Source organism: Lichenostomus cassidix, chromosome 1Ab (genome assembly GCF_008360975.1).
Source record: "Lichenostomus cassidix isolate B80296 chromosome 1Ab, HeHo_3.0, whole genome shotgun sequence".
Classification (NCBI taxonomy): domain Eukaryota; kingdom Metazoa; phylum Chordata; class Aves; order Passeriformes; family Meliphagidae; genus Lichenostomus; species Lichenostomus cassidix.
The window spans coordinates 3,915,652-3,987,740 of record NC_139481.1 but is presented as its reverse complement, the minus strand read 5'-3'; the positions used below and the strand labels follow the sequence as shown (position 1 = coordinate 3,987,740).

At 39.8% G+C, this 72,089-nt stretch overlaps 1 protein-coding gene across 1 annotated transcript; it reads left to right on the top strand.

Annotated features, from left to right (window-relative positions):
* Positions 1–16,034: 16,034 nt before the first annotated feature.
* MTPN (myotrophin) lies at positions 16,035–43,628 on the top strand. Its single transcript, XM_085049501.1, has 4 exons — positions 16,035–16,229; positions 34,705–34,818; positions 35,861–35,944; positions 40,358–43,628. Exons 1-4 carry the CDS (start codon positions 16,158–16,160, stop codon positions 40,442–40,444), a joined length of 357 nt encoding a protein of 118 aa, XP_084905627.1. The 5' UTR covers positions 16,035–16,157; the 3' UTR covers positions 40,445–43,628.
* Positions 43,629–72,089: the final 28,461 nt, after the last annotated feature.

The following is a 72,089-nucleotide window of genomic DNA, read 5'->3' as shown; positions in this document are numbered from 1 at the left end:
TACAGCAGGGGTGATTTAGGCTAACCATTGCAAAGCCATCTGTGAGGGTTGGAATTTTACATCCACACGGGTTCTCTCTGCATCATCTGATGGGTTTTGCTAGAATTACAGGACAGCAGGAGGAATTTTACCCACCTGTTGTAAGAACTGGAATATTTGAATATTTGTGGTCATGGAAAGCTTGATGGAAGCTAAAATAGCAGCTGGGATAGTGTTGATCTCAACACTTACAAACATGTAGTTTGCTGGCTTTAAAAATCAAAGCTGCTGTAGAAGTTGGGATTTTATACAGAGTAATGAAGGCAAAAATTAAAAAAAAAATTCTCGGCTCCAGAAAATAACTGAGCCATGAGTAAAGTCTGGACCATGATCAAACTAAAAGGTGTTGTGCTTAGTTTTCAGGATATTATATGTTGGAAGAATTGGTGTGACATTACAGAGAGGTGACTTGATTTTCTTAGGCTCCATGGAAAGAAGGGGGGATAAGTGCAGTTGCTCTTGTGCTGAATTTTCCAGCAGTTGTGTTAAATCAAACTGCTTTAAGCAGTTTTAAGCCCTGAAAAAAAGCATGGTCCTGAAAAGGTATGGCATGTGTGCTTTTCTTGCATTTCTGCAGGCTGAAAGAAAATGCAGTTTTTGTACACAACCTGAGGATATGATTCTCCTTATTTGAGAGATTTGCAAGTGATCAGATGGCCAACAGTGCAGAACTATTCTAGTTCTCATCAAGAGCTTCACAAATTAGAGTGACAGAAAAAATGTTTTGGTTTGTTTTTTTTGTTTGTTTGGTATTTTTGGTTTTGTGGTTTTTGGGGTTTTTTTTGGTAGGAATACAGATATGTTTTGCCACAAATGCAAGGCAGTGAATCGAGGGAAAGCATGACCTGAACCATGGTTGCAAGACACCAAAACCAGAACTGACAAAACTCATTGAAAAGATCCCAGAAACAGCTGAGCCCATTGATTCACTGTGGAACAGCTGTCAGCAAATCAATAAAAAGAAAAGTTTGGTATCATTTGGGAAAGCGCTGAGAACGAGAGAAAGGACATCATTCTGTTACTTAGATTTTCGTTACTTATCTTGAGCTCTGTGGTAAGTTCTGATCCCTGCAGCTCAAAAAGGATGCACCAGAGTTAGAAAATGTCCAGAGGAGGGAAGCTAAGATGATCATGGTGCTGGAGAAGCTGCTTTATGAGAAGATGCTAAAAAGGATGGAAATCAACTCAGAGAACAGGATGATGGAAGGTGAGAGAAAGATTTATAAAATAATTAAAGCAGTGGATAAAGTGAATAAGGAACTGTTATTCATCACACCACAATACAGGAACTAGAGGCTACCCATCAGAGCTATTCAGAAATCAATTTAAAAGAGCTCCAAGGCTGGTGACTCAAACACTTCCCCGCACAGCCAGTTCCAGTGCTTGATAACCTACAGGCAAAGAACTGAAAAGGACTTTTTCTGTGCAGACATAGCAGCAATATTGCAGGTTACCATGGGAATATTGTCCACATGCTTAGTTACTGCAGATCAGAGTGAAGGATCACTGTGCCTTACAGGATCTTGCTGATTAAAAACTGATTTGGGGGTTTTGGAATGCAGGAAAGCTACACAACATCTCAGGAGGAGACAGAGACACACAGCGAGGTCTCCTCTGAGAATGTGGCAGAAGAGCTTTGAGCATCCCAGCTGCAGCAGATAGCCATCAGCTCCTGACTCAATCAGCAGGCTGGGGATCAAAACAACTGTGATGTGGTTTAAAGCACTCCAGGAGAAGGAGTGGAAGGTCAATTACCAGAATTGATGCCAAGCTGACAGGCAGAGGCTGTTGAGGGAGACTAAGGATAATTAGCCTTCTTGGATCCAGGAAATATTAAGACTTGGGAAGAAGAGCATACACATTTTGGGTTTTCTGATGTTGTGATGTACTTTTCTTGAAAGCATTTTATTCTATGAAAATATGATCTGGTTTTTAGGAAAGAATTCCTCAGTAAGGAAAGGTCCTGGAACTTATTGTCCATGTGGGGCAACAGCTGATATATCCACTGATATATCCACTGATATATCCACTGATATATCCACTGATATATCCACTAATGCTCAATGATAGCTTTAAGGAAATCATCACCTTAACATTAATATTTAGTCAATTAAATGTAAAAGGGCAGGTGATGGAGGAGAATTTTGGGGGAAAATCCCGAAGTTCTGGGCCCACTAAGTGTCCCCATCACATTTAGAATGAGACAATGGAGGCAAAAGAAGAGTCAGGAAACACAAATTGCCAACTTTAAATTACCAATCACCACACGGTCTGTATTGAAAGCACTTCTGTTAATCACAGGCTTGAAAGATAAAATTTAAAAAATGCACTCAATGAAAAATGAATAGTAGGAAGTACAATTTGCTCACAGATATTTCATGATCTAAGAAAAACTCATCAGACAAATTGTTTGCTGTGAATTATTCATTTGGGTCAAAATTGCTACTTTTTCATGGAAATGCAATGAAAACCTGTGACTCCTTGTCATGGGATTTGCTATTTGGGAGCTGCACCACACCATCCTTAGAAAACAGGCTTTGTGTGACAGCAACATAGTAAAAAAAAGGATTTTTTTGCCTTTTCCTCCAGATTTTAAATTAGCTTCCTCCATATTCATAGTATAACTCTACCTTTCACACACAGACCCTGATTGAGCAGAAGATCTCAACTTCCTTGCTGGGAAGGCTGCAGAAAGATCTCAAATAGCAGCAGGAAGGATGTATGCTGAAGGGCACACTTCTCCTCCCCGCTGAATTGGCACATTACCATGTTTTCTAGCTGCTCTGAACTTTACATTCCCAAGGCAAATATTTTTGTCCCTTAAGCTAAGCCCAGCTGAGGTCTGACAAAAGCCCTTTTCTTGCTGCCCTTGAAGCTGCAGCAGCTTCAGAGCCCACTAGAGTGCAGTCCTTTCTCCTCACAGAAAAACGTTGGGAATTGCATAAAGAAAGGGTTGAGTAAAGGAGCTTTCAAAAAAAAAAAAAAAATCACAGGCAAGCAAAACAAGACTACGGAAAATAACCTTGCTACTGCAAAGTAATTGCAGAGAATCAGTTACCAAAAAAAAATAAAAGGAAATGACTTCAGTAGATTCACTCAAAAAACTTTGGTCTACAATTTGAATCTTCTTTTCTGCTTGAGCCATCCAGAAACAAATAGCTTATTGTTTGCAGTTTAAGCAGCCTGGCTTCCCCTCCTGGATTCTAGATGAATACACCCACACCAGGCAGTATTTTTCCCCTCCCAGCTCTCTCTATTATGATCAATAATGAACTTATATTTCATCGCCACATCCTTGCCAATCTCCTTCAGCATTTCTGAAAAGGGATTATTTCAGTAGCAGGGTGCTTAGAATAGCACTCAGGTTTTTGTTTTGTCCTGCTTCAGTCAGTTGGCTCGAGATGGATGACTCAACCATGAAGCAGCTACCATAAAAGCACAGCTGATGCTCCATAAATCTGCACACCTAACTGTGATTAATAGAGATATAGGTGTTTTAGCCAGTGATTGTATGGGGGATGTGGGTGAGGAGGAAGAAAAAGAGATCCAAGAAACCACAGGGAAAAATAAATTGTCCTGACAAAAGTGGCAATATATATATATAAAAATGTGAACTATCTGCATAAGATGAATGGTGGGTCAACAGCAGAGAATGCCACAGTGAAAAACAGTCCTTCCTACCAGGGAGCAAGACAAGAGCACCTTTGGCTGAAACAAAAGTACAGAAAGTACCTGGAAACATTACTTTTCTGGACTGTTTCCCCAGATAAGCACCTTATTTACTTTTCCCAGCCCTCTGTGTCCTGACAGGGAGGCTGAAGGAGTAACAGAGCTTGGGGAGTGTTCTCTTAAAAATAAACTGTCAGGTGCAGTTCTGGGTGCACCATAAAGGATGAAGGGTCACATCCTGAGTATGGAATCTTCTCAGGCTCTTTCATCCCAACCTGAAGGAAAGGTTCCCATTGGCAGATAATCCTTTGGTTTGGGTCAGCAGTCATCTTCAGGATATCCCCTGAAGTACATAATTTAATAAGCAAAGCAGCAAGCATGTAATTTATCTTCTGATTGAGAAATTCAGCCCAAGGTAAAGCTAAGTGTCATGGATCACTTCAAGTTTAAGAAAAAAAAAGTGACTGAGGGTGGTTTCTAAAGGTCTGCAGAAGAGGTTTGAATGAGTGACCTCCACATGGCAATGAAAAGAGTGCTGGAGTGTTTGAATGATTGTCTGCACAGAGGAAATGGAACAGTTCCTTTCACATGTCCTCTCGTTTATATATTATCAAATGAAAAAGAGAAAGATTTTACTACCCCAGAGCACCCAGAGATCCCTTCAGAAAGTTGCCAAGTAGCAATTCAGCAAAGCATGGAATGGTAACTTAGAGAAGCTACCATGAAACTGGATAACCTTCCAAATCCATTTATCAAAGGAGTTATATTTCTCATTTCAAGGCAAGGGACAGATAATAAATATAGATCAAAGGAAGCCTGTCAGTATATAAAAAGTTTTATTAAATGAAAAATTGATTCACAAAATAGCATTATATATTTTATAGCCTCTTCAAAGCTCCTATTTAAAAACTGAGCTTTGTTTTCTCCATTGAACTTTAACAGCTATCATATCACATAGCTATAAAACCCTTGGGGAAAAAAATCTTCACAGATTAAACATCTATAGTGACTAGAAATGGTTCCAACCACAGTCCAGAAGCATGATGTGAATCCTTTCAGATTCCAAGGACATGTGAAATGAGATTTCAGTTTTGAGTAACAAACAAAAAGTGACGAAAAGTGACGAAAAGTGACAAACACTTCAGTAAGGAAAATCATGCTGGAAACCAGATTTGTTAAGTGCATTCAGCCATTCTCCTGAGCACCCACAGCCATTTTAGATTCCTTTTTCTGAGGTGCAACTGCACCTTCCCATCACACAAGAGGCATTCCTGGTGCTTCAGATCACCATTCAGATCTCCATCTGTGGCTGGGAAAAGCCACAGCGCTGAGCTTTGGCCACAGGCTGTGCCACTGGGCAGGACAAGGTGACACAGCAGCTCTGACTGGCAGCAACACAGAGTCTCTGTTTCCTCCCCATTTAATTTCTCAGCCCAGGACAGGTGAGCTGCTGGTGAGCTTCTTCAGAGCAGCCCTTGGTGGGATTAGCAGGAGAAAATGTCCCAGACAAGCCTGTCAGATTGGAGACAAAAGCATGCTGTGGGGAGAGTGAAGGAGAAGTCAGATGGACACAGCTCAGGCTGAGTGGCCCAGATGTGACAGATGTGTGGATGGAGTCACCACTGCTGCTCTGGGGACAAACTAACCAATAAAGTGGGACAAAATAAAGGACTTTCCCAGCAGCCTGCTCATCAGTGCTCTGTCATCCACCAGAAGTGACAGTGACAACACACAAGTTATTGTCACCTTCCCCAGCTGGCTCTAGCCAGCCTGGCTCCTTCAGGAACAACAGTTTTCAAACCTGACAGAAAATATGGATTTTCTAGAGAGCTGAAGTCTAAAATCTGACCATCATTGAAGATTTTATAATGTACCTTGTCATTTCTGGCTATTTGATCTTTGTCATTCCTACAGTACAAATTGAAATGTCACCTTGAAATTGTAGAAACTGAAGGAGGGATCTTGCATCCCCTAATATCTTGGGGTTGTTTGGCTGTCGAATTTGTACTCATTTTATTTGATAACCTAACATTATTTTAATAGAATTTTTTAATGGCAAATGTCACTTTTTCACATATTTTTTCAGGATAATTCTCTCCTTGAGCATATTACAGAGAAAATTTTACATGTTCCATCCATTCCAAAGCTTATGCTTGAAGTTTCGTTAGAGTTTGTTTGTAATGCATGAAATCCTAGCTTCTGATCTGGAAACAACAAATACTAAAACTCTATAAAAAAACTGCACAAAAATTCTATCAGGTCTATTCCTTTAGGTTTAAAGTGCTTTATACAAATGCATCATTCCTACAGATTCTCCTGCTGTTGAAAGGTGTAGGCAGGAAAACACGTTTTAGACATAGAAAATTTCAAATAAAGCAGACAGGAAACAGGAGAAAATGTGCAAGAAAAGGTAAATCAAATTTTTTTTCCTGGGATGCCATAAGAAAAACAGTGAAATAAATGACAATCCTTTGTGGTTAGCTACTCAGTCCTTGTGCCAGCAAAGCACTGCATAAAGCAGAGTTAATTTGCCTGTGGTCTGTGCTGAGGTTTGCAGCTTAGAAGATTTGAATGACCAACAGGGGGAAATTCTCTCTCTTCTATTCTGCTCTGTGGGAAAATCCATCCAGGCTCCATCAGATGCAGTGTGTCCAGAATCTGAAGGGACATAAGATTTACTGGTTATCTAGATTCTTATTCTTCTGTCTTATTAAAGCAGTTCTCCTCTAAAGCCGTTTGTTTTTCCCGTTGAGGCTCAGACAGGATCCTGCACCATCCCTCCCTTTCACACCTCTCCACCCCCGTGCAGAACAACTTCCAGATGAACTCAGTCTGACACCATCCCATTTAGAAGGGCACAAAATCACTGTGCCACCCCCCAAAAATATCTCCCAGCTGCCATGACTCCCCCAAAATTAACACTCTGGCATTAAGGATGGGAGTTTGGGCTGATTGCCTCCTCCATCCCCTCTGCCAGGAAGGCAAAGCTGGATTTGTCTGCTTGAAAAAGGCAGTTTACTGACAGGAAAACTGACTGTTCATTATCCCAATCCTTCTTAATTTTGCTAAATTTCAGGCACTGGTTAATAATTGTAAAGGGGACAATAATAAGTCTGGTGCACCCTAATTTAGAAGTGCTTGACCTTGCATTTTTAATCTACTTCCATTAATAATGATCTTGAGCAGGTAAAGCCAACTTATGATGATCAAAACTCTGCACAGCTACTTCAATTACACAATTGCCTGATTCAGACAGTCTTGACAGAATAAGTTTAATGTTTTATTTATATTTTTATATATGTTTAATATTTTATTTATATTTTATAGCCCAAGGTTATAAAAATACCTAATATCAGAATTGCCAATGGATTACAGAATTTTTTCGCCTCCGGTCTCATGATTCATCCACTAACATTTTTGATTAAATTGAGTTTTAATTCAGATTCCATTCTGATATTCTATAATACTGACTCGAAGCATTCGTCACTATTTTGATGTCAGATGATTATGGAGTAAAATTCCCCTAACTGTAAAAAAAAAAAATAGCACAGTTACTCACTGATGGTAGTGTGGAATATTACAGAGAACATTCTGTTCAGCTCCAAACCTGCAGCTTACTAAGGTAATTCTTTAAATACTGTGGCTGGTTCAATAACAGCAAATTTAATTTAAAATTTGATATATTAAAGCACTGGTTAGGTACAACAAGGACAGGCTCCAGAGAAAAGGAAAAAAAAATCTGTTTACTGTTACTCAGCATACATTCCCACACTTTCTCCTATTTTCTCTCCCTGCTTGCATAGGCAACTTTATTTCCCTCTGAGATGTTCAGACTATGATGCATTGGGATTTTAGATCATTACCCAGTCTGGTGGATCTATCAACCAGAAATCCCTTCCAAATGCAGGAAGGCTTCTGCTACCCACTTCAGTATCTGCAATACAGACAGGAAACATTAATATCAGCCTGAAAGAAATCAGTAATGTCAACATTCCTAAGCTGCACTGCTTACGTTAAAATCATTACCAAGAGAAATTGGTGTAGGCAATGACATTAACCATTCCAAAGCCACATTCATTTTTTCTGGCAGGAAAAGCTAAATATAGTGATCATTTTTTAGAACTAGGTACGCACTTAACAGCAAGACTTTTTTTATTAGCATAGCTAATGTAGCCAGGAAGATTCTGCATGGAAAAAAGCTGCATTCCCAGCAGCATCTGGGAATTTGTGGAGCTGATGTGCTGAGACACAAGTGACTGGAAGAGCAGTGTGAGTAAATGAAGAAATGGCCGTTCCTTTCTCAGGTAACTCGGTTATGAACATGTCTGTTCTGGTGGATATGAATTATTTATGCTTCATCCGTGGTTTGTCACAGTCAGTGTTAAGTAAGCAGACAGTTATGAAAGGTTTGAATTCACAGAATAGGAACATGACTAATCCTCAGAGGAAAACCAGGTTTGAGGACGTCAGACTGCTTGTGCACCCACTGCAATGGGATTCAAGCAAGCAGAAATCTGCAGGCAGATTCACCCTGCAGAAACAGGATAAAACACTATCTGCATAATCTACATGTGACTGCATGCAAACAGACATGCTGACCTGCAAAGAGATGAGACACAGACTATCATGGCTTCATTTGATTTTACAAGCAAGAGAGATAACCTCTGAGCATCCAGGCTCTGGTGTGTGATAAATATGTTCATGACAATGCAATGAGAACACACAAACAGCTCCACAAGGTCATTCCTGCTTTATAGCATGAGGTCAGGATTGCTTCTGTTTTGTGTCCAACTTCCTGATGACTGCTAGATCAAGTTGACCTGAACTCATGAAAAACTCATCCATGGATCTTAAAGTACTTTATAAAGATGTATAGGTATTATTTCAGCTCACAGATGTGTAGAAGATAGGTCTAAACTCATGCAGGGAGCTTCAAGTTTTACCCACATGCAACTAATCATGCAATCCTTCATTAAACAATCCTAATTGAGAAAGAACCACAGAATTATAAAATCATTTTGGTTGGAAAACACCTCTAAGATCATGTAGCCCAACCATTAGCCTTATGCTGTGAATCCTTAAGTTCTTAAGTGCCACATTTACATCTCTTTTCCATACCTGCAGGGATGATGATTCCACCACTTCCCTGGGCAGCCTGTTCCAGGCTGTCAACCCTTTCAGTCAGGAAAATTCTCCTAATATCCACTCTGAATCCTCTTGGCACAACTTGAGCCCATTTCCTCTTCTCCTATTGCTTGTCCTGCTCCTCACAGCACTCTTATTGAGTTCTCATGAACTCCAGACTCTTCCCCAGCTCCACTCTCTCCTCTGGAATTGCTCAGCACCTCAGTGTATTTCTGGTGGTGAAGGACCCAAAACTGGACACAGCACTCGAGGGGTGACCTCACCAGTGGCCAGCAAAGGGGACAAGCAGTGCCCTGGTCCTGCTGGCCACACTATTGCTGAGCCAAGCCAAGATGCTCCCGAAATCCCATTTAGTAGCTCTCTGCACACAGGAGATTCACTTCGGGAAGAAACCACTAGAGGTCAGGCAGGATAAATTCATGGCCTCAAAGAGAAGGGAGATTTGTTCTGAGTGCCATTAGCAAGGGAAATGAGGGACCAGAGTGACACTTAAATAAAAAAAATTAAATATTGGCTATTTTTCAAGTCAGGAAGCAAAACTGTGCCGATACATTCAAGACAGATCACATGAACTCGTATGAAGGTATCAGAGAGGAGATAGTTTTATTAGACAGAAAACAGGGCTGTAGGTGAATATGGGCGTTTTATATAAATAGAAGTTGGTCACAGTAAACACAGTTGCTGAATGAACACTTGGAAAGTGGTCAAATCTACTCAAAGTTTACTTGTTTATTGGATCTTCAGTTGCCACCTGAAAGAGGTTTTCCATGTTGCTTTCACTATACAAAGGTGTGCCTGGGGCAGGTTTTATTCAGTGTTTTTTTCAATATGTAGAAAACCACTATAATACTCTTTTTTTCCTCTTTTAGCCTGACAGGATTTCCTGGCCAAGGACAAGTGCTACTTCTGAAGGAACTACCTCTCCCCTCTCAGCTGCTCCTATTCCCCTGCATCCTACAGAGGGCTGGAAGCTCAAAAGCTGGGTGCCATTTTGAACTTCAAGCATGTTTCACAGAATTTCCTCAAACAATGGTTTCTTTTTCCCCTGTGCCACTTCTCTACCTGATGCACTCATCATCTGCCTGATTTGCAGCTGAGTGCTCTAACAGCACTTCTGGATTTCCTGGAAGCTTATTTCCTAGGAAGCATTTAAAATGATTCCACCAACACTGACATTAAGGTAGGCTCAGTTATCCAAAAGAACGCTTTGGTTTGTTTACTCACTTGAAAATAGCTGTATTTATTTTATCAGCTACCATGCCCCAAGTGAATAGAAGAAATGATTGAAAACTCGGTAACATTTGCTAAGCTTCACATCTAACTGTATCTCCTACATTCCTAATTCTGTGTAGATCTGAAAATCTATATTTAGTGATACCTGCCTCTGATAGCTCTGTCAGGAACAACACATCCTGCAGAAATACCACTTTATTCAAATTAGCCAAAATCTAAGACTTACCATTTACTGGACTGTGAAATAACTGTCTGAAGTGTGTAACTCCTTAATGGTGCTAATAAAATAAAAGAATTTAACAAAAAAAATTACATCTACAATATGGTGGGAAATAAAGGGAAAATGTGCAAAAAATGTTACTCATTAAAAGAGAACCTGCTAATCTTTTAATACTAATTGATTTCCAATAAACCTTTTCCTCCTACAACAGCCCACATCATCTTTAACAGATATTAAATGATAAACAGACATTAAAAAGTCCTGCATCTTCTGTTTAGCTGCTTCAATGTCCAAACTGACATCACACCAAGCGGGAAAAGCCATTTCAATTGAGGATGGCATTTAGTCCTCCCACAGCCTGCTAGGAGGATGAGCACAAACATTCCCTGGGAGGATAGAAGGGGCAGCACTGCAACACAGCATTGCTCCAGACTGTGCTATACTGGAGATCTGCTCCAACCAGAGAGCAAAATGTTTCATAATCCATGCAATCAAGGCAGCGAGATGAAATATCCACCCACTCCAGGAAGCTAGTCCCTTTTGCAAAAGAAGGCAGCAACTCTTACATAAATAGATTATGGTAAGAGCATTAGCACAGTTCTGCTAATATAAAGGGATAGTCCATGTGGTAAAGAGGAAATGGACAGGGGGAAGAGAAAATATGGAGAAAGGGAGGGAGGGAGGGAGGGAGGGAGGGAGGAAGGAAGGAAGGAAGGAAGGAAGGAAGGAAGGAAGGAAGGAAGGGAGGAAGGAAGGAAGGAAGGAAGGAAGGAAGGAAGGAAGGAAGGAAGGAAGGAAGGAAGGAAGGAAGGAAGGAAGGAAGGAAGGAAGGAAGAAAGAAAGAAAGAAAGAAAGAAAGAAAGAAAGAAAGAAAGAAAGAAAGAAAGAAAGAAAGAGTTTGTTAAGCATCCCTAGTGAAAAAGGCAAAAACCAAGAAAATAAGGAAGTTATTTATATATATATATCTCCTTATATTTATTTGGTTTAGCCTTATATTTGGCTTAGCAAACACTTTAGCATATTCAAAATATTCCTCAAACTATTAGACCATATAAATTAGCACACACATGCATAAGTGAATGAGGGAGGTTTTGTGTTGTTGGGGTTTTTTGTGGTCTTGTTTTGGGTGAGTTTTTTTGTTTGGTTGGTTTTGTTTGGTTTTTTTTTACATTTTTGGTTGGTTGGGGGGTTTGGGGGTTTTGGTTTGGCTTATTTTATTTTTTTTTAATCCTCAGATACTCACAGGACAACCAGTACACCTGTGACCAACCTCCACAAAGCCAGGATCATGTTGCTCTGAAATTGTCCATCTCAGGGTGGAAGCAGTAGTCCCGATTTTATTATACTGAGTGGGCTGTGAATATAAATTTTTCCTCAGAGTTTTCAAATGCTCAAATATTAAATCCCCTATGTATAATCTGTACGATTAATTTGGACATTCTGAACTTGAAAATCGTTGTTTTGATTAAATCAGATTTATTCCATAGCTGGCAATCAAAACCTCATTATTTTCCAGAACAATGACAGCTTACAGTAAACATGCAGACTACACACACTGTAAAATCTGTGTCCAATACTCAGGCTGCTGCTTTTGCTCCTACTGCTTACAGCTAGACACATAAATACTGATCCATAAAACACTCAAAGAGTAGAAATACAGCATATTTCCACTTTTTACGCGGGTAATAGAAGTGCTTGTCTCTCATTTTGTAGCTTAGGATGCTGAACTATGGTTGTTCATCTTGTGATTTGGGTTGAAAGTTTTGAGTCTCAGACAGTGCTAAAAACTGTTAAAATATGAGAGTGTTTCAAAAATAACAAGGTTTGGAAGCCAGCAGTTGATGTTTTCCCTGCTTGCCAATCTTGCCACCATGAAAAAGAGAGTCTGAGGAAATTCTCAGTAAGGGTAAGGAAACTCTAACACACGATGAAGTGCATAGTACATGAGTGGGAAATTGCAGATCTAGCAAGCAAGAGATCCTCAGGAAGCTTCCTTGGAACTTTTAGACATTTCCTTGTTTGTTTGTTCTATTTCTGGTATTACCCAACCTCTGCAGTCCTGCTTTCACCCAACATATAAATCACACAAATTTATGCACACTTTCCAAATGCAATTTTCACACAGACACCTTTTCTGAATTAGGCTAAAAATACCTGCATAGGTGTAATTTTTTTTTTTCTCAATGTCCATAATTTCTAAAAAAGGCAGAATTTTGCTATCCAGTTCTTCCATAGAGAGCTGGGCATTTTCAGGTTTCTGAGTGCTTGTAAAATTCCAGAAATTCACCTGTGGTATCATCTCTAGGCAGCCAAGAAAATGCAGTACTAATAATAATTTATTTTCCCTTAGCTAAAAAAATCACATTGGTGTCGCTTTTAGTAGTTGTTTATTGCTCTCACAGTGAGCACTGGGAGGGAAATGATGTTGCTCACATTTCCTCTTTGTTACTATCACTCCCTAACACATCCAACTCCCATTTGCTTACTAGCAGAAGATTTCACCTTTGTCAGCACTGCAAAGCCTGGGCTGTTGTGGAAAATAAAAAAAACCCCAAACTGCAACCTATTCAGCCTCTGGCCCCATCAGCAAAGCTTTGGGCTAAGTTGTCCTGATTGTGATGCTCAGCTATCCTGAACAGCCCCTTGCTTTGGGACAGAGATGTGTTGACCCTCACTGCCAGTCAAAAATCCTAATTATTAAATCTTCACTGGAAAATTTGCTTGAAGGCAATTCCAGCCTCTAAAGGAAAATCATTTTTATTCATCCCTTGGGAGCTGCAGATGGAGTAGTGCTTCCAGGTTTGTATTTCCCAGGGTAAAAAAGACATGGATATGTTGGATTGAGTCCTTGGAAGATGAGCAAGATGATAAGGTGACTTAAAAGATTGACAGGTGACAAAAAGATCAGAGAGATTGGCTTGCTCAGCCCTGAGATGCCGAGGTTAAGGTAGGGGGAGCTCACTGCTATCTTCACCTACCTCAGGAGAATGCAGAGAGATGATAGAGCCAAACACTCTTAAAAGTTAGGTATGGGATAAGAGAGAACAAAAACTTGCAGCAGTGACATTTTGATTATAAAGAAGGCCGGTTTGTTTGTTTGCTGGTTTTGTGGAAGCAGCCAAACCTCAGAATAAACTGCCAGAAAAAGTTGTGGTTTCATCACACCTTGAGATATTCAGAACTTGACTGGTTGCCCTGAGCAACCTCATCTGAATTAGCCCTGCTTTGAGCAGGGATCAGAGCAGGTGACCTCCAGAGGTTCCTTCCAACCTCAATTATTCTGTGTTAACAGAATTTTATGACTTTGATTTAGAGAAATAACAGAGATTATCAAAAGATAATTCCTTGAACTTCCATTTCCTATGAACTCCTCCTGAAAAGAGAGAGAAGGTTATAGAAATAAAAGGTAACTTCTCTTGTGTGAAGGCACAATGATTTTAATTCGCTTTAGTCATGGAGAATAAAATAATGTAATAGTGACTTATATGGGTAATCTTGTCAATAAAAGAAGGTGCAGAAATAAACAAGGAAAAATACAATAATGAAAGAAAGGAAACCTACAGCCAAAAGGAGATTTGCACTCTGTGTTAATAAATAAGCCCAGCCTGGTTATTTATTATGGGTCAAACTTCCAAACCATTATTCACCTTCACATTTGGCTGAGAGCATTTGTCAGCACTGAATCACCCCTGGGTTCAGTTTGCAGAGCCAGCCCCTCGTTTAGCAATTGCTAATTGTGGTTAGTACTGAACAGTGTTCAAGGAAAAGGCATTTCCATTCCGTGGGAAGATGGATTTGCACAGAATTACACCTTTCCACCTCCAAAGGCTGCTCCAAGTGACATTCCAAGGTTCAGCCTCATTGGGATTCATGAACAAGCACCAAAGAACTGGAGCTGTTTGTCTGACTTGGTCTGCTTTCCCTCCTATTTCACGTCTGACAACAAATATAGTCAATAATTGTTGGGTTTCCCTGTCTGGAAGACTTGCTTGACCTTGGGAAAGAAAAAATAACTCTTATTTCCTTTTCCTTTCCACTCCCTCTTCCTTCAGTATAAATACAATAAACTAAGAAAGAAAATCAACTGTCCAATTTTCACCAGTCATTCCTAGATCTCCTGTGTCAGTTCCATAACTTTATCTAAGCTTCTATCTGCCACCTTTATTATTTTCTCCTCAATAGACTAAGTTCTTGATGATGTTTTTTTATATTATTGCTTGGCTGCTGTTGCTGAACTAACAGCTGTGGTGTATGAATTGTTCAGCATTACACAAAGGGAATATAGTGAGATCAAACTTGTGTTTTTAAATAAAACCTGCAAAGGTACCAATATGTATTTATGTTGTGTTTGTTCCTTGGTATTTGTAAGTTTAGATGTTTTTTTATTTGGATTGCTGAATTAATTAATTATTTTTTATTGCATACTGTATTTATGATTTATACAAGCAGATACATTACAGAACACTAACAGTGTGCAACTGACTGCAACAATGAATTCAAATGTATTTATTGAAACAGACTGGGACACTTCAGCAGTAAGGCAGGACTTTAAAACAGAGCTGAACCAGTAAGAAGAAAGCTGAATTTTATCTCAAAGGGAATAAGTGGGCTAGAAAAGGCATAGTTCATTGATCCAGCAGTCTTTAACTCATTATCACAGAATCACAGATCCACAGAATCATGAGATGGTTTGGGTTGAAGGACCTTAAAGATCACATTGCTCCAAGCCCATCCACCTTGGCCTTGACTCTTCCAGGGATGGATCTGGTGACTCCTTTGGCCAACCTGTCCTAGTCCCTCACGACCCACACAGGAAGGAAATTGTTCCTAATTGTTCCTAATTGTTCCCAATCTGTGCACACTCTCTCCAGTCCCCTGGAGGCTGAAGGAAAGGCTGGCTGTGGCTCTCGGTGCCATGACATGGTGCTGTTGGCTCACAGCTCGGATTTGATGATCTCAGAGGTTTTTTCCAACCACACTGATCCTGTCATTCAGTCCCCGCAGAGCTGCTCCAGCTGCAAGGCTGGTTGGGATGCTGTTTGCCGGGGGGATGAGGAAGAGAGGCTGCCTCTTGGCAGACAAGCCTGAGTCACACACCAGGCTGCATGCTCCGCATGCAAAACACGCGGCTTCGCCAAACAGATGCAACCGCTGAGCGCCAACACGTTCATTAACCACCACATCCTTCCTTTCATGTCTCCCCGCTGACGCTCGGGAAGCACTACGATAATGATCCGCAGCTCAGCGCCTCGGGGTTCGCAGAACAGCTATTCGGACAGGCGGTTCGCTCAGCGGGAACAAACTCTAAGGTCAGATCCCGCGGCCCGGCTGAGCTCCGCAGGCCTCGCTTGCGGCGGGCCCGCTGCAGGCCGCGTCTCCATGGCAACCGCGGGCGGCAGCGCGCATGCGCGGCTCGCCCTCCCCTCGCCCCGCCGTAGCTGGGGGAACGCGGGGACGCCGCCGGCCCGCGCATGCGCAACGCGCCCCGTGTGCCTCCGTCCCGCGTGGGCGTCGAGCGGAGCGCCGCGGGAACCGGAACCGGAAGCGAGGGAGGGAGCGAGACAAGCCGCTCCTCGCCCCGGCGGGACCGCCCGCGCCGCCTCGTGCCTTCCCGCGCTGCCCCGAGCCCGGCCCCGCCCCTCCGCGCGCCTTCCCGCGCTGCCCCGAGCCCGGCCCCGCCCCGCCCCGCGCGCCTTCCCGCGCTGCCCCGAGCCCGGCCCCGCCCCGCCCCGCCCGCCAGCCGGGAGGGGCTCCCGCCGCCCGCGCCGCCGCCCCGCGCTCCCGGCAGTGCCGCCGGCCCCTCGCCGCCTCGCCCGCCCTGCCTGCCGCGTCCCCCCGCCCGGCGGCCGCGATGTCCGACAAGGAGTTCATGTGGGCCCTGAAGAACGGAGACTTGGATGAGGTGAAGGACTACGTGGCCAAGGTAGGAGGAGGCGGCGGTGGCGGTGCGGGCGGAGGAGGGAGGGAGGGAGGGAGGGATGGCTGCGCGCAGCCCCCGGTACGGCCCGGAGCGGCGGGCAGGGCCGGCAGGGCGCTCGCTGGGCTCCGTGCCGGGCCGAGGGTCCCCTCCCCCGCCTGGGCCTCTCCTGCCGGGCTTCCTCCTCTCGCCGTGCCGCTCCGCATGCCGCGGGAGGTACCGTGTGTCGGCACGGGAAGCTCGGTGCGCTGAGAGCCGAGATGCCGATCCTGCCTCGCTGATCCTGTGCGCGTTCGTGGCCTCGGCTGGGTTATCCTCCCCTCGGGGCTCATCCTCAACAGGGCGATGCTGAGCTGCCGGCTGTGCTGAGGATTAATTCATTACCCTGCTGGGCACTGTGGTGATACCTGGCTGGGGCGGGAGCAGCAAACACCTGTGCGATGGCTGAACAACCTGCGGGTACATTTCACTGTTTGAAAGCTCACTGTGTCCTCATTTGCCTTCTCCTGTCACCGAGGTTTGTGGGAAAAACAACTTTCTGCTCCGGTGAATCCTTACTGTTCAGGAATACTGTCTGGGACTGTTACATCCGAGCAGAGGTGTACATGTAATTTACCTGTAATTATTTATCTCTCCCAACAAGCTAATTAATGTCTTCGGGAGCTTGACACATGCTGGCACAACTTGCCGCGATGATTGAAGCTCTTTCCAGTCTAGTTGTCAATTTTCGAACTTGTGGTGCTCCTGGCAAGAAGAAAAGTGGCCAAGTACTTCCAGCTGCTTTAGTACAAAGTCCAGCAGCTTAGCTTGAATAGTCTCCTCTGACAGTTCCAGCTAAGCTGCTGGACTTTGCATCAAAGTGGCTGTGCACTCACATGCTCAGTCTGTAAAGTGCTGGAGGAAATAACTGGGAATAATGGAATTATCCCACTTCAGCTGTTTGCTGAAGGTTGTGTACCTGTGTAATAAAGTTGGGTAATACATCGGTGTGTCTGATGCTTTCTCAGATTTGGAGGCTTGCAGAGTGTGGCAGCAGCAGGTTTGGATTCTTCCTACAGCTTTTAAAGAATTTCCATGTGTATCTAGAAAATTCACTGCACACTAGTAATTATTGGATTGTGTATCTGTGTATCTGCTGCTGAGGCAAAAGCTTTGGCAGTAACTGTTCTTGGTCCAGTTGATATCTACAAGTTCCCTGCAGTACTAATTAGCTTTTTTTAATATTCCCATTCTTCCTGAGTGGCACTGCAACTCGTGCAGCAAATGGATTTATGTGATCACTCTTTATCTGCTCCAGGGCAGAGTCAACTACTTGGTTCCATCTGCTGCTGAAAGAGGCTTGAGCAGCCTGGATGCAGTAAAGAGGCTGAAGGCTATCATCTAACTGCACTAATGAGGCAGAAATCCTTAAAAGAGAGATACTCACTGGGGTTAGATGATTAGGGTAAAAGAAGCCTGCAATCCTTGAGCAATTTTCTGCTGCTGCTAGTGTAGAAGGTGAATAAACTCTGGGAATTTTCTGTTGGTTTGTGATCTACTCTTGTTCATGCTTTTCTCCCACTTGCAAATATGTCTTCAGTTGTTAAAAAAACTACAAGAAGTCAAATGTTTACAGTCCTTTGTGTTTTCTTGACAGACTGTCGGCTAGTAAACTCTCAGGCTGGTTTCCTGTGGGAAAAAAGCTTATATGAGCAAGTTTTGACTGACCCTCATCCTTCCTAATGGTTTATTTTTGGTTTTGGTCTAATTCTGTGTTAGTTTCACCGAGGTGCAGGTAGGTGGGTTTTGGGAAGGTAAATGAAATAGAGAGGGAAGAAAAGAGTACAAGGATGAGTTTGTTTTACTGTACAACAGGAAATGCACATTGAGGAGAGGCAAGAGAACAGTATAAATCATCTGAATGTAGGAGAAGCTTCAGCTGGAACTTCACATTCTTAGTTCTGAGATTAATGAAATATGTGAAGGCAAGTCATGCTTTGGTAGTCAGAGTTCTCAGGACAGTGTCTGTTCTGTGCTGTGTGTTCTTTCTGACTCTCTTCCTTATCAGTTCTATGGCTTCTGCTCCCTGCTGCTTTCCTGCCCTGAGCATGATTTAATGTTCAGGAATTTTACTTATATAAACTTTGCAGTGGTAGAAATTTCCTCTCCCTCTCGTGGGGGAGGCAGTCATATATCTTCCAGTCTGCATCTTCAGAAAATTCTTCCTTGTCTGTCTTCCTGAAACTCTTGTTTCCCAACTTCTCATTTGTCTTGTTGCTTGTTCTGGTCTTGTTTCCTCATCATTTGTTTGGAAACAATACAGCCTTTAACTGTGATCTTGCAGTTTTGCCACCAATTACCACATGAAGGGTTTGACCTCTGATTTTGTTTCCTATCTGAATGGCAGGGCTTGAAATGCTAACTAGGTAACCCTGGCTGCTTTAAAAATAAGATTATAAATGCATATTAGCAATGTAGGAGTTGAACTCTTAGTCAGTCATGGCTTTTCTTCACTTGTGTGTAATAAGCCATGGAGGTTCTATCTTTGGAGACATAAGTATCTCTTTTTTTCTTTCATTTGAGGTTTGGTTAGTAAGTATAAAGAAGAAAGAGAATGTTTCTGCCACTCCAACAGTTCCTGGACAAAGAAAGGATGCAGAAACAGCAAGAGTCTCCATTTGCATTTTATGTATTTTTGCATAGGGATTTGGCATCCTCCTGAAGATGTTTTCTTCAGGGGAAAAACTTTTCACAGGAAGAGTGGTTCTGAGGGGTGGCAGTGAAATAGGCAGTGCCAAATTAAACTGCTTTGTTGCTTAGCAGAAGAGATCTTAGCGATGCCACTCTGCATTTGGAAGATATTGTTGGCTTCTGTTTGGTGAAAATACGAAAGATTATTTTTATAGTTTGAATAGTCTTGTAGGACTTCTATTTTTTAAGAGACATCATGTTACCATCCACATTCCTCAGCTTGCCGCAGTGTCAACTTTCTTCATGGTAAATGTAAATTTCTCCTGAAATACTGTATCTAGTGTGTTATGCCAGAACTTCAGTACAGTGTCAGCTATTTTTATGATGACTAGTTTAAAAAGTAGTTTTTACTGTTTGCTCCCTTTTGGATCTAGCCAGCATATGTTGGCTTCAGAGGTGTCTACAGCAGCCTGAGGGACTGAAGGAATTCTGCACTCTTCCCACGTACATCCACTCAAATTTTTCAAATTCCTCAAGAAGGCAGAAGCTTCCATGGGAACAGCTGAATTCAAAGTGCAGTTTAATGGGTGAGGAGGACCCACGCAGCTGAGAGGAATTCACTTCCCTCAAGGCAGGGAATGGGTTAAAAAGTACCAACTAATTAGAAGAAGACCAGGTTATATTAAGCCTACAAAATTTCTTGACATGGATGCTGTTTGCTCTTTTTCCTTTAGCCTTCTCCCCCAGTGGAATTAGATAAATTGCAGTTGCTTAGAAAGGAGTTAATTCTTTATCAGCATGTGCACATAGCATTTCCAACCAGCAGCAGATTTCTGAGGCTGAGTACCATTTCTTTTATTCACCAAGCATAAAGTTTTTGGCAAGATAAACTTAGGCTTGTAGGAGAGAGGCTTCGATAAGAGTTTGTTCTGAAGTGATTTCATCCCCTGCAGCTTAACTGAGAATTGCCCACTTCTTGAGCTGCTTTAATCCCCTCCATGGCTTCCTAAACCTACCACTGCTTGCAGTTAAGTTTGGTAACTGAACTCACCTAATACCATAAGAAGATAGGACAGGCAACCCGACTGGAAGCACCAGATTTTTGCTGCTCACAGGACTGGGAGGCTGAAGTGATAGCAGCCTGTGAAAGGGATGTTTGTAGAAAGTGCTCCAGTAGGCATTTCTGTGGAATCTTGGGTTTTTTAAATAACAAACAAAACCAAAGCTCTAGAGAACCTCCAATAACTCATCTAGGCAATAGCAACCAGCTATGTGTTCTTGGCAAAACTGTGATGCTGCAGTCCTGCAGTTCTTTGGGATGTAATAGTTTGAATATATATCTTGGGAAATGTGTAAAACTTGACTACTGCAAAACTAACTAGAGAGGCTAAAATTTAAAAAAAAATTTCAGAAATACCTTTTCAAATAGAAGTAGCAGTCAGGGTGTAGTTAAGCTCTAAGTGTTGTGAAAAAGAGACTCAAATATATCTGTGAGAAGAAAGAATAACATTGAGAAATAAATAGCTTTTAATTCTTGAGGGTAACCTCTGTTCTTTTGAGTGTCCACTCCAATGACTTCTGTGCCTTCAGTTACAAACTACATGAAAATGGTTAAATAAATAGCTAAGTGGTTCCTAGATATGCATGGATTACCTGATTTCCAGGTAAAGCATCCCTTGGATACACTGAAATTCCCCTTGTCTCATCATGCTTACGTTGAAGTGCACATTATTATTATTATTATTTTTATTATTATTATTATTATTATTATTATTATTATTATTATTATTATTTTAATGGCTGCATCAATACCTGGATTGCCTCTGGTCAGGTTACAAGTTTCCAGCTCTTGAGTGCTAGCCTGAAAACCTGTCTGGATTAAGTTCAGGGTAGCTACACCTCACTAGTTTGTCCAGGAGCATATCAGGGAGCTAAACACTCACTTTATTCCCTGTGGGGCCTCTTGGATATCTCTGTATTCCTGGATATCTGTATATTATGGCAGCACTTTCACTATGTGGGTTTGTCTTTATCTGGAGATTCTAGACTTCTGTTATTTTCCACTTGATTACTGTTGAGTCTGCTGAAGTGTGATTGCTAAAGATAATTTTGCTTTACTGCTCAGTTCTAATTAAACTTGGTGTTCAATTTACATTTTGCAAATTTTGAACATGATGGCCTAAATCTTTCTTTTATGGAGCAAGAGAGTTGTTTGCTACTTTAACCTGCTGTTGGCAGGTTCCATATTCATGGTAGAGTTGCTCTTAACTAAAATCCCAGTTTTTCTTGACTAGAAAAAATTCCAGAAAAACACAGCCTGACTGCCACTTCTTAGTAGTGTGTGCAATAAAATGAATGAGGTTGTTGAAAACCACCTCTTCAGGATGGCTAATTAATTTCCCCAGCCTGAGGACATGTGGCAAAGAATTATTCACAGATATTAATAGCTTTTGCATCAGTGCTTAAGTAGTTTGTAGGAACAGCATGGAGTAACAAACTTGCCTCCAAACTTTTTTTAAATTTTTTTTTATTGTGGTGGAATGTGTGACTCACTGACTGAATGAACATCAGGATTCTCAAATCTTCCCTTTTTTGTGAAGCTACAGATAGAACTGATTCTTCAGCCATTTCCATTTGAAATGTAAACGGAGCTCATTCCAGCTGTGATCCTTTGAATGATCATCAATCTGGAGCTGCTAAATGCAATATTTTCTTGGAGATGTTCCTGTCAGGCTGTGGGGATTTCATTCATTGAGTTGGCTTCTTCTGGGCTCTGAAAATCTTGGTGGCTTTAACATATTGCCTGAGTGATTCATGTTTGACCTTTCTGTGCTTAAAAACCCCAAGTTAAGCTTCCTTATTTGATGCTGCTTGGTCTGTTCTTACCATGCTGATTTTTCCTGTGTCTGAGTGCTGTTTGCTGCAAAAAGTAGAGAGAGTTATTAAGATCAGATTTTAATGAAACATTGAATTTCAAATTCTTTTTTGCTGATGCGCTAATGTATTCCGTTCCCTAAATTAAAAGCAAATTTTATCTCTGCAGTGAATATATCCAGTTTTGTCCAAGTTTGTGGTATGTAGCATTTGCATTCCTAAGTATGACAGTCAAAGTTGGGAATAGGTTATGAATAACAAGCAGGGAATTTAGTGGTGTGAGGAAAACATCTACTTGTAATACTGCTTTTCTTCTTTCTGCCCTCCCTTATTCTAACCACAGTTTTCCCTCCTGTATCAGGAAAACCATATCAGTTTTATCTTTTATAAATCCTTGTTTTTCAAGCCTAGCTCAGTTAATTCTGCCTTGAACAAGAAGGCTTACAGGAGATGAGCTAAACTTTCCAAAAGTCCAAGAGAACAGTTGTGCAGGGAGATGTTCCTGTATCCATTTGGAATATTAGTTGAAAAGTTGTGTCAGATGTGAAGATCATACACTGAATTTAGACTTGGGTACCGTGGGATTGGTGCCTCCTGCAGTAAAAAATACCGGATGAGTGGATCTTGCAGCAGGGAAAATGCAGCAATGAGGATTCCTCTGGATTGCCCTCAACAGACCAAACAAGTTCCATTTGTTCGAGGACCATGTGCTTGGCTGGTGAGATAGCAGGGCTTGAAGGTGCTGATACCGTGTGCTGCTCAGGGTCAAGGAGAGCACAGTGGGCTCAGGAATGCAGGCTTCTCATGGCCAGGAATTCCTCAGGCTTAGCAAAGGCTGGCAGAGAAAATTTAGAGACAGAAAAATTTCTAGAGACAGAAAAACCCAGGGATGTGTACAACTGTATTGCTAAAGTCAGGGATACAGTTTTATGTGCATTGTCAGTTGTGTTCAGCAGGATTTTTTATGGCTTTGTGTTTCTGCTTGTTTGAACTGAGTATGTGTGAGCAAAGTTGCTTCTTTCTACCTAATTTGCCCACTTCTCAAGTTGAAGGTTTGTGTTAAGTTATTCCTAATTCTTCACCCCACCCTGTGGCAAAATGGATGTTGAATTTCCCAGTACAATTCAGTGTAAAAAAGCAGTTGTCATTTCCCTAGACAGATCTATTCCTAGGACAAAAGCATTCCCTGGAATTAATAAGTGCCAATATCTGACCAGCTGGTTATACAACAGTTGTTTTCCTTACAAGTTGCAGTTTCAGCAGTTTTGAACAATTAGAAGTTTCTCTGCTTTAGCTCATTACGAGGAGGGTTAGGTACAAATCAGCACAGCTCCTGTCAAAGTGAGTTTAAAACCTTTACTGGATGTTGGATATGATATGAACTTCTTTTTATAGCAGGCTGATGGTAAAGCTTAGGGTGAGTGTGACCAGGAATGGCAAATTCTGGCAAATGGCAATTACAGGCCACAGATGGGGAGGGAAGCAATATTTTAGTTTAAATAGTTAAGGAATTGATATCTGTAGTGTTGGTATCATGATTTGGAATGCAGTCAGTAGTAATAAGTCCTGTTGAAGAAGCAACAGTTCTTATCTTAATTATCTATTTTATTAGAATGTACTTTTGTGTGTTTTGTGGGGTTTTTTTTTTGGTTTTTTGTTTTTTTTTCTCTTTTTAGCAAAGCCAAGGGTAACAAATAATTTGTTTTCCCAAAAGCAGCTGAAATCCTGATGAGGGAGAGTAGGAAGGGAAAGAAAAGATATTGTCTTGTAAACTCACAATGCACATGAATAGAGCTTTGAAGCAGCTTGGGGAGCTCGGGGTTTGGTGCTTTTAGCACTTTGCCCATTTTTAGTCTTTATTAGCATTTCCTGTGCAGTGCAGTTGTGTAGCTCAGTTCACATCCATCGTCTGCCAAGGGCATTGCATTTCTCCAAGAAAGAATTTTTGTCTCTCTTGCTGCACCAAGGGTTAGAATATTGTCTGCAGCTTGTCTTTGCTCCTTCCTCACTGCTTACAGGCAGGAAGGGAAATGGTGAAATCATTTGGAAATCAAAGACACTAATTGCATGCAGTGGCTAATCAGCTGAGCAGACCAAAACATCAAAGAGAGGTGTGCTGGAGACTCTGCTATCACATCTTCAGCCAAATTTCAAACAACATTCTGGGTCAGTTTATCCAAAAAATTGTGTGCTGAAAGTTTCTGATGAGCTGAGATCAAGTCGATAATTATTGTTGAATGACTGATGCTTTCGTTTCCCATTTATGAACTTGTTTTTTAACACACTGGTGACCTATAAATTAGTGATTAGCTTCGAGCAGGAAAGATGAGCTGTTGGGCCATCTGAGACAATAGACACAGAGCTGTCCATAGAGCAGTTACCAGCAGCATCTGTCTTTTCAACTGATTTGTTAATGACACTATGAAAGCAAATACCGCAGGCAATAAATGTTTAAAAAGTATTTTCCTGTTTGTTCAAAACAGTGCTGCCAGTGCTTGAGTCAGGCAATGCAGCTGGGAGTAGAAGAAAGTAGAAGATTTCAAGTGCTTTAATAAAAAAAACAGGTCAGGAGGATTCCTGTGAGGTGAGATCTGCATTTCTGTGTGTGCCCTGTATTAAAAAAAAAACCAAAAACAAATCAACAAACCAACAACAAAACCCACAGAATCCTTTGTATTCAAGTGAGGCATTTGTGAGAATCTTTATTTCTTGGATTGCTGACTTATCAAAAACTTCAGTAATTCTGTTAACTGTTCCTTGGCTAGAGTCATGGATATTTAGCATGGTTTAAAGAAAACTTGAATTTGGTTTGTCATAAAACCAGTAATTGTCTGTTAGTTAAATTTAGCTTGAACATAATGACAGTAAATACAATTACTTTCAATACAGGTTCCTCTAATTAGGGTGCAACATGAAATACAGTCTTTAGCTCTGTTCCTATGACAAGTTAGTAGACTTTATTTCCTAAAGCATTTTGAACAGTAATTCCTGGAAATCTGGAGAAAATCGCTTAGCTTTTGTAGGTGGATTATTTCAAACTTTTAAGTGCAATACCAATATTTTTAAGTTTTAATGAAAATATTGCAGTGAAGCTGAATATTCCAAGTGTGTATAATGGGTTTAGGGAGCATCCTGTAGCTGTTAATGCATATATTTTTAAGTATATACTGCTTAGAAAGCAGCTTTTATTTTATGGATGCAAAAATAGCTTTTCTGATCAAGTTTTTTTGCTTTCATGTTTTGTTTTTGCATTATTCCAATCACCAGCTGCTTCACCGTGTCAAAAAAACTCTGCATTGAGGCACAAAACTCCTAGAACTCGTTAATGCTGCTTTTGACATTTCATATCTTTTTATGCATTGCTGCATGAAGAAAATGTAAATTCAATGTGCACAGGAAAATAATGCCTGGTAATCTTCCAGAAAAACCTATTTAGAAGCCAAGCTTCATTGCTTTGGATTTGATAGAACACTTGATTTTGCCTTGGACATATCTTTTGTTGGTTTTTGGAGAAGTAATTCCTGTTTATGATGCTGAGCCCCAATTATAGCACTTAAATTCAGTATTTTTTAACCATAGCAGTAATCTTTGGGCAATACACTCATCTTCCTGTTTATTCTCTCATCTCTTCCTGATACAGTACAACCTGAGCTTTGAGAATTCACATTTATTATCGTTGTGGGTTTTTTTTTTTTTACTTATTGTGCTTTTAGATCATGCAGAGAATTGCAAACACCAAGCTGGCATCTATTGAAACTGAAAGCCAGCAGCTGGCACTGACTGTTTGCCTGCAAGGAAAACATCCACTTCCTGTTCATTCCTTGGACAAACATCTCCTGAGGAGTTTAAAACACAACTCACTGTGGGTTATTCCAGAAACTGAAAGTGTTCGAATTGAGACTAACAGCTCAGTGCAGTCTGCATGGTGATGGATCCTTTGCTCAGCTGCTTCATTTTGGTGCAATTTCTGACAGGTTGAGCTTGATTTTGTGTGAAACTGCAGGAACAGGTGTTTTGGAGATTCTTTGTTTTGGTGGTGTCATCTGCAGTCAGTTTGCTGAATGTACAAATTGAGAATTTCTGCTCCAATTCCTGGTTTAAGTTTGGTTTATGGTTGGCAATCTTCTGGCACCATGCGAGCTGGAATTTGTTCATCCAAATTTATATATATTATATATATTTAATCCAAAATCAGATCACCCAAAAGGCAGGGGTAAAGCACAAAGTCTGGCCAGTCACTTCAGGAATAAATACCCAAACCTTTTAGTCCAGCTCAGTGTTGCCTGTGAAAATGTAAAAAAAACCACTGCATTGTGATCAATAACTGCAGTGCTTAACACATCTCCTGAGAGTGAACATCAGGTTTATGTCCTGTTACCATGTAGAGTAACTCAATTGATCTGTAGTTCTTGCAGAATTAATGGGTAAAGCCTTTAATTTAAGTTTGTGCCCCTGTATGATGTCTGATAGGTGAGTCCTGATGCTGTAACTAAAGCATTTTAATTCCAAATTTTGACAATCGTTCTAAGCAGAGGTAGTTTGGAAAGTGATAATTGGCTGTTTCAGTTCATGATCTCAAATATTTAGTGCACTGACATTCATTAATTAAAGTGGTGATCTGGACAGAGAGTAATAATACCTTTATCTTGTATTGTCAGTTGTAAGTAACAACTTACTCTGTCAAAAGTAGTTGCTGTCATCGCTCTGAGCTGTTGATGACAAAGTTAAAACTTTTAAATTAGAAACTTTTAAGATTAGAATTCTTTTAAATGAGAATTCACAGGAGCTCCACAGCTTCATTCCTGTTCCATCACTTGCTCATGCAATCAGTGGGTGGGTTACACTGTTTCTCACTCAAATCTTGCCCAGATTAAGGATTTTGGGGAGGGGAGAACCACTGTTTTCAATAACGTGTTTGGCACATCTCTGAAGCTGGGATGGTAGCTCAGGCTTCTAGAAGCTGTAGCTAGGAAACAGTTGGTTCACTGCTGTTCTGCAGAACAACTCATCTATCAGGTTTGTTTGTCTCCCAAAATGCTGATCCAACCGAAGCACAGATGGCTCACTAGTTCAGTTTATTTAGCAGTTGTTTCTGGAATTGTATTCTTTTGAGACAAAGGACTTCAGATTGCATTTGATTTGATGGTGGATAAGCTAGATACTTGTTTACCACCAACAAAACCTGAAAAGTATGCTTGATAAGCACCAGAATAAGTGTAGCAGTGCTTCTAAAAGCTTTTCAGGGTACTTTAAAAACCATATCAAGACAGGCAAAATTCATCATCAGGTTCATAATTCATTTTCTTAACTTTTATAGACCAAGTTTTGGTGTTGTCATTAGCAATTAAGGCTTTTCCTAAAGCAGAGAATTGCAAAGTTGATACCCATTTTTAACACACATGGACATCCACATCTGTCTGCTCTGCTTGTAGAACTTGCTGCCAAATGCCAACTGGAGAGACACATCACAACAGAAACCCCTTTCTGATAAACTGATCTGGGTCTTTCAGTGGGAATGTTATGCTAAAATTCCTTGAGTAGCCTTTATTTCAGCTTTCTAAAAGCAGAAGCTTGGTTGGATAATTCAGGCAAATCTAATGACATATCCTAGAAGTGGATCCAGAAAAATAATGAAAATTTGGTGCTGGTGTCTGCAGCCTCTCCCACAGAGATTCAGCTTTCTGTACTCAAGTTCCCTTCTCAACATCTGTTAATTTGAATTCACTTTCTGATCACTATCTACAGGATTTCTTGTGGATGTTTTTGCCATTTCTGTTTGTTTCGGTGAGATGTGATAAGGGGGAGGTGTAAAGACAGCCTGTCCCATGTACTTCCCAAAGCACACAGGGTAGAAAGAAGACATCTGGGAGGAAAATTCCTTTTTTGCTTCAAGTTATGAAATGTAGAGGTCAGGGAATAAAACACCCAGCAGTGTTGGAAAAGTGGTATTTAATATCTCTGAGGGTAAACACAAAAAAAATCAGCAGGAATGCTTAGCTAACGCAGTCACTCAGCCATTAAACAAAAACCAAAGGACTTCAAGGTTTTCTGAAGCTCTCCAAGTGGAAAGCAGTTACCCCAGACAATAAATCTGGGTCATTTGCTTCAGTTCAGCTGTCTACAGAAACTGTGCTCCTCTCAGGCTGCAGTTGGAAAACTACTGGAATGGTTGGAATATGCTGAACCACTGAGCAAGAGCAGCAGTTGTCTCTGCAAGGCTGAATGAGCCTGGCTTACATTTGCTTTTTTGGGTGGACTGAAAGTAAGGAATTTTTGAAAAATACAGGGGATTCACATGAAAATTTGGATCCTGCACAACATGTTTGCAGTTGCCATTGGGAACTGCCTACTTGCAGTTACAGTGAGTTGATTTCTCAGCTCTGGCAGGATCTCACAGCAAGTTTTTAACTGAAGAAATCAACTTCAAAAATCATAAACAATTCGCAAGTTACAACATTATTCTTTTTACTTCCCTTTCTGCACTTTGGACTGAACCCAGACTCTGAGTTATTAGTTATTTTACCAAGTTCCGCTCTTGCTTTTGAGAGCATGAGAAATGTTGAATGTTTTTCAATGCTGCAACTTTCATTCCAGGTCAGATATATTGAGGAATCTGTAACAAATACAGAGTTACTCAGAAGGGGAAGCAGAATGGTGAACTGGGAGGAATCTAGAAATGTTGTGCAGATATGCAGAGGTGAAGGTATGGCAGCTGAAATTCAGTTGAAATTGAAATTATTAAAGAATCTGGGAGGCCCAGGAAGATCTGTGGCTACTGCTTTATGAAGCTGAGGGTCTGTTGATAAAATAAAAAGCTTTTTTCCTCAGTTTTGATCAGTCAGTGAAGGATGTAAAAGGTGATGCTGTTAGAATTGCGGCAGTTTGGTTTTTTGGGGTTTTGCTGTTAGTTTGTTGGTGTTGTTTTTTTTTTTTCCTGAAGAAGACAAAGGGAAGATTTTCCAGTTACCTTTCTGTACAAAGGGCAGGATATAGAGAAGTTTGCTTAGCTGTGCACAGTGACAGAGACAACAGTTCCAGCTGAAATATGGGAAATTCCAATGAGGTGTAAGACAAGGAACTACCTCACAGTGAGGATGGTCAAATCCTGGGTAGGATGTAATCCTGAGTGGTGTGTGGAGCTCAGCTGAGCAGCCTGAGCTGATTGGAGTCTCTTGGAGCAAATGCTGGACTGCATCATCTCCAGAGTTCCCTTTCAGCCTTAAATAGTCTGCAATGAGTCACTAGACTGACAAGCTTGTGGAGTTAAACTGCCCTTGTATTTTTAGATTATTAGTCAGATTTCAGGAAGCATGGTATTTGAGTTTTCCCTCATTACCAGCAGTGTTTATAGCTTGTGGATTAGCTGGATAAAAACATCATCTTGGTTTTAGTGCTTGAGTAAGGACTGAAGGTTTTGCTTGTCTTACAATGTTTTTAACCTCACAGATATTTTAGAAATTGTGGAATGATTGACCTTGTGTGTAGAAAATGAATGTTTTTTCCAGTTGTTTCTGCTGTATGGTTTTTAGGGATTCTTAGTGTTTTCATCTTTAGTGCTAGAGAGGTAAATATTGGTTAGATGAGCCCAGAGCTGCCATGTGGCAGCAAAAAACACTTGAAAACTCTGATCATGCAGCTGAAACAAACAGCAAACTTTGCCTTAGGTACTTAAAATATAACCATTTCAAGAATTTCAGTAGAATGACAAAAAAGCTAGATGTTTTCATGTTCAGAGTACTTGCCTGGTGTTTGTGTTTGTGGATTTTTGGGGGTAGGGGAGTGGAGTTGTGAGGTTTTTCTAAAGTCTTTTCAGTGATGAATGAATCTGGAGAAAGTTATACTGGAGAATGATTGAAGGGAGTGTGGGGAAACTCAAATTTTATATTGGACTATTGTATTTTGGAGCAGATTAAGACATAATCACTTCATCCATGCCCCCCAGATACCCACTGTGGAAGTGCAGGATTGTTTGCTAAACTGTTTGGGTACATGGCTAATATTTTTTTGTTTTCTAAGCTGTGATTTATTCAAGCTTGCTCTCCCTTTAGAAGACTCAGGAATACATTGTTTCTAAGTGATTTCAAAGATCAGTTTGTATATGTTCCATTTCAAAACACAGAATTTAGCCCTTCAGGCACTTAGGTTGATTTAAAAGCTAAAAATTAGTTATACTGGGGGGAAAGATTTAATTCATTACATACCAATATAATTTCTGTTATATCAATATATGTCTTGAGATTGTATCCAACACCATAAATTACAGTTCACTTCTGCCATCTCATTTAATCTTGAATATTTAAAACCAAATAACACAACCAGCATAAACAAAGGCCTGGGGGGAAGGTAGTAGATAAGAAATTTTTGGAAGTAGGATTCTCATCTGCACCAAGATATTCAAAACATGTCATCCGTAGAACTTAAACTTTTCTTGACAGAAAGAAGATTTTTTTTTTTTTTTTTACTCTTCCTGTTTCCCACTCAGCCAGCAGTGATGAAGCTGCTGCTGTATTTCAAAAGTCAGTTATCTAATACTCTGTAAGAATGGCCATCCTTGTGTGCAGGGAGATGGAATAATGCAACACCAGACTGTACAGGGAGTTATTGTCTGGCCCAGAATAATGAAGACAGGAGTTACACAGAACCTTCCCTGCACTCTAAGGACTTCTGGCTGCATGGAATCTGCTTTCCTTCGTTAAAGCTGAAATGAAAGGAATGCATGGAATGGGGAGATGCAGTTATTTGAGCATGGCAGGATAAGCACAGATGGGGATGTGGAGTTGTTTCTAAATCTGAAAGAGCATTTTAATGCCACCAGTGTTACAGGCACTGCTCTACTAATACAGTTAACCTATGCAATGGGATTTAATGAGGGCACAATTCTCAGTTTCTATTCCTGTGGCTGAACTGCAGTGTAAATCCCATTTCTGCTCTGTTCAGGTGCCAAGGCGTGGAGCAGATGAAGGAACAGATCCAATCAATTCTCACACTGATTAGTTCCCTCATTGGATTCATCATTCAGCCACTAATTCTGGTGCAGGGCTGGGAAGGGTCAGACTGGGGCTGGAAGGAGTGCAGCTGGAGAAAAATTGGTGCTGAAGTGGTGGCTGAGCTGTGACATTCATAGCCTGGCAGAAATGGTCTAGAGCAGCACTTCTGACTAACCACAGAGCTCACATCAACACCTGCCTTGGGTTTGGTTTCAGTTCCTGTGCTACTACAAAATAATCCTGTGCTTGAAGGCTGGAGTGTGCTGGGATGGTGCTGGATGAGTTTGAAGTTCATTTTTAATTGTTGATGCTTCTGAAACTGGCAGGAGTTGGGAAAAGAGATTTAGCAGATAAAGGAGACAAGGGAGGCAAGGAATACTGCCTTGTGAAATAAAGACTGCAGAAAGGTAGGGAATGTTGAAGGATGGAGTCATTTTGGTGTGGTTGAATAATCTGCCCGGAAAATAACGAGTTTTAAAACTTGTGCTTTGTGACTAAACTTGTTCATTCAACATTTTCATGGAGCTGATGTCATAACCTGCATTAGGGACAAAGTCAGCAAACTCTGGTTCGTTCTTTTGACAAGAAGAATGAGGAATTCATTTGGCACCCGTTATTGAGGGCAGCTGTTAAGGTGCAAATTCTTCCAGATTACTCTGGAACATCCATCAGGTGTACAGGAGGGCAGTTGGGCTGTCAGGAACTCCTCTCTGAGCTCAGGTAGAAAGAGGGGGAGCATAAAAATCGGAATATCCAAAAAGAACATCAGCACTTTCCCAGGGTGGGCAGGGATGGAACTAAAAAAGCCAAAGCCTTGACTGGAGCTGAACTGGAAAAGAACATGAGATGTATATTGGCAAGAAAAGGTGAAACAGGGAAAATGTGTGAGAGAGAGGATAATGGAAGAATTAAGTTCAAGAGTAACTAATTTTGACAGTATTCACTTAAGGAATTAGTTAGAACAGATCTTTTTATGGATTAAATTGCTCCATCAGAGAAAATGGGTGATAGTTGCATTCAGAGGATGCTGTAATGAATCCTAGTCTTAGTTACTTAAAAAGCAAAGTTGTTAAAAGTGTTTGGGAGCGAGCTGCTAGTTTTTATTTTCCTGTCCTTCAGTGAAAAGTTGATAGCCAGGTTTCAACTGACTCTGATACTTCAGGACCTTCTAATTGAATATTCTTCTGTTCTCCATTTTATGTGACTTTTTAAAACAGGCCATAAAAGTCTTCTTTCATGTTGCCTTGTTTAGTAATTGGAGATCCACAGAGGCTTTTCTTTACCCACAATCAGATTTTAATGGAGGGGATTAAAGCAGATACCTGGGAACTGCTGTTCCTGATGTTTCATGTGCTGAACCGGTTTTTAATGTGATTGCATAGTGAGGCTTTGATCTGCAAAGAAAAATGTTACTGATGTGGTTAATGCCAGACTTAGCCTTAAATGTCTGCCTGAGTAAACTCAATGGATTCTGGAAGGTCATGAAAGAGGTGATCATCTCTTTCCTTTTGCATGGGCAAATTGCTTTTTGAAGTTGTGCACAGACATCTGCACAGTTGTTAGTGAATTTGTAGGTCTGCTCTAGAAAGTGAAAATAAATAATCTTCTTGGAGGAGAAGCTTGACCTTCCACTGAGGCAATGTTTTATTTTGGGGATGATACAATTCCTTGATCCTGGCTTAATTGTATCTCTTGTAACTGTTAACCTCATTGGTGCTCTGTTTGACTCTAGAAGGTGGCAGAAATCCCATAAAACTTCCTTGACGAATTCTGTGATTTTTCAGTGATTGGACAGAGTTTGATCCTTATTTATTAAATACATTGGTTTATCTTCCCTTCCTACTTCCACATTTCTTGGGCTGGCAGTAGGAAAGGCCAAGTGAAGCTTTATAACTTTCAGTGATCTGTTTTACTGTGGCTGTGAAACAACTGGATATTTGACTTGGTTTATTGCAGAATACAGGAGTACTTCTAGTCTTGGGGTTTTTTAAATTTATTTTATGATGTCTTGGTTCTGCTGATTCAGGCTAATATGTTCTGATGTTGAACTTTGAATATTGATGATATGTGTTCTCAGTGCCAGTATTCAATACCATGTAATCTTTCTGGGACATCTTTATTTGCTGACTTTTTTGCTACATTTTCCCTGTAAATAAGTTTTCATCATCTTTGAGGAGATCTCAGAAAACTCAGAGTTTGGGTGTTGTTTTTTTCCCTCTGAAAGTTCATTGTCCAGCAGGAATTTATTCCACAGCCAGCTTAGGAGAGAACAGAGTTTCTTTGTTTTAGTCCTTAAAAACAAAGAAAAATTGCTATAGTATAAGCCAGTGAGCCAAATAATATTTATGATCTTAAGGAAGTGAGAGCTTTGCTGCACTGTCCTGAGCTTGAGATATGATAATTCTGATTTTCCTTTGGGATGTGAGCTTGGTGGCTTTACTGTGTGCTGTCCCAGGACTTTGCAGGAATTGTTGGGGGCTGTTTTGGGTTAGTTATTGTGTGGCTTTCATGTGGTTGTCTTCTCAAACTTGTGCACCCAATCCCTCATGTATCAGCAATCAGCAGGGGTTAGTTATTTAAATGCCAGGTGGTTTAAAACTGATGGGAAGTCTCCCTGTGCAAATAAAAGTTTAATTTTAACATAAATATGTGCTGCTTCCTTGTCTGCTTTGTCAGACTGTTCACATGCTTTTAGCATACTTTGATCTGGATGATTTTTTATTTTATTGGAACTTAATTGTCAAAATCAGCAAATTGAGAAGCTACATCACAATACTATCTGCAACAAGGGTGTATGATGAATAATTGAATATCCTGTGGAGAGGAGAGGAGAATAATGAGGTCATCTTGCTATTTGACTAGTGGTGTGTAAAACTCTGATTATACAGAACATCAAAAGCAGAATAAGATTTCCTCCTGGCAGTCTTCTCTTCCATTCTTAGAAGGGAAGTAAGGTCTGGAAGATATATGTCAATCCCTCTATTATTCTGTGCACTTCCTAGAAATTTGGGACAGCAATGAGGGAACTGCAGGGGCTTTATAGAGAAATATGAATTGGTGCTGCAGCCAAAATTCTCAGTTTTTCTGTGGAGGTGCAAGGCTGGAGGTGTGGTGCTAAATTCAGCCACTTCCTAAAATACCAAGATCCCTTGCAGACAGGAACAAGAAGCCACTTACCACCCAGCTTGTCTGTAGCTGGTTCCCAGTAACTCCTTGTCACTAATGAAGGGCAGTAAATCACTTTATCCTTAGTTGCACAACCCAAGGTGAGGAAACAAAGCTGATTAGGCACTCAGCAAATTAAATTTTGTTTACGCCTTAAGAGAGGTCTCAATCCACTCTAGAATACAACTTCCTGTGGCCTGCTTGGGTTGACTCTTCACACTTGTTTATGTCATGTAGAATTGGCACAAGTGCTATTTATAAAGCGGGGTGGACAGTTTCATCATTGGGTTTTAAATGATGCACAGCCTGGACTCGTTGGTGGTTATGGTGCTGACTGATTTCTGTGCAGTTGGTTTGTCATGATGCAAAATTTCAGTGTTCATAAAGCAGATAATGTGACTTAGAGAAAGGAATTTAGGAAATAATATGATCCCAGATATGGGGCAGCCGAAGCAAAATGAGCCAAGGGGAGCATTTCATACAAACTCTAATGCTTTTTTTATTGGTTTATTTTGGGATTTTTTTAAATCATGAGTTACCTAGTGCACTTGGGTACTTGTTCCACTTGAGATGGACAGAAAAAGGGATCAAGGTTGTCTTACAGGCATAAATGCAGATGTGAGGGAATAGAAATTGGGCAACTTAATTTTCCTTTTCCTTGGGCAGTGACTGAAATACTTGAGTGTAACATTCTTCAGCATGTCTGACAGCGTTGGATTTCTTTCAACCTTTTCTTGGGGTGTTATGTCTAAAATGTTGCTGACCAGCTGCTGTTTGTATTGAAGGGTGAAGATGTCAACCGGACACTGGAAGGTGGGAGGAAACCTCTTCACTATGCAGCAGACTGTGGGCAGCTGGAGATTCTGGAATTCCTGCTCTTGAAAGGAGCTGACATCAATGTATGTATTCATTTATTTGCTTTGGGTCTTCCTACACACAGAAGGGATTGGTAGAAGTGCCTGAATGGTTGCTGAAAGATAGAAATCTAATTAAAAATTTTGATGCATTTAAAAATATTTGAGAGGTTAGAAGCTTAAAATTACATTTATTAAATGTTCTAATTCACTTTGGACACACTCGAGAAAGTTGTTTGTAGCTGTAAAAAGTTAAAATTTAATTCGACCTCAATTAGAAAAATGATTCCAGTGATCACATCAGAATAATGTTTGTAATGCATATTTGCATTTGCTGGAAGGGATTTCAGAAGCCATCCTTGGCCAGGGCAGGGATCAGCTGTTTAAATTAGTTTGCTTTTTTACTTCTTTGGAAACATTCATTCTTGTTTAAAGTCATTTTGCTGTAGCTTGACATGTGTGGTTTTTTGTTTTGAAAAGACTGGTCTGAATTATATCAGCTCTCCAGAAATTAAATTCCTAAATACTTTAACCCCAAGTGTTGTGCCTTAGAATGATTATCCAAAAGGTAACTTACATGACATCTTAGCTTTAGTTTATGACAAAAATACTTGGATTTTTTCCTTAATGTCTGAAAATGTTATCTCTTCCTTAGGAATTTTCCTGACTGGAGAAGAGTTTAAAAATAGCATTTCAGTTGCTCCATTTCTTATTCTTTCCAGGACTGTAGTTTAGAGAGAAGACAGCCAAAACAATGTTTCAGTCAAAACTGTTTTCTGAAGAGATGCTGGCTGTGAAATGGGAGAGTTAGGAGTAGTGCTTTTAAACTGGGCAAAATTTGTCACCTGAAACTCCCCAATTTCCATCATTGGCCTAAAATGAAGTCTTGTGGGAGAAATACCTCTTTTTTTAAATGATAACTTTTCTTTTTAAAAAAAAAAAGAGAGAAAAAGAAATCGAATGGAATGTATTAATATGGTTAAATTTTCACTTCCTCTGCTGTTGGCTGAAGGAAATTAAGAAGTTGTGTGAAACCTTCTAAAGTTGTGTGAATTTGTCCTTCAAGTCTTTATATCTCAATTTCCAGGCTCCAGACAAACACAACATCACCCCACTCCTATCAGCAGTCTACGAGGGCCACGTTTCCTGTGTGAAATTGCTGCTGTCAAAGGTGAGATACAAATGTTTGGAACAGTTTATCCTTTAGCAAAGCATAATTCTGGCTTTTTTTTTTTTTATTTTTTTTTTCTTTCCAATGAAATTATAATGCTGCAGATGATATGTTGAGAACATCAAAAAAAAAGCTGGTTTTGTTGCTAAACTAGACAGGGTGACTCTGATCATGGGGAAAGACAAAATTCCAGGATTTCTGTGCTGCAGCAAAAGTAAAAGTGACCATAAGAGCATTGTGGGCAGCAAATCAGTAAGGGAAAAAAAAATTGTATTCCTTCAGTGGATTTGGCTTTGGCAGCTGAGAAGTGTTCCATGGGATGGAATCTGTGCTGTGAGGTTGCTCAGAGGTGTGGTTTCCCTCTGCCTTTGCCAGCTGACTGAGAACCCAGCTGGGCTGGCACAGGGAGGGGAAATAAAAGCAGGAAGCCAAGGTTTCTGTGTCATACAGCTGGTGAGTTTTGTCCTGAGGAGGATAAGCTTAATCTGTCTCTGTTTGCACTTTGATTTATGTTCCAAAGGTGATCAGTTTTACAAACCAGGAGTGAATTCAAGCCATGTTTTGTCTCCATTCCTGTGCTCTCCTTCTTGTTTGCACTTCCATCATTTGGCCCAAGGATTTCATGCTGTGAAATACTTTCACTTCCAGAATAAAGTTTTCCTTAAGTGCCTTAATGCTGCATGAACTTCACTTCACTTCTTTGCTCTTGCCTGAGATTACTTATGCTTTTTTGTAAACAAATGCAGTGAGTGTTAATTTAGGATTCAGATGGTGCATCCAACCTGTTTAAATTCATTTTGAGAATTGATCCTTCATTTAGGATAATCAAAAAAAATCTATCCCTTATCCCATGTTGATTTATTTCCATTTCTGTTTTGAAGGGGTTTTCATTCCAGATAAGTTGCTCAAATAGGAAATTACTTTCAGATTTCTTCATGCAGATCTAAATGCTGATTGCTTCCATTCACATGGGCCTGGCTGATGAAATATTTATAAACTGGAAGCTTATCAGCTCAGTCTGTTTGAGGCAGGGCTTATATGGAAAGGTTGTTCTGTCTCTTAACTTCATTATTTTATGACCCTTGATTAAACATTTGCTTAAACATGTCACTTCGTGTTTGTAACATAGTCATATGTTCTTTGGGAGATACCTGGGAGTCAGGTAGTTCAGCCCTTAGTGAAAATACAAAAATTAATGACTGTTTAGTGTTCTTCTCAGTTATCACAACATTCTCCATTGCTTTCCACAGGGTATGATTGTGGGGATGTTTGTAAACCTTTTACATATGAGTCTTGAGCTATTGAGAGGGAGGAGAAGGGGGAGTATTTCAAGAAATTTTTCAAGCATTGATCCATATTTTTCTTTAATAATCTGACGTTTGACTTGTGATATAAAAAGCTGGGGGTTTTAGTGCAGGAGAAACCAACATGTTAAAATAGACAAGAGTTTGAAAGCTTCTGATGGAGAATGAGGTTTGTTGCATAAGATGCAACAAACTTCACCCACTTGCTCAGCTTTCAAAACAGTTCTGCTTTTGTAAAATATCTAATGCAATTTGATCTCTGCTGTCTACTAAAAAATGTGTCACAAGAAATACCCTGTTGAGTTGGGCAGTTTAGCACTTTTTCTCTTCTCTGACAGTGGCAAAAGGCAGAGCTGTGAGTATAAATGACCACATCTGGTCACTCATTTCAGATTTCAGAGCTGCACACATCTGTCTCCTGTTCAGAAGTGTTGGCAGCTTTGCTGTCCATGAGTTCATCCATGTGCTTTTTGAACAAGAGGACATCTGCTCTGTTGTGTCCTCTGGCACCTCTTTGGGGAAGTTTGGTGGCTTTATCAGCTCCCAGTGTGGTTTCTGTGTTTGCTGCTCTTTGGTTTTCCTGCTGCTCTCAGAGCTTGTTTAACATCTTTGTGCTTTGCCTGGTGGCTCAAGTGGGCAAACATCCCTGTTTGTTATTACCCTGCCAGTGAAAAAGGGTGAATTTGTTGGTGAATGTGTATTTTCAGAGCAGAACATAGCACAGATATTAGTAACTTTCTACTTTAGGGAAGTAGAGAATACTCTGGAATCGCTGTACTTTTATGAGTTTCTTATTAAACTTGCTTCCAGGCAGTGTTGTACTTCTGCAAATTAAAGTCCTCTTGACCTGACCTTTATTGTTTCCTTCTCTTTTTATTGAATGGAGGCAGGAATCTTTCTGTCTAGCTAATGGGCCATTCTCTTAATTTATTAGCACTGAGTTTAATAAACTATGTCCTCCTTAGCTAGTCATGACCCTCTTACCCTACATTCAGTAAAGTTGGTTTAGAAACTCAGGCATTGCATGGCAATAACTTTTCTGAAGTATTTTTCTGAGAGGGAAGAGCAGTCCTATGTCAAAATTAAAAGCTTTCTTTTTATTTCAAAGTTACCTCAGTTAACAGTTCTATCTTTTGTACACTAAATGCTGGTGCATTGGTGGAGAGTTTTATAAATTCAAGTTCTTTAAATTCTGGCAGGTTGGTTACTGCATAGTTCCATTTTTCTTCAAGATTTTCTGTGCTTAACATCAAAGAACAGCTTTGGAGGTTTCTTGATTTCCTCATGGATTCTAACCTGGGTGTTGTCTAAGCATTAGCAATAATCAACACCTGGAAAAGAAGCTATTCGTGCTCTTAGTTGCTTTTCTTTTCCCTGGACAATTAAGATTATAAATGTTGAATACGTGTTAAATCCCTCAGGGGCTTTTTTTAGGGGAAAAATAAATATTTCACAAGCAGTGTTCCCGTGATTTCAGCCCAAGTGTGTGTTTGCCATGACCAGATTGTCACTTGTTGGGAACAGGCTGATCCAGCTCACCTTCATATCCCAAAAACTGCAGCATCCTTGTGCTTTTTGGGCCAAGGATGTTACACAGTGATAGGAGAGAGGTAAAACCACAGTTGTGTCACTGCAGTGGGCTCAGTGCACATCCTGCCCTGAGTGTCTCTGGGGAGCACAGGGAGGATGAACAGCTCAGTCAGGATCATTGTGGCCAGTGAGCCACCAGATTGGCAATGCTGCCCTAAAAAGCACTGCAAAAGCATCCTTTTCACATGCCACGTTGAGTATGTGCAAGTTTCAGAGAGGGAAGTGTCCTACCTTGTGAAAAATACATTGGTGGCAGATCACAGTAGTGTCACAGCCAGTTTGTTGGACTGTTAGGAAAGTTTAGGGAAGGGAGAGTTGTCTGGGGAACAGACAGGCTGTTCTGCATGGCAATTCAGTGGGGTTTGTGTGTAATCAGTGAAGAAGCTATGGGAATTCTAGCTCTATTCTGTTCTTAAACTATTGGCTGTCCTTAATAGTAACTAACAATGTGTGCTTTTTATTCCTTGTAACTGAGAAGGGATTTGTACTTCACAGAGAGCTCCTGCATAAAGTGAAGACAAACCTCTGCTGCACGCACTTTTGACAAAATGTCTTTGTACCCACAGTGTTTTTCCTGTCATTCAGTTGAGCAAAATATTCATATTTTAAAGCAAGATTTGCATATCACCTTGCAGGGTTATTCTGCAATCAGTCCTGTGATCTCTAATAACTTTTGTCCCCTTATTTAGCTACTTTATTTACAGTTTAGTCTGTGTTTTGCCTTTTATGAATATGATCACACAGTGCTCAAAGCAAACATGACTAGTTAATCACTCTGTTTCCCTTCTTTTGTTCTCCTCCCATAATTCTGGCACTGCTTGTGCTTACTTGCAGCAGTTTATTTGAGTTCTTCAATTTATCCAGTTGGTGATTTTTCTCCATTTTCCCGTTGCCTCCCTGTTCTGTTTTTGTTGCCTTTTAGGTGTAAACAGAACTCTTTCAAAACAAACCTGAGCAGTTTTGGACTTGGAATGATTTTGTGGTGTTTTTATCAGTAGGGACTTTTTTTTTAAAATGGAAGAGAAACACAATTCTTGATGAGTGTGGCTGTTTTATAATACAGAAAAAATATAGTATGATTTATTAGTAAATCAGCTCTTCCAGGTGTCACCTGTCTAGTTTAGCAAAGAGAGCTTCTTGCTCCATAGATTTTTTTTAGAAGTGTGTAATGCTGAGGTTTTACCTTTGTAAGACTAGTTGCTGGAAACAAAAAATCCGTCTGTTTCTAAGATTAACTGATAATTTGTTGAATTTACAATTTACTTTGTACCAGAAGTTATGTGTCTTTTTTCCTAATTTTAAATGACAAAACTGGAAACTTATGGTAACTTCTATTAGCTTCATGCTGAATAGTTTTCTCCATAAATCTTGTCTGTTTGGTTTGTGAATGAAAACAACTCACTGCAGTCAAAAGCTGTATGGAATCAGTAGAATTATTCCAGGTGTTTAACTTTGGACACAATCTGTGCTGCTCCAGCCTGGCTTTATGAACTGACATTCCTTCTCCTTGTCTTTGCAGGGTGCTGATAAGACTGTGAAAGGCCCAGATGGACTAACTGCCTTCGAAGCCACTGACAACCAGGCAATCAAGACTCTCCTCCAGTGACGGATGGACTGAAATCCTCAATGTCTCTCCTGTGGCCTCACACTGCTGCCTGTCTGTCACTCTTTGCATCTTCCAGCTTCTTCAGCTAAATACTTTGGGGGGAGGGAAAACCTTGATGAATCAGACTAGGTAGGGGCTTGTGTTGAAGATAATCTGGTTGGAGAGGGTTGAAAACTATTCTGAACAGTGTCCCTCTAGGACTTCTTTCCAGTGCACAATCTCTTCCCGTTCCTAGTGAAAATGGAAGAAGGAAGACAGACCATACTCCTGAATTTTTGGCTTGTAAGCCTCCTAGATTAGTACTAAGATTTTTTTTTTTTTTATTAGATGGATGGAAGTATTTCCTTTAGGTGGAAGTACTGAAATAAATTGTGAAGGAGACAATAGTCCCATGCTGTTAGTGTCTGCCATAAGCTGAGCTGTAGTAATGTAGGTGGCTGGGTTGCTCTTCTCTCTTCTCCCTTTATTCTTCTCCTGCCTAAAGCTTCTGTTGCAGTTTTGAGGACTTTTGATACTAGTTATTGGAGCTGTTCTTTCTGTTGACTGATTGGATGTCACACTCCTGTTTTCCTGACTCTGGAGCAAACCAAGAAAGACTTCATTGAGGCGTGGTGGTTTTACACTCCTTAATATCTGCCAAGGTACTGCTGGATGCTTGAATTTGAAGTCTTTCTAGCCCATGTTTGTTCTAGTCCAGGACAGACATTTTAAGTAACTCCTTTTGAGAGAGAGGTCAGAATTTCACTGTAGTTTATTTCCAAAAGGAATGTAAGAGGAAATTTCTTTACTCACCACAGCAGCATAGAATTCCTGGGCAAGTGGGAAAGCTCCAGACTGTTTGGTACGCCAGGATAATCAAGTCAGATGTGGAAAATGTACATTAATGATTTAGACATTCATATCAGGTGAATATTATTGCTCAATTTCTCTGGTAAACACATAACCTTTCTAAATTCAGGTGTAGAAGCAGGAAGATGTACAAGCAGAAGTCTTAACTTGCTCTAACTACTGCAGATTTTTTTTTTTTTTAATTGTGCATATCTTCCAATCAGTGTTTCATTGTTGAATGAATGAAGCTAAATTCCAGTAGGGCATGAGGCTTGTTCTGGGAGTTCCCAGTGTGATTATACCCCATTAACCATGGACTTTTAGATCAGTAAGTATGACAGTTTGATCATTCATGGGAAGGTATTTAATGATGATGATTGTAGGTATTCCTGTCTCATCTCTCAGTCCTCAGGATTGTCTGAGCTTCTGGCTTTCATCCTGAAAATCGTCATGAAACTGCTGGTTCACCCCAAACTGAGTAACAGGTTCTGTACCACCAACTAGACATCTTCCTCTCTTTTTTGGAATACAGATTTCAAACTTTCTGGTAACGTGCACAACACAGAAAAACAAATGTATATAATGTCTCATGCTGAATTCTTAAACAAAAGTAGCTGATACTATTTTATATCACTGTTGAAATGGAGAGGATATATAGAAGTAGATTGGTGACTACCACTCTTAATGGAGACTTAGATTTACTTGAATAATGTTGCATATAATGATTGAATGTCTCAGCTCTGAAAAGCATTGCATTGAGAGGGTAAAATGAGAGCAGGAAGTGATTTACATTTATATTTACATCTAACTATAGCATAAGAAAAGCAATGGAGAAAACAATCAACTCTGGCCATAAATTGTACAGTGCAATTACTCTTTTTCTTGGGTGGCAAGGAGGAGCAGAAGGGTTGGAAATCAGTGATCAATCAACTGGTGAACTGCTGATACAAGAACAATATTTGGTGAACAGTGCTTTTAATAACTATTTATAAGAGAACTCTTTCATCTTCTCTCTGATCAGTGCTGGATTGTCATGCCATTGTCATAGTGTGAACACAGACTAAAGGTTTAACTCTTTATTCAGCTATCAAAGTAACAATCTTTGGCATCAATTCGCCTCTATATTCTGCTATTAAATACTTAGCTGTTCAACTGCTAGTCTAGAAAACTGCAATCTGTTTTTACGTGGAGAAACTTGATTATTCAAGTTTTTTTTTTGTGTTAATTAGTGTTCAAGTCATCTGGCCATAGTGGTTTTGTATTTTTTTTTTTTTTTTATTTTTTTTTTTTCTTCTGTGTTCTTTCCTGCCCTTCCCTTTAAACTCTCATTTAAGTGAGCAAAGAAACATCATCTTTGTACTAACTCTTCTGGTGATTCACTGAGGCAATTTTGCCTCCCTTTTTCTACAATGATGGGGACACCTTATTTTTTCTTACTTCACCCTGGGGGGGGGAAAAAAAGAAGCAAAAAGACTTCAGTGAGTCAAGTGTTTAATTTGGCTGTAATATATACCCAAGCTGCCTTTTCAGATAGTTAAAAAGATGGCATTTAATGTTTGGCTTTTAAAGAAGAAATACTTTTTCTGCTTTTTGCACTACATAACAGGCGTTTCATCATTTTGCCCAGGATTTAAAAGAGGAAAAAAAAAAAGAAAAGTAAAAATAAAAGCTTGTGCATTTGTAATTGTCTAGAGACTGGGCTTGTTCATTTGTTTCTTTCTTGTTAGCTATTTTGTGGAAAAAAAAAAAATAATGGGTGGCTTCCTCTATCTTTGAGTAGGTCCTAACTAGATAAAAATACCAAACTGTAAATTATTTTTCATTCTATAAACAGAATTTAAATACTTTGTCAGACTGGAATTGCATACACTTGGAAATCCACTCTGTTCTTAAACCTTCTCCTTTGAAATTCGGGCTGAGTAAGTTATAAACTTACTAACTCTATTTTGGATTTTGTACCCTCAGCTCCCTTTTTCTTCCAGGGAGCAAATGAGAAAAGGAGTACAACAGTTAAATGGAACTGAAAATAACATTATTATTTGTAAAGAGCCTGGTAAGAATAGAGTGTCCTAGGTCAAGCAATTGCAGTGTTGCATGCAAAATTTCAAAAAAAAATAATGAACTTGTCTTAATTCTATTTTGTAAATGGATAAACAATCATCTTTCTACACAGTGACAGAAGAAAAAAAACTTAGTGCTCTGTGCATTTTGATATTTGACTTTTCTCACCATTGTTACCTGTTTGGACACAGTTGGGTTCATCATTTCCATGGTTCATAGACAGCAGAATGCTCAATGATACTGTATTTTTAAGTTTGTGTTGCAAGAATGAATGGAATAAACTTGAATTGTGCGACATGAGAATGCAGAGTTTTTATTTCCTGTTCTGCTCCTGGTTTTTATTAACCTCAGGCTGCAGTTTTTTGTTTGCTTGGAAAGTGTTTTAAATTCCAGCTCACATGGCCAGTGATTAAACTGTTCAGCTGCTGAGGAGATTGAAATGTGGAATGGAAGCTGCTTTGAAAACTAAATATCTAATGTTCTTTGTGGTTGGTTTGGGGGTTTTTTAATTACATCCATTTAAAAGGGGTTTTGGTTGTTTTTGTGGTCTTGTGCTCTGCTTTTCCTGCTTCAATGGTGATGCAAAATGAAGATTTTTTTATTGATGTTCAATTCTAAGAGACAATGTAGAGAAAGGAATGTTTCTCCTACTACCTGTGAAGACTAAAGCAATTTTCCTTCTCCTTCATCAAAGAAATTGAGAAGTTATTAGCAGAAATCACAGCTGGAGTATAAATAAAATTGTATAGAAATGTTTATTCATTATTCTTGTGCCATCTCTACAGTGACTTTGTCAGAACTTCCTTTTGTAACTTTACTTGTCAGTAGAGATTTGGATCCAATTGCTTGAAGTGTTTGATAGGATTTATTTTAGAATAGATTTTATTTTAAAATTTATTTTAAAAGGAAAGTGCAGGAAGATGTGTCAAAGCAGAACAACTATAAATATCAAAAAATATTTCCAAATAAATTAAACTTGCCTGGTTTTCTCTGCTAAACTTTGAAAACAATAACTTGGATTGCTCTGTGCACAACCTTTCAGTCAAATATTGGAGAAAACAAGTGTGTGTTTTCTCAAAAAATGCCATAAAACCATAAATGCCAAAGCATCCAAATGGTGTCATGGCCAGTGGGCTTGAGTTCCTGGGTTCATATTTTCTTTATTTTGTGGGGTTTTTTGATGTGGCACATTTAAATATTATAGTTTGTGCCTTTTTTAAAAAGATCACATGCTTTTATCTCTTTACTGCTTTTCTTCACCTTGGGGATACCCAGAGCAGTTGCAAGTTTGAAATATCATGATTTACTTGCTCCTTGTTTGGTGGTGGATTTTGGGATTTTTTTTTTTTTTGTTTGGGTTTTTTTTGTTTGTTTTTGTTTTGGGGTGGTTTGGGGTTTTTTGAGGTTTTTTTGGTTGTTTGTTTGGTTTGGTTTTTTTCCCTGAAAGCTCCTAGGAGACAAAAGTGGTTGAAAATAATTTTCTGCAACCTGCAAGGTGCTGAATTTAACCCACTGACCTGTTCATGGTTGATACATCACCCTGCTGGCAGCAACAGAAGACATCCCAGGTTATTCTGCTGCTGCTCCTTGTGCTGTAGTTGTGATTCCTAAATTTCAGGTTAGATGTGCTGCAGCATAACTCCAAACACACCTGGGCAATGCACTCCTCAGAGATTAGCCATTTTCACAGAGGAATGACTCAGAAACAGACATTTTGGATTAAAGATTGGGATTTCAGACATCAGCTGCAATGTGGAAGAGTAAAAAGACAGAGGAGCCCAGGAGGAGCTGCAGTTGGAGTTTGCAGGATTTTAGAATATTGCAATGAACAAGGCAGGCAAGGGAAGGATGAAAAAATAAGATCCCATAGCGACTGAGGAGTTTTTCATAGAGCAGTTTCTATTTCAGACTGATTGCTTCAGTTTCCATTGGAGACAAAATGCTTCTCAATGCCAATTATAAGCTAAATTCATAAACCTCTGAGCTTCAGGGGGTTGGTGGGCAATAGTTGGGGAGGTAAGGCAAAGAAAATTTGCATTTTGTGGCCAACAAATCAGCCTGTTTCCCTCAGCACTTGGGAATTTAATGGGTGAGATTTTGGTGTGCATCTGTGAGATATAATCTAATTAATGAAAATTGCTGGCTTTTGGTATCAATATTTAGACTCATAAGGGTTGATAATACTGAGTGTTCGTGCTAAACATGTTTTTTATTGCCAAAATGATAGATGAAACACGTGCTGCGTATTGGTTTTTATTACTATTTAATTTTCTTTTAGAAGATCTCAGATCCCCCTTCTTCCCCAGCCTTTTGGACTCAAAATGCTGCTTTTGGGGTTTTGCTGCAAACAGAAACCTTTTCCCTCTGCAGAGCAAATGCGACACATTGTGGACTTCAAATGCAAACTATCAATAATTCCATGGCCACCCAGGCATAAAGCTTTAAAAAAACAAAAGTTTCAACCAGATTGCTGTTCTTTCTGTGGTGACAACACAGCAAAGAGAGGAAATGGTGATTTGAAAGAGTTTCTGTGAGCTTGAGCTAGAGAAAAATTGAGTCTAGAGAAAAATTCTTCATGAAGAAAATCCCATCCCAGTGGATGGTAGCAAGTTTGTTTTTGAGTTTTATTTCATGTTAGTGCAGCAGCTAAAGGCTGATATCCAGTAAGGGATTCAACTTTCATTTTTTGACTAAAATTAAATATAAAGCTTGTCTTGCAGAGGCTTTGAAATTACACTATATCTGTTTTTTTGACAGGTTAATAGTAGGAAATGTCACTTTTTAATATGTTGTCAGCAGCTGGGATTATTTATTTATTTTTACATTATTTTCTTTTATTGTAATGAGAAATTCAGTCAGCTTTTTTCCCCTTGTGTTCACAAACTCATCTACCTGTAATGACAGCTGAATTCAGTATTCTGTCTCTGTTCTGTTTTAAAGCTGGCAGTTATGTTGTGTATGCTCTCTGATTAAAATAGAATAATCCATTGGAGCCTGGGGGAAATTTCTGTCAATGTAAACAGGCAGAGTCACATCTAACACAGAAGTAGATTTTTTTTTTTTTTCCCTTTAATTACTGTTCTTTCATTTTAGGAAGAAAGAGGGTAATTTATCTTACTCAGGGACCATTGATCACCAGGTAATAAGAAGTAGGAATTTCCCTGATTCTGGACTTTGATAAAATTTTGGGGTTGGAAATTGATATCTTTGGCAGGGTTAATAAAAGAATAAGAACTGATGAATTTTTCTACCAGCTGAATGTTACCTAAATGGATCTCATCAGACATCATTGTTATCACAATTGGTACCTAACAGATAAGAATTTCCTCTGGAGAACTGAAGAATTTAGGGCTATTTAATCCAAACATTTCCTTTGCTTTGAGGAGTTAAATGGTCATACTTGGGTTTGAGAGGCAGCTGGTGAGAAACATGAAAAGCTGGTATGAAAATAACCTTGGAGTTCTGTTATTTCCTTTGCAAATGCAAAACAACAACCTGTTGCCCTTCCCCTTCAAGAAAACCTGTATTACAAAAAGAAAGGGGAAAGGGGAAAGGAAAGAGGGAAAAGGGAAAGGAAAGAGGAAAAAGGGAAAGGGAAAAGGGAAGGAAAGAGGGAAAAGGGGAAGGAAAGAGGGAAAAGGGGAAGGAAAGAGGGGAAAGGAAAGGAAAGAGGGAAAAGGGGAAGGAAAGAGGGAAAGGGAAGGAAAGAGGGAAAAGGGAAAGGAAAGGAAAGAGGGAAAAGGGGAAGGGAAGGAAAGGAAAGAGGGAAAGGAAAAGGGGAAGGAAAGGAAAAAGGGAAAGGAAAGAGGGAAAAGAGGAAAGGGAAAGGAAAGGGACAAAAACAACAGGAAAAATAACCTTGTGTTCCTGCCTGAGATATTTGGGAGACCAATGTCACATTCACCAAACTGCAAATTGCCACTTATTCAAGTTTTTATTGGTATTTTCATACCTGTGCCAGTACTGGTAGCACTTCTAACTGGTTTCCCCAAAGCTGTGTGACTCCATCAGAGAAATATGAGATACCAACCCTGGAAAGTTTGTGTATTGCCAATCTGCTCTATTTTCCACCATATCAGGAGAAAAATCTTCCTGTGTGGCTTTGTTTTCATTGATATCCAGGCCAAGTGTCTAAAAAACTTTGATCTTTTCCATTTCTGTGAGATGTAGTGCTTCCCTTGCTTGAGAAATATTAGGGGAAAATACCAGGGAGGTGTTAAATGGTTTTGCTGTTTTCATCTGCGGCGTTCAGCAAAGATAAAGTTGGACTTTTGAATGTTCCTCCTGCAAAAAGTTATTTTTGCAGCAAAGGAATTCAGACTCAGAGGAGAAGTATGTGGAGAGGGGAAAAAGGAGAATTCTGTTGATTTCTGGTTCTCCAGCATATAAACAAACTAAAGCCCCAGAAAATCTGTGCCTCTCAGTTTCATGGTCATTCAGCAAATCCCACCTTGAAAAGCAGAACATTTCCAGTGTTATTAGGGAAACCACAAAATTATCATGTAATAATGAGGAAAATAAAGCAAATTATGCATTGCAAAAACCTGGTTAAAAAAAAAATACAAATGGCAAAATGCAGTCAGCACTGACATCCATGATTCTTGCAAAGCTGTCTTTGAGAAAGAGTTTGAGCTCTGCAGGAGAGGAAAGCAATGAATGTTGCAATGAATTCACTGATAAACTGCAGGTTTACAGCCTGACAGTTTCTGCTGCACAGGGCTTTGAGTCAGGATAGTAAATAAAAGTTGATAAAATTTAGGGGATTTTTTTTAATGCTGTAGTTTGAGAGAGAGCAAAAGAAAGAAGTCCAAGCTTGAGGTTTTAATTATAATATTTTCCAGCTAATTAATTGTGCTTTTTCATTCAGCTTTTCTTTTATTGTAGTTATAATTTTAAATGCATGGTAGCTGCATAAATGAATGTTGCAGCTTTGAAGTTCTTCAGCTCACTATTTCCTTTCTAAGTGGTGCTATTATTTAATCTTGACCTCTGAAACCACTATATTCTGCTGAGCTGGAAGAGCGTTGTGAAATATGGGATTGCAAAATGCACAGGAAAGCAGTTGTAATGTTTCTTCCTGCAACAGGCAAGCACAGCAGCCCTTCTGAAATGCAAAAAATTATTTAAAATTGGCAGTATGTAAGCGAGCAATAATTGCCAAGTGCTTCTTTCCACAGGCTTTCTACACTTTCAGACTTTTTTCTCATTAGGAATGAGCATTTTCTGTTTATTTGTATAGAGTTGGCTTGAAGCTGTGAAACTTTGATTATACAGAAAAGTTTGGAAGCCACTCACCAGAGCCAGTAATCCTTAATAGAGAAATAACCAAGATAAATGTGCATTTCAATGAAATAAGCACTAAACTCCTTCCACTCCCTAATCAGCAATCCCAGCGGAGGTTGGGAAGCACAAATGGGTTTGGAAGGTGAAATAATCCCCTGTGACAGGCTGGGTGTTCTCCTGTCACTGTCCTGTCCTTGAGGAGCTCCTGTCCCCTCCCTGGCAGGGCCAGCAGTGCAGGGTGGCTGCAAATGGCTTCATTTGTCACAGCTGTCACCTCCTGCATTGCCCCCTGAACACCTTTTTACTCTCTATTCCTGCAGAATTGGTTGATAAACTTCCACGAGGCACAGCAGAGGGAGAGAAAAATCTGTTTAGAGGGTGAAATATTTGGGGTGGGATGGGAAGGATCCTTGTGCTGTTTTCCTTAGGATCCTAATGCTCACCCTGTGGTGTGAGGGGCAGGATGGGAGCTGGCCTGCCTACAGATGTGTTGCTTTAGCTGCAGCAGAAGTGGGAGAATTTCGGATTTTCACGGAAAATCTCAGTGGGCAGCCGGAGGAATGTTGGTGTTCAGTGCTTTTCCCTGCTGAGGAAAATATGTTCCAAATGGTCAAGTGGCTGTCCAGATCCAGGAGAGCTGATTTCCTTGTTTTGTGTGATCTTCAGACAAATTGTCTGTGCTGCAGTTTGATGAAACACTTCAAATAACAAATGCTGCTGAAAAGGCAGATTTTCCCCCTCCTCACTTGGGTTTTGCCCTAACCTCCTTTCCTGCCTTAGCACTAATTCTCACCTGGTCCTAAGGAGAGCTGAGGCAGCAGCAATCACAGCCTAGCAGCAGAGCCACGATAACCCTGAGACAGTATTTTAACTGCTCTCAGGGAGAAGAAGTAAATTTTTCTTTCTTAATTTACAGCACTGACAAAAATCATATACAGCTGTGGATTCATCACATCTGGCACATTCCCCAGCTCTTGTCTAGGTCTTCCCAAAGTTTCTCACAACCCTCAGTGGCCACAGGAACCTGGAATAATCAAGAAGGACATTGTGACCTCTCTGTTCACCTTCCCTTTCAATCCATTAATTTGCTGGAGTTCCTCAGCCCATTCCTCAGGCTTTTCCCCAGGTCAGTGCAGCATTAACCTCTGTCAGCAGTGAGAAATGGCCACTGGTGGCCAATTCCTCCTGTCTCCAGTTTTCAGCTGTGCCACGACTTTTATCCCTGCTGGCTGCCAGCTTTCTTCAATAGCTTCTTGTGGAGGAGGGTTTTTTTTTCAGTTAAAAGTTTTTGGAAAGCTGAAACATTTTCTATCTAGAAGTTTCTCTGTTTTAGAATCTATTGGCATCCAGGGTTGAAGGGCAATAGAGAAGAAATGATATTTTACATTTTTATAATTTACAAATTATTTTACAAAGCATTTTTTTACATGCAATTACATACCATTTACATACAATTATTTTACAAAGCATAATTCCTTAACAATCAGTAATTATCCTGTATTTTTACAGTCCTTGGGGGGCTCTGGGCTCTGATTTCAGGGGAACCAAGAGGATGTGAGCATCCCAAACATGGAAAAGGTCAGGCAATTAAAAGTTCTCTTTTTTCCCCAAAGTCCTTGTGAAGCATCCAGCTCTCTGAGCTGCTCTTTCCAAGGGTAAACATGCTTAGGGGAGCAATCGATTCCTTTTCTGAATGAATTAATTGATTTCTGCCCCTGCCTCTTGCAGCAAACAACAAATTCCCTGTGGCTGTTAAGGGAACTTCAATGCACGACTTCATCTCCATCTGAACTAACTTTGGACAGATCATTAATTTTGCAGGATGGAATGAATTTTTTTCTGGAATGGAATGGAGTGAACTTGTATCTCCAAAAATGTTCCAAAAATGTTCCAAAAATTCACTGCAACTGAAAATCCAAATTTTCCAGGGGGTTAACACTCCAAACAGCCTGTGAAAATCCATCAGAATTGGGTTTCAATCACTTACCATTACTCTGTGAATATGATAGAAGGTCCTTTAGGATTTGAAGGAATAATTTGGATGTAAATGTATAAATTTTGCTGGAGGTTCCCCACAATGAGAGCATGGAAAATAAAATTGGTAATTTGTGGTTCTTAGGCACCATTTGCATGTGGGAGGTTAGACAGAGGAAGCAGATAACTTGGAAATAAAAGTTCCATGGTCAAGGATGGAAATAGAAGGGAAATTCACAGCCTCCAAATTCTCAGTCAAGTTCCTCTGGGATTTGCAGCTTCCAAATTCATTTAGGGCCTTTAGTGGAGCCCAGATGGCCAAATAGTTGTTCTGTTCTGTGGTTCAATGCCAACAGGTAAAGAGTTTATAACCAACTAGTGTTTGACATCAGCTGCCACTTCTGACAGCTGTGAGATCAGAAGTGCTCAGGATAAACCCTGAGGGCTCTTCACGCAGGGGAGAGCAGCAAGAATGATCAAAGGGCCTGGAAACAGCAAAAACCAGACCTTTGTGAGATGTAAAACACTCCTGCAAAGGGGAAGGGAAGTTCTCTTTCTCTGTGACTGTGGCAGATGAGATAAAAATGGGTGTAAACCACGGTGAGGAATGTGGTTCTCGAGAAACAGTGAATTTCTGAATCTGATTTCTGAGAAAGTCTATAAAATCTCCACCACTAAATGCTTTTAAAAACGGATTTGAGGAATTTTTATTTTATTTTTATGGAGTTACTAATGTAAATCTTTGAGACAATGCGCTCTTTTCCAAATCCTCCTAGGCCTGCAATTCTGTGAAGTTTCATCTTCTTGAGGGATGTGTATAAATTTAATGCAGCTAAATATATTTTTTAAAGAAGCATGAAAGTACATGCCTGACAAAAATGCATACAATACATATTCATGACATTTATATGGATTATCACATTTTAAATTCATGTTGAGAATGATTAGTTTCCTTCTGGGCATTTGAAAGGTTGACTTTGGATTTGGTATCCTGTGAAACTGAGGGATTTGGTTTGCTTTATAGATGCTTTCAGGTGTTTTCAGATGCTGTGCTTGTTGAAGGCAACCTCTCTGTACACCTTATGGAAATTAAAAGTGGCAAAAGTTTGGAGTTTTAAAAAGGAAATTATAAGTCTTGAAGGTTGGGTTGTTTGGTGGTCTTTTTTCTTTTTTCTTCTTTCTTCTTTCTTTCTTTTTTCTCTTTTTTCTTCTCTTTTTTCTTTTTTCTTTTTTCTTTTTTCTTTTTTCTTTTTTTCTTTCTTTTTTCTTTCTTTTTTCTTTTTTCTTTTTTCTTTTTTCTTTTTTCTTTTTTCTTTTTTCTTTTTTCCAAGGATGCATCACCTGCAGCAGTTTGTATTGACTCTAACACTGACTGCTCTGCAGAATCCTCCTGAGCCACTGTGACAGCTCAGCCTGCCACAAGCAGATTGCAAACCGCCTGAAAAATGTCCCAAAATTAGTTCTAAATATTTATTATTTAGAGGGCCACGTTGGGTGTTGAGCAGTGGAAAAATCACAAAGGTGTTCAGTTGGTCAAAGTTCAGTTCTGATGCTTTTCCATTTACCTGCTGGTGAAATGAAGCTCTACAGGTCTAGGCAGGATATTTTAAAAATAAATTTTAGTTTCCTTCATGTGTAGCCTTGCTGATGAATGGATCTTTATTCCCAGGAAAATGTGGTTTATAAAGAACGAATCATTTGCCAGCCTGCTTTGGAGATTTCCCCCTGTTCATTTCAGTTAATTGAAATTATGAAAAATCTGCAGCTTCCTCAGCAGGGATTTCTCTGCAGAGTTGTACTGCTGGCCTTGCTTCACAGCTTTATATGACTTCAGCAGATACAAATGGGATATACCAAGAAAAATGTGTTTACAGACCCCATTAATTTGAAATAACATGGCCTGGGGTATTGTTTCACCCCTTAATAAACACATCTGGTGTTGTTTCTTTTCTGCTGTGATTCTTTGACTTTCAAAAAATATTTCAGGCTAATTTATCTTCTATTATTCATTTGTGCTTAAGGTACAAATCCAATGTTGTTATTGTCTTTTTTATTATGATGTGCAAATGAGAGGAAAACACCATGGCCTTGTAATTTGAATTTTCCTCATGGAGTTTGGTTTGAATCTCCTGAGGAACCATGCAGTAATTCAGATTATACCCTGCATTTTGCAGAAGTGTTAACATTTCATTTAGTTATAGTTTGAATTCATACACAAATATCTGTGTATGAAAAGAAATAATTCCCAGGATTGTTCCCAGTTTTCCTTTTTTTTTCCTGTGAAGCTCTAGGATGGTTTATTTCCAGGTTTTCAGACTATAAGCAGATATTTAGAGAACAATCCTGCAATCCTTTGTAAATGGGATGGAGTGTTGCAAAACGACCTGCAAATAATCTGAAAGGAGATTTTAACTGTACTTGCAAGAAAATATCTGTTAATTTTAAACTTTATTGTGCTGCAAACAAGTCCACATTTTTCCTCTCTACTTACTTGGTTTTTATGAAGTTAAAAAAGAGAAATATAAATAATTACAGCTCTAAAGATGACTGGAAGTTGGATAAACTTGGACCCTGCAAGGTTTTTAGCTGCACCTAATTTTAAATATTTTCTCACCTTGCTTGTCAGCTGATGTCACATCTAACTTGTTCCAACACCTCCCAGCATCCCTGCCACAACATATTCCTTCCTAGAAAAATGATCTCCTGTGCTGAACTCACCTGTGACAACTGCAATCTCTTGACTTGATGAAAGGCAGGTTTTTGGGGTGTTCTGTGTCACACATGGTTTGAGCTGAAGCATCACTGAACAATCTCAATCATTGAGCTCTCAGTGTCATTTTTAGAAAATACACATTTTTTCCTTCTGAGGCTGACAGACGAGATGAGGATCAATCATCAGAGACAGGACCAAAAAAAAAAAAAAAAAGGAGTAAAAGAAAAATGGGAAAACCATTTCCCATAACCTGGGAAAAATGGAAATACACCTACAGTGAGCTATGAGCACTTTGGTCTTCAACAGCAAATTTCTGTGCTTGATCTGGGTAAGAGAATATTTCTTTCCAGTATTCTTGGTTTGGCACCTTAAGAACTTATTTCATCATTTATTGAACCAATCCCAATATCCTCCTAATGAATAGTTAATGCTGAGATATTAAATGTCTTGAGGCTCCCAAGTGTGAATTCACTCTTTCAGCTATTATGAGATTTGCCCTTTTCATTTTTAGAGAGCTCTCTTCCAAACACACAGAGAAAAGTTCAAAGGTACTGCAGGCACAATTTTTATCCCAGATTTTCCCTGGGATTTAGATTTAACAGTTCGATTTAACACTTCTCTCACACCAGGTCCTATACTAGGTCATACAACCACAAAAACATGATCTAGTTCAGGGTTAGGGTTTTTTGCCCTTATTTTTATTTTTTTTTAACTCATTTTATTTTGCAACAAACTCTTATTTGCAAAGAGGAAAGACCTTCCCTTGGGCACTATTTTGAGTAGTATTTTATTAATTTCTCTAGGGGAGGTTTCAGGTGAAAAAAGCACTTTTCAAAGACACAAACTCTTGGGCAGAAGCTGCTTTAGGTCACAACTCAAAAGTCACATTTTCTGTGGCTCTGTGGGTGACAGGAGGTGCTGTATCCCCAGTGAAAATGTGATTTTAAAGGACAGCAAGAGGATGCTTTGCTGAGCACTTTGACATCTGGAACATCCACAGCTGGGCTAGAACTGCCTGAGCAGAGCTGCAGTCACTTCACTGTGACTCAGGCAAGTAAATCTCCTTCCAGCCCCAACCTGCAGATGAATACAAATCTCATCACAAAGCACATCAGTGAAATGCAGCTTTGCTCCCTGAGAGGAGCACCACTCCAGCTCAACAGCAACCCAGCAGCTCATCCTGGCTGTGACTCTGTGACCAATGCCTTGTCCCCTTCTGCTGGGGATGCAACACATCTTCCTCCAGCAGGGAAACACTTCAGCCTAATGTGAGGATTTAATTTTCCCATCATTCTTCCTGCTCTGCAGAATATGTGGCTTAGCTAGGGGGAGAGAAATGTGCATTTTTTTGGCTGGGAGGAGAGTGATTGGGAAGCAGAGAGCTGTGGAGAGCTCGTGGCAGTAATTGCTTCATGTCCTGTTCAAGCTATTCTTTATGATCTCCTGTGACATGCAGGAATTATTGCCATGCTGGGAAGTCAGGAGCTGCAAGCAACAGGTAAACCACTTTTCTTCTGGGCCAGAATGTGCCTTTGGTGCTGCTGGAAGGTTTTATGCACTGTCTGGAATTAGTGGGGATTAGATCAACCTATGATTGCACCTTTTCCCCCTAAATTTGGTAAATTATGGCTCACGTGCACTTGCTACTTTTCCTGCAGAAAATCTTGATTTTTTTTTCTAGAGACTGCCAAGCAACAATTTCATTTCCATATAGATAAAAACTCCCTGATCTTGCTAGGTATGATCATTTAAAGGGGGAAAATATAGGTCAGTTAAAAAGCACAGAAAAGCACAGTCCTTTTATCAAGAGCAGGGAGAGCTGCCTCTAACCTTGTTTCAGAATTACTCACTAGAGTTTGCACAGGCTTGCAGAGGATAACTCAACTTTCTGAAAACCTGCTAAAATTGCCTTTCATGGGGGAGTGGTGCCCTTTAAGAGGAAAAAAATAAACAACTGTCCTCAGCCTTCAATCGAAGCGTGCAGGTGGGGTTTCCTCTGTGGCCACAGATCTCGTTTTCTGGATCTAAAAATAACGAGTGACAGCAGATTTTGTTGTAGTTGCCAGCTTCTTGCAAGTTCAGGTAATTTTCTCCTGCTCCAGAAGGGCTGGGACACCTTGAACTGCATCACCTGGCATCTGCCTAGCAAACACATCCTCCCTCAGGGCTGGAGAGCCAGGCAGGAACTGCAAACAAGGGTTAATTAGGGAAGGAAGGATAATTATCTGGATTTGTTTTATTTTTTTTTGTCGCAACCTTCACTGACCTGCAGCTCCTGTGGGTTCATTTCCCATTCTGCACTGGTACCTCTGTGCATTTCAAACGGCTTTGCCTCAATAAAACCCTGGGGATTCTTCAGCCTTGGATGGAAATTACAAAAGCTTTTGCATATTTTGCAATTACCTCCCTTTTTGTTTTCCTACCTGCAGCTCCCCGGTGGGACAGCAGGATTAGCATGGCAATGGCACAGCAGCTCTCTGGGGGGTTTGTGGGAAAAGCTTCTGGTTCGAGGTTGTGGTTTTAGGGGAAAACCTAAAATGTGTTGGGTTTGTATACCGTTCTGGTTCAAGGTTATGTTTTTAGGGGCAATCCTAAAATGTGTTGGGTTTGTGGGAAAGGCATTCTGGTTCAAGATTATGTTTTTAGGGACAATCCTATAATGTGTCGGATTTGTAGCATTCTGGTTCAAGGTTAAGTGGTTTTAGGGGCAAAACTAAAACGTGTTGGGTTTGTGGGAAAAGCATTCTGGTTCAAGGTTATGTGTTTTAGGGGCAAATCTAAAATATATTGTGTTTGTAGCACTCTGATCCAAGGTTAGGTGTGTTTAGGGGCAAAACTAAAATGTGTTGGGTTTGTGAGAAAATATTCTCATTCAAGGTTATAGAATTTTAGGGGCAAACCTACAGCTTGTTGGGTTTGTAGCATTCTGATTCAAGGTTATGTGGTTTCAGGTGAAAACCCTTTAAAATGAGTTGAGTTTGTAGCATTCTGGTTCAAGGTTAGGTGTTTTAGGGGAAAATCTAAAATATACTGGGTTTGTAGCATTCTGATCCAAGGTTAGGTGTGTTTAGGGGCAAAACTAACATGTGTTGGGTTTGTGGGAAAAGCATTCTGGTTCAAGGTTAGATGTTTTTAGGGGAAAACCCTTTAAAATGTGTTGAGTTTGTAGCATTCTGGTTCTAGGTTATGTGTTTTTAGGGACAATCCTAAAATGTGTTGGGTTTGTGGGAAAGGCATTCTGGTTCAAGGTTAGGTATTTTTAGGTGCAAACCTAAAATGTGTAGGGTTTGTGGCATTCTGGTTCAAGATTCTGGTTTTAGGTGAAAACCCATTAAAATGAGTTGAGTTTGTAGCATTCTGATTCAAGGTTGGGTGTTTTAGGGGCAAACCTAAAACGTGTTTGTAGCATTCAGGTTCAGGGTTATGTGTTTTAAGGTGAAAACTTAAAATGTCTTTGGTTTGGGGGAAAATTATTCTCATTCAAGGTTATATAATTTTAGGGGCAAACCTACAGCTTGTTGGGTTTGTAGCACTGGTTCTGGGTTATGTGGTTTTAGGTGAAAACCCTTTAAAATGAGTTGAATTTGTAGCATTCTGGTTGAAGGTTAGGTGTTTTCCCCTAAAAACCTAAAACATATTGGATTTGTGGCATTCTGGTTCAAGGTTAGGTGTTTTTAGGTGCAAACCCTTTAAAATGAGTTGAGTTTGTGGCATTCTGGTTCCAGGTTAGGTGTTAAATTCCCACCACTGTGCTCTGACCCCATGCAGCTCCTTTCCCAGAAATCCCATATTTTGTGTCAGTCCAGTGTAACATATGAATGGCAGAGATTTCCAGTGACCTTTCCTGTAATACCTGAGTCCTGGTTTTATACAGACACATTGAATTCCATTCCATTCCATACCCCTTGATATTCAAAATATCTCAACTGATTCCCCAAATCTCAACTTAACCAGATTTTTTTTATCTCACAGATTTGCTTCAATGACCCAAACCAGCCCTGTTAGCTAAAATAAAAAATTTTATTTTTTTCCTTTTAATTTTCAAAGAAAGAGCTGTGTGGGCTTGCAAGCCTTCAAAGCCTATGGTTTGTGGTCCAAGAGCTAAAAACAGTCACAAACTTCCCCACCAGATGGATGAAAACTCACAGCTCAGCTTGCTCCTCTTTCTCCTTCAGCAGCAACACAGAGTCACTTTTAAAAGGGTTTATTGGTTGGAATTTTCTCTGCCTGTAGCTGGGAAGAAGCTAAGAAAGCACGGCAAGATCTCAGATTTAGATTATCTCCAGCATTCACAGTCCTGAGAGATGTTCCCAAAACTGAGTGCCTTCACTCAAAAATGGAAATCAGTTTCCCATGGGGAGCTCTCACACTCTGCCTCAGAGTTTTGCTGAAATAAGTACAGAAAAGCTTTGTTATTTCAATTTTGTGCAGCCTTCAGGCTCCCTAAAGCCCTGGCCAGCCTTGCTGGAGAGCTAGAAAATATTTGTTTTATAGAAAATAAATGTTCAGCGACAAGGACTGCCTCACCTGAAGATCTAGAAAAGATTTGTTATATAGAAAATAAATGTTCAGCAACAGAGACTCTCTCTCTGAAGAGCTAGAAAAGATTTGTTGTATAGAAAATAAATGTTCAGCTGCAAGGATTGCCTCTCCAGCTCTTCTCCCAGCTCTGGTGGAAGCTGCCCTTTGCTAATAATAGAACATTTGTGTTTTTTTCAGGGAGTGAACATAGAACATGTGGGTTGAGCACAGCCAGGGTGATGCTGAAATGCATTTTTTTGTGGGGCTAAATTAAAGTGATTCAGCTTTTGGCTTGCTTTGGAATGAGTGCAGCCGTGCTGGGACAGTTGTGGATCATTTTCTCAGCAAAAATACAATGAGTTGTGCCTTAAAATGATGGCAATTCCTGCCTCTCCTTCCTCACACACATCTGGAATTGCTCTGCCATTATTTTTGATAATTCTTCCACCTAGATCTTTAAAGTAGGGATTTGGAGACCTTCTGTTGCCATCATGAAGAATTATTTAAAACATGGAATGCAACATTTCCGATAAATTGTTCTCAGAATAAATGGTTTTCAGACTATTTTAGGAGAAGATGTAGTTTTAGAAGAGATCCAGAGAAAACAGTCACGAAATGGGATGGAAGGGAGGAGGAGGTGTAGGAATGAGAAGAGCAGACAAGACAGAACCAGGAGAGAGGGAATGGAAACCTGATTAAATCAGGATCTAAAACCTTATAAATCTCTTTATTTTAAGGCACAGAAAAATACCAAGTCCTAAAAAATGATCTTTTCCTGGCAATGACCACAGTGCGAGGACTAGAACTATTTTGGAATGCCAAGTTTTGGATTCTGCTCTCAGAAGGTGCTCAATATTAACAAGTGAATTTCTCTACTCCAATATCTCCTTCAGAGATAGCAGAGGTTAAAGGAAAATAAATCATAAAGAAGAGCTGAGTTTGGGTTCTTGAGGTATTGTGATTTTCTGGGGAAGATTTTTTCAGAGGTTTCAACTTCTTTGATTTTTTTCAGAGGTTCCAACTTTGGTTGGAAACAGGTGGGAGCAGCAGGCAATAAAACAGGCAAATTGAATTTGATGGTGTTTTTTACTAATTATTCCCTTTTTGGACTATTTTTTCCCTTCCAATTGTTTGTTCTTTACTTGCCCACATCCTGGGTTTCCTTTCTGATCTCTCATTATTCTCCCTGCCCCAGTGGGAAACCTTCCAGCCAGCGTGGTAAATGTTGTGTGGCTGTTTTCACAGAAAAATCACAATGACTGCTGCTGCTATTAATCACTGTGTTCCCCAATCAGGTAATGTCTGGAGAAATGAGAAATATTTGCATGACAAGCTGCCACAACTCTCCTGACACCCAAAAAAGAGAAGTTACTTCATTTGACACTGACTGAGGGCTCTTATTTCATTTATTTCATTTATTTCATTTATTTCAAGAGTGCCTTTGCTTCTGACATTCATGTCTGCTTTATCCTAAGCAAAACTATTCTTTCTGCCAAACCTGGGTCACATCCTCTGAATCCAGGGGTAGATGAGGCACCAAAACTCTAAAAGGTGTGTCTTTTAAACACTGCTAAGCAGTGAAAAGCTAAGGTGTCCCTCAGCAGTTATTCTCTTTCCCCTCTTCTATTCTGAATAGTATATTTATCTATACTTTATATATCTATACTGAATAGTAGTGCTACAGGAACTTCACTTTTTCTACAATTTAATTGTGTTGTAACTTGTTAGAGTAGAAAATTATAAATCAGTATTTTCAGGAAAGCAAGATCAGTATGGAGAGACAACTTTTTTTGCTAGCCTTGCTGATATATTTGGAAAAATCAGGTATGCTGTCAGGTTCTGAGGCTCTGCAGGTGACCTTCCCCTGGCCATTAAAAAAATGGTTATTTGAGTCCCTGAAGGTGCTGGGAGTGAAGAAGAAATATTTTTTATATCAATGAAATATTTTTTTATATCAATGAAATATTTTTGATATCAATATATAAAATGCACTTTCTCTGCAGCTCCTGCCTGGCTTTGGGCTTTGCTCACCCCTGGCTGACATCAGCTGGGATTATCTCAGTGCTGAAGCAGAGCTGAATTCTCCTCCTCATTTTGGATATTCCCTGCTCCCCAACAAGCCACCAGCAGCTTCTGCTCTGTTTAGAAACACAGAAATCTCAGAGCTGTCAGCTCCTGCTTGCAGCTTTCAGAGACATGCAAAACAGCTTTCCTGCCCCCAGCACCCATCTGCTGAGCTGCCACAGCACAGAGATGCCCTTTTTTAAAGTCCTGATTTGTGAAGTCTCATTAAATTGAGAATTAGCTGCAAATTGAGATTTTTTAAATTTGCCTCTCTGAGCAATGCTCCATTGCTATGAAAACTGTTTTTGACAACTCTTTTTAGAGCTGGGTTTACCCTAGGCAGTGCCTTGTTATGAATCTTTGACCTAAAATTTACTTTTTAGTTACATGAAGTTAAAATAAATTAAGTTGAATTTACTTTTTGGTTACATTAGGTTAAGTAAATTAAGTTGAATTTACTTTTTGGTTACATTAGGTTAAGTAAATCAAGTTGAATTTACCTTTTAGTTACATTAAGTTAAAGTAAATTAGGTTGAATTTACTTTTTAGTCACATTAAGTAAATGAAGTTAAATGGAATTTCAGGGGAATCTTTCTGCACCTTGGATCATCTGCTTCACATACTGAAGGGAAACAGAAATCAGGAGAGAAAGCAGAGGCTGGAGAAAAAAAATCAAGCAGTGTATATAGGCCTGGCTATATTTGAATTTAACCTGGCTATATTTGAATTTAACCTGCATACAGACGTGGTGGGGCCAAATTTAAAATAGTTTGTACCAGTTCTGTGCCAGGCTATAGCAGCAAAAATATACATAAATCTAGGTGGTTTGATCAGTGTGGTTATAGCTATTCCAAAGGGGAAAAAAAAAGAGAAAAAATAAAAAGGTCCAAAAAAATCCTCCACAAGCACAAAGCTCCCCAAGCCAATATTTGTATTGTGGGCCAAATTTGATTGTCTTCAGGATGTGTTGATTACCAACTGATCAGCTGGCACATCTGCTGAATGGTTCCTTTTTATTTAGAGAGAACAAGCAATCCAAAGTGTCAGTGCAGGCTGTGCTCACCTTTCCTTCCTTTGCTCTTCACTAGCCCTGGGCGAGAATCCCCTGAGCTCTGCTGCCTGTTGCAGCAGCAGCAGTTCAAGGTGCTTTATTCTTAAAAAATCAACAGAGATTCATTATTTATTGGGCTTCCTTCGGTTTAAACATTCAACTTTGTGCAGCTTTTGCTGCATTTGTACATCTTGAAGAAACAGCAGGTGACATCTGTGAATGATGGTATTTTTGGCTGATTTTGTCTTCATCCCAAACTGAGGATTTTTTTGACCAATTAGCCCCAGATTTCCACATTTGGGTTTGAGAAATGTGGGATTGCAGAGCCATGGCCCCCAGGAAGGCTGTTTTCAGGTAAAATCCCCTGTTTTCAGGGAAAATCCCCTGTTTTCAGGTAAAATCCCCTGTTTTCAGGCTGTAAGGTTTCAATACTCCAAATGGTTTCATCCCCAGGTGCTCCTTGGATGCCATTTGGTGGTAACTTTATAAAAGTGTGACTCAGAGCCTGTAATGAATCCCTGAAGCGTTTCATTCTCTGACAAGGTTTGCAACACGTGGGACTTCACAACAATGGGGAAATCGTTTCCAAAATGTCTGTGTGAGTTCAGCTGTGACATTTCTGCTGGGAATAGAGCGAGATGTTTATTTCTGTGTTTATTTCTGATTGGAAAAAGAAAAATCCAATAAAGACGGATGAATTCCACCTTAAAGCAGGGAACAAATGTTGAGATTCAAAAGCACCTTGGCAAAGATATAAAATTTATAATAGACTTCCTAAATTTCCTTATAATTTGTTAAACAGGGAGAAGAGCTGGGAGAAGTTAATAACTAAATGGGAGAAGGCAGTTGGAGTTGTGGGACATTGTTCACAGAATTATCCACACTCTTTGAAGGTAACTATCCACACTGCTTCCCAGGACTGATTCACTGAGTGCAATTATTTCACTGCAGGATTAGAATAAAGATTAATTTAGGTAATTTGCCATCCAGGGCCAGCAGCAGATGCTTAGGAAGGAGCAGCAGCTTATGATTTCATAATGGAGCTTAAGGAGAAAAGCTCTGTGCTGCCAAGAGGGAAAGGTCCTGAACTCCTTTTCAGCTCCTGGCTGCTGGTTCTGCTCCAGACTCTCTGCAAGCCAATTTGCTGAAAGGTCACTTAAATAATAACAGAAAGGAGTGGTTTTGTCTGTGGAGAGCAGAGCTGCCTTGCCTCCTGATCCGCCAGGTCACAGCGACAGGCAGAGAGGGGATGGATCAGGGATGGGGGAGGGAAGAGGGAAGGCTGGAGAGGAATGAGGGAAAGGAATAAGAAAAGGGGTGTTGGGGGAGTAAGGTTTGCAAATTGTGTGAGCAGTGAGGCATTTATTTGGCTAAAATAATCTACTTTTGGAGAGGTGATGGATCAGGGATGGGGGAGGAAAGAGGGAAGGGTGGATGGGAATGAGGGAAAGAATTAAGAAAAGGGGTGTTGGGGGAGTAAGGTTTGCAAATTGTGTCAGTATTGAGGCATTTATTTGGCTAAAATAATCTAATTTTGCCTGTTTGACACCTACTGGAAAATCCAGCTGGTGGGCAGTGGGTGGGAGAGCTCTGTCCTGGATGGAAATATTTTATTTACAATTTTTGGAAAAGGCTGGGGGGGGTTTGAGGAGGTTGTTTTCATTTTTGGACATGTGCATTGCTTTGCAGTCGTTGTTCTGGAGTTTTATTGTCCTTTTTATTGCTCAGGCAATCCACACCATGCAATTTTTCACAGCTGAAAACCACTTGATCTCAGTTCCCAGAAATCATTGTATCACCTGGAAACTCTGTTGGGTCACTTTTTAGCCTTTTTGGTGTCATTTATTTATATGCCAAATTGATTTTTATTTATATGACTGCATTTATTTATTATAAATCTATAATAAATATTATACTATTTTATATATAATATTGTATTATACATAATATAAAAATTGTATTTATTATAAATATATTATATTATATTACATCACATTATATTATATTATAATATATTATTTATTATAAATTTATAATTATTTTATTTATGACTAAATTTATATTTATTTATATGACTATATTTATTATAAATCTATTATAAATCTATAATAAATATTATGCTATATTATATATAATATTTTATTCTACATAATATAAATATTGTATTTATTATAAATATATTATGTTATGTTATATTATATTATATTATATTATATTATATTATATTACATTGTATTGTGTTGTATTGTATTATATTGTATTGTATTATTTATTATACATTTATATTTATTTTATTTACATGACTAAATTTCTATTTATTTATATGACTACAGATGCCAGCACTGAACCTGGGAGGATCAAAACTGCCTTTCCACTGGGAAAACTGTTTATTTCAATGTTCTCTTCCCTACATTTTAAACCATTTTCAGCCCTTGAGGAAATCATTCCTTCCAGACTGAGAAGGATGAAGGGTTTCAATCAGGAGCATTTTTGCCACTTTTTTTGGGAAGACGGCAAACTTCTCACTTGAGCATTGACTGTGTCCCTGTGATGGATGACAGGAGTGTCATTTTATTCTCTGGATAAAATAAATAAGGACACACAGGTGATATTTACTATCCACAGCTTGTATTTACTATCCATTCTCTTTATTTGTGTGGAATTTTTCCTGTGATTTCCACCAGAGGCAGGGAGCCTTTTTTCCCTTTTCCCAGGCTGGTTCCATGCTGCCACCTTCCATCCCAGGAGCATTTTTGGTGCTAAGCCATAGCTCTCATCTCCTGGCAGCTCCACAGCCAGAGTGCTTTGAGCTGCTGAATAAATCCCATTTCATCACTGCTGCAGTTCCTCTATTTGCTCCAAGTCACTTCATTGATTCATGAAGCTCAGGCAGTTCTTCCTGCTGAGCAATGTCACCATTGTGAGAAATTCATGGACAATTTCAGTGCCATTTGATGATTCTGAAAACCCCTGAGGTTTTTTTGGTAGCTCAGCAATGTGTCCAGTCACCAACATTAAATACACAGCCATTGTGATCAGCAAAAAACTCATTGCAGGATGTTCCCAGCTGCTGGTTTTCACAGAATCACAGAGTGGTGTCGATTGGAAAGCACCTTAAAGATCATTTAGTTCCAACTCCTTGCCTTGTTTTCTCTCCCTGAACTGCAATATCTAACACAAAATAGACAGAAGTTGAATTTTTTGTTAAGATTTCACTTCATGCAATGGTGATGAGACAGTTCATTATATGCCCATTAGATTACCTACTTTGTAATTAATTTTTTTTGTAAGTTCATCTGAAATTTGGACTCCAAAGGCTCATTTGGATGCAACAAGGCTACATGACATGAAAAGTGATGAAAAAAACCACACCAGCTTCTTTTATTTTTGTTCTGATAAAGCTAAACCAGAATGTCACTTTGATTTGTTAGTTAGTCATCAGCATTTTGCTTTTTTCCCTTGTAACTTTTTTTCTTTTTTGATCTTTGGTTCATACTGGCTTACAAAAAAAACCTGCTTACTCATTTATCTCCTAGATTTTTTCCAGCCAGGAACATAATAAATATCAGCCAACATCACTCTGGCAGTGCTGCAGAGATACCCAAATATTGCCAAACTGCCACACCATATATTAAGATTTCGTTGTGGAAAATGGAATGTGATGAGAATAGCACTCTGACAGAGGGAATGATTTATCTGTTGATTGCAGAGGATGTCCTGTAAACCAGAAATATTAAAATCAAGGTCGCAGAGATTTTTGTCAGGATAAGGAATTTTCCTTCAGCCTCAATAAAAAGTGTGACAGGAAAGAGAGGTGGTAAGAATCAGATTATATTGTGACAGCTTTCTCTTTTTTTCCTCTTAAAACTATATAAATGCTATTTCTTGCTCTAGAAGTCCAATAGAAAAAAACCAAGACATTTTCTTTCTGAATTATTTACCAGTTTATATTTCTATCATCTTTCCTCACTTCTTCACTAGAATACTGATAGAAAAAGTAAACATTTTTGGCTTTTATTTCTGGAGGGCAGAAAAAAATCTACACTTCATGTCACAAAAAAGATCCTACCAGGCTTCTGTAAAGAATTGTGGTTTCCTATGCATATTATCATTTGATTGCTCTAATTAATATTATATCTCTAAAATGTTACCATTTCAACTAAGTTCTGCTGCTCAGAATGCAAGATTTAATCTCCATGTTAAAGAATGTATTTCCTCCCTCACCCTTTCAGCCCTGGAGATTAATCCTGGGATGTTCTAGCCCAAAATTCCAGTGGTAAGGAGTGTTTTTTCCCAGCCTGAATAAAAAATGAGGCACTCTGTGCCTGCCTGGTTTCAAGCAGGTGTTTCCCAGCAGCCCTGCTCTCCCAGCAGCTGTTTGCTCTGCTCCTTCCTCTTGCCTTCTGCAGCAAACATGTTATGGGGAAGATTAAAATTTTGATGAGGGAAAATGGAAAATAACCAAACCATTCCTTTCTCTCAGCCTGCATGGCTGGCTGGAAAGCATGAGATGTTCCCACTCCACATCTCAGTGGAAAGGGGTAGAGAAAACCAATTTATTTTGCTCTGACAGCTGAAAACCTCCAGCTTCTCTCCCTTTCCTGCTGAAATGCTCTCCCCTTCCTGCTGAAATTCTCTCCCTTCCCTGCTGAAATTCTCTCCCTTTCCTGCTGAAATTCTCTACTCTTCCTGCTGAAATTCTCTCCCTTTCCTGCTGAAATTCTCTCCCTTTCCTGCTGAAATTCTCTCCCTTTCCTGCTGAAATTCTCTCCCTTCCCTGCTGAAATTCTCTCCCTTCCCTGCTGAAATTCTCTCCCTTTCCTGCTGAAATTCTCTCCCTTCCCTGCTGAAATTCTCTCCCTTCCCTGCTGAAATTCTCTCCCTTCCCTGCTGAAATTCTCTCCCTTCCCTGCCTTCCTTGTCTCCACTCCTGCTTGCAGGGCTCACTGCAAAGTGGTTCCAACAGGTTGCAGACAGATGTGCTGTTAATTACTTTATTTGCCATCAAGATCCCAGCAAGAAACAGTTTTTTTGCTTGATTTCATATCTCTTCTTTATGTTCCTCCTCATCCCTGCAGTGGGAATCAGCAGCTTTCCCAATCTGAGAGATGGATTCTTAAAATAATAGTTATTTAATTGCAAAGGGGTGTTTGAAGGACACAAAGTGAATTTTTCTCAGCTCTGGTTTGGTGTTTCTATTTGAACTGCAGCCTGCAGGAAGGCAGAGCTGCATCTATTTCCCCTAAAAGCACCAGGCAGAGGGTGGGATCGTGCTGGAATTGTCTGCTTTGGGTTGATTATCATCTTCCATCTCCTTATAAAAAACCAAATTTCATAGGGTTATAAAGATTATGTGATTTTATAGGGAAAGACTCATGAATTATAGAGGATATATGATATAAAAGCAGATAAAACCCAATATTATTACTTTAAGGCATTAATTAATTTGAATGGTTCTCATAAAACACGGAAATGTCAGAGATTGCACTAAACACACCTTCATTGTGGGTAATCTGAGCACAACCCTAATTTTCTCTCCAGTTCTGCTATTTAGGTAAAAAAATCTTGTACCAATGAACAAATTCATCCTCTCCAGTCAGGCAGGGAATGTTCACCCTTGGTGGAAGATATCCAGAAATCAGTTAGGAAACAACAAAGAATTAATTCTGCAATACTGTGCCTGCAAATCCCTTACATTTATCAGTAAATAACTATTAACTCAGAGAGGCAGCCTCCTTCTTCTGGTGCTTTGTAAGGCAAATATCTTTCCAAACAAGAAAAAAAAAATACCACTGAGGAGCTCATCAGAGCCTCCTGGTATCTCCAGGCTCTGCTGAAATGGAGTTAAAATTTTCCTGAAGTGATAAAAGGGAAATGAAATTATGTTTCCTGACAAGGAGTGGGATTTCTTAACAAGGCTGTTGAAATTTAACTTTGATTGCATTGAGAAAGGTGGTGATAGAGCTGATGGCAAAATGTATTGTTAATAAATGTTGCTAACAGTGGAGCAAAGGGTAATGTAAAACCACTGGAAAGGGAAAAAAAAAATCCTTTAAACAGTTAAAATGTTAAGCAAGTTAGGTTTTCATAGGATGTTCTTTTTTCTTCTGTTTTAAATTTACTGATTATTTTATTCCCTATACATGCTGGATAGCTGCACTAAAAGCTTCTTCAGCACATGAAATGTTTTACCTACCTAATTTCTGGGGTGAAGGATGGATTGATGGTGTTAGCAGCTGATAAAGAACATCTCACTTAAGGTTCATTTATATTTGTTTGTGTCATCCCAACAAATGGTTTGGCACTTTAAAGCTTTACTGGGAGTCAAGCTAAGCATAAGTGTAGCAGTAAAGGAAAATTATGTTTTACTGTTCTGTAAAACTTTGCATGACAAGGAATCTACTGTTCAAACTAGAAACTTCTTCATGGGATTCTTTTAAATGAAATTTATTTGGGAAAGAAGTGAAATCAAATGAAATTAATTGTAAAAGTGGAGGGTTTCTTTAGCCTTTGAAAAAAAATTTAGGGTCCAAGATGATTTATGAAATAAATAAACTGGATTAGCAAATGTTATATTAATTCCTTACATTTACACAGGGCTGTTCATCTGGGAAAACAGCATCCTGGGTTGATTCACATCCTATTCTCTTTGCATGTGTACCAAAATCCTAATGTCAGTAGCAGATTAAATGCTTTTTACCACTGCAAAAAGGGTTGGGAAGGCAAAGAACTGCCAGGAAAAAAAAAATCATAGGAATTATGGAATTCATGGAATTATCAATGGAAATGTTTTATTAGGAGTAACTGAGAGCAGATCATGTAGGTTTTGGAGAGCTAAAAGTTACTCAAGATTCCCTCTATCCTGAGCAGCTCCCAGGTAAACAAGATTGTTTATTTCTATACTTTTATTCACACCTTGCCTTTGTCCCAGTGGGGTAAATCAGAGTGTGAGGAGATTGTTTGAACATCTCCTAGGAGTGAATTGCAGGAGAGATCACCAGAGGGTTACCAAACCACAGACACAACTTCCAGTCCCAACTGGCCTATTTCCAGGAGCAGGAAGACTTTAGAGACAAAACGTTTGGTTTTACTGTTCAGATTTCTGTCAGACTGTCAGGGAAAGGATGTGAAGGTGTATTTCCTGCTGCTCTGGGTGAGCCAAGCCCAGCCACAGCCTCCTGTGCTGCTGCTGCCTCACAGAAAGTCTCTGAAAGCATTTCTAGACTAGAAAAACAAGGAAATAGTTGAGGTTTGAAGTTTCTGCTCTGCTTCTCTTTCACTTTGCCATGCTGGGGACACACTGGAGAATCCATAGGAGCTGCCAAGGAAAAATGGAATTGCCTGTCAGCATTGCTGAGACAACATTTCTGGGCCATGAGAAGCAGTGGAGGAGTGGAATTAACAACAAAATCAAGGTGGAGAGGACAGGCTTTCTCTTTTAAACCTCATTTACTAGGTGCTTCAGCAAACACTGAACTTTAGATATAAAATACCTCCTCGAAACCAATGGGGAATCCCAAAATGGGACTTTTGTCAGCAGAGCTCTCCATGTCAGCAAGCTTTCCAGAGGGTGCAGTGAGATCCCACATTCCTCTGGCCCTCAGAGGGGAATAAATCCCAATCCCAATCCCAATCCCAATCCCTGTGTGAGTCATGGAGACAGGCAGGTAAATCCTCTTGTTAGCTCTCTGAGAGATCATCATTCCCACCACCCTGCCACATCCTGTGCACCTCAGCTCACAGCACAGAAATAAGTAATTAGGGAAAAATGGGCTCCAAAGAATTACAGCACTTCAGCAAAGGAAGCTGCAGCAATTTTCTGATTACTTTCAAAGATTCTGTTCATAATTTGGGTTTATCTTTAGATCTGCTGTGTCTATTTCAAGGTAGAAATGCTAAGGTGATGTAATTGCAGTCTGGTGAAGGGCTGCACATCCTTTCACAGACATCTGAGTGTAGAGAGCCATTCAGGATGAGAATTGCTCTTTTTCTGTTGTTCTGTGAAAGAAAATCTTTCTGACTCTTAATGCTGTCAAGGTAGAGAGCAAAGAGAAGGAACAGGGAAGGACTGATGGAGAATTCTTCTGTGAATTTGTCTCATTGTTCATCTGCATTTACCTTTGACCTTGTAGAGGTTTCTACAGTGCAGTATGGAGTTCTTCCTTTTTTGTGCTGCCAAGAGAAAGAAATTCCTTTAAGGCCTGTGGAGATGTGTTTACTGATGGTGATATCCATGCAGCTCTCCTGTTGATAGCTGTTGTTTGATGATGGATGGATGGATGGATGGATGGATGGATGGATGGATGAAGGGATGGTGGTTGGATGGATGGATGGATGGATGGATGGAGGGATGGAGGGATGGATGATGGATGGATTCAGCCATTTGGACATGGCCAGTGATGAACAGTGACTCATTCTCCCTGGTTACCTGAGTTCTGTGTCTGTGAAAAATTGCATTATAATGCACACAGGGAAGAGAAACTGATGGCAAGTGCACCAGTGCAGTCCCAGGCAGGTGAAAAGAGTAAAGAAATTACTAGAAAAATGTGAGTTATTTCTCCAGAGTTTTAACTCCCAGAATCTTCTGTCCAAGTCTGGCTTCAAAACTTCTCAGAGGCTGTTCTGTTGTCCCTGCCTAGGTCACATCTCTTGTCCTGGAGCTGCTCTGACAGGCTTTGGCTGCCAGCAGAAGCACCCAGAAATTAAATTAACCACCATGGAGTCACCAGAGCTGCAGACTTTCTGTCCATCTCAGCTCACTGGAATATCTATTTCCCACTTGACATTTGATGCAGAGTATTCACACTCACAGGTGTGGCTTTTGTGAGATATTGCAGCACTTCTTAGTCAGGTGAAGAAGTCCACCAGGAATGCTTTGGAGTTTATCCTCTGGGATTTGCTCTCAGCACCTTACAATTGCTGAAAATAAATCTCTACAAATAACTAACAAGTTGTAACTCGAGCTAAGATGTTCTCTTGCTCCTTTCAGTTTCTTCCTTTTCTTTTGCTGTTCACATTTCTAGGACCTGCAGACAGAAAATGAAATCTCTCAGGAAAAGCAGAAAACTGCCTCTCTGTTCCAATTCCTCTGTTCTTTGGGGACAATGAGCTGGCACTGCAGTCAGTCAATACCTGACAAAAGGAAGGTACAGCAACATGACAGAAACAATCTTTTTTGCTGTGCAGTTTGCTGTTAAATCCCTTGAGCATCAGGCAGATTATCTTAGATACCCTGGATTCCATTCCCATTCTTCCTCTAGATCATATCTGCCCTGGAAATATTGTTCTGAAATTTACTCTTCTACAGCTGACCATGAGAAATGAGCTTGACTTTTGCAGACTTCAAATTGCTGATATTTCCCCCTCCTCCTCCTCCTTTATAAACTTTTTTTTTTTCTTTAAGGAATCTACTTGACTTTTTACACTCCTCAAAAAAAAAAAAGTGGCTATTTGCTGAATTAAATAGCTAAGGCTTACCTCCCTGATAATGGCAACATCAAATAAAATAAAATCAAACAAATTTTGAAGCCTCAATGAAGGCTTTTTCTGCACCATTTTCACATGCTATTCATGGCAGGAAGCAGAGCAGTGGCAGTCAAACCCAACAGCATCCTTAAAAAATCCTTGACTGCAGTTCAACTCCGGAAAAGTTTCTCAATGACTTTCTCTGGACCAACAATCTCCCAGTCTCATCAGTGTTCATTTGTCTTTGCTGAGCTGTCTGCAAGGAGAGGTGAATTTTCCAGCCTTACCTCAGCCTGAGCCATGTAGAAGTTGCTGCCTCTTTGAAATATGTCCTGACAGACATGAATCCTAATCATGCACAGATGATTCTTCATTCACTGACGACTCCAACCAAGAAGCAAGAGGTGACAAAGCTCCATCCTGCTAATCTTCTCACTTTGCTAAACTCAATCAGCAATTGCTGGCACTGACCTTTCTTCCCTTGACATCAGGAAAAGGATGCTGCTGGTGAATTAATCACTTCCAGCCTGATGAGGAGGTCTACAGTCTAGTCAAGTGTGGGATGGAGATAAGGACATGAATTCCCTCTAATGATCAAACCCAGGTGACCCCATCTGGGAGGTGGACAAAGCCAGCAGGGGAAGGGCTGGAGGGGAATTAAAGTGATTGTTAGACTTGTGCAGATCTTCTCCTGCACCTCTGGGAAAGGGGGAGAAAGTTTGCTGATGCAGAGGGAGTGAAATTGCACTCTGGACACTGTGGGACTTCACTTTGTCAGGCACTTTTCCAGGCCTAGATGGCATCTCTGCTTTCTTACAAATTAACTAACTTGTACATTTTTTACAAATTAACTAACTTGTACACTTTTTACAAATGAACTAATTTGTGCATTTTTTACAAATTAACTAGTTTGTGCATTTTTTACAAATTGACTGATTTGTACGTTTTTTACAAATTAACTGATTTGTACATTTTTCACAAATGAACAGGGATTTTGCCCCTGTTGTGGGTGATGTGAGGAATCCTCACATGTCACACTTTGGCCACACAAAGCCCTTCTGATCTGCAGATCAGATGATGGAGAAAAACTCTTGTGACACACAGTGTGAAGTTATTGTAACATAAACTCCTAACAAGAATTAGTCTTACTTTCTGAAAAAAATATTTAGACCATATAAATCCTGACATTCTCTTGTATTCATGAGAGGTTCATTCTCGAGTAAGCATGAAGATTTCTCATCACTCTTTCCTTGGATGTCCAGCAGTTTCCTAAAAGACCACAAGACCTTGTGAACAAGGGTGGAAAGAGAGCTGAAACACCTTTAAAATTCATTTGCAATCAAGAGGGAGAAAAATGTCCCTCAAAGATGGAAATGAAGACACTGGGATAACATTTATTTTAGGTGGTAACCTGGAGAAACAGTATTTTGCATGAATTTGTGTGTGAGCCCAGCACAGATGCTCTCTCCATATTCCCCAAAACCAAGCTGAATCAGGAGCTTCAGCTCCATTCTGAGCGTCAGTGGGTTTGTTTTTCTCCTTAAAATATGTCCTCAGCTCTGTAAACAAAATGTTGACATTCTGACTTCACAGGGACAGCAGATCTAAATACAGACTTGTTGCAGGAAAAAAAAATAGAAACTTAGCAAGCCAAGACACATTAGTATTATTATTAGTAGTAGTAT

What these genes read in the sequence shown, in the direction of transcription:
- MTPN (XM_085049501.1), top strand. Translation starts at nt 16,158, where the DNA reads ATGTCCGACAAGGAGTTCATGTGGGCCCTGAAGAACGGAGACTTGGAT. An exon ending in TGAAGGACTACGTGGCCAAG is followed by an intron (nt 16,230 to 34,704) that starts GTAGGAGGAGGC and finishes TTTGTATTGAAG; the next exon opens with GGTGAAGATGTCAACCGGAC. An exon ending in TGAAAGGAGCTGACATCAAT is followed by an intron (nt 34,819 to 35,860) that starts GTATGTATTCAT and finishes CTCAATTTCCAG; the next exon opens with GCTCCAGACAAACACAACAT.